The 72,089-nt window shown below is 45.5% G+C and overlaps 1 protein-coding gene across 1 annotated transcript; it reads left to right on the top strand.

Moving 5' to 3' along the window:
- The first annotated feature begins 15,945 nt into the window (after positions 1-15,945).
- On the top strand, positions 15,946-65,473 carry LOC140207926 (uncharacterized). Its single transcript, XM_072276464.1, has 5 exons — positions 15,946-16,733; positions 20,379-20,911; positions 31,305-32,338; positions 62,475-62,558; positions 62,895-65,473. The coding sequence occupies exons 1-5, from the start codon at positions 15,946-15,948 to the stop codon at positions 63,549-63,551; spliced, it is 3,096 nt and encodes a 1,031-aa protein (XP_072132565.1). The 3' UTR covers positions 63,552-65,473.
- Positions 65,474-72,089: the final 6,616 nt, after the last annotated feature.

Genomic DNA, 72,089 nt, shown 5'->3' with positions numbered 1-72,089 from the left:
GGAGGAGAAGAAGAAGAAGAAGAAGAAGAAGAAGAAGGAGAAGAAGAAGGAGAAGGAGAAGGAGGAGAAGAAGAAGAAGGAGGAGAAGAAGAAGGAGAAGGAGAAGGAGGAGGAGAAGAAGGAGAAGGAGAAGAAGGAGGAGAAGAAGAAGAAGAAGAAGAAGGAGAAGGAGAAGGAGGAGGAGGAGGAGAAGGAGAAGGAGGAGAAGGAGGAGAAGGAGGAGAAGGAGAAGAAGGAGAAGAAGGAGGAGAAGGAGAAGGAGAAGGAGAAGAAGGCGAAGGAGAAGGAGAAGGAGAAGGAGAAGGAGAAGCAGAAGAAGAAGAAGAAGAAGAAGAAGAAGAAGAAGAAGAAGAAGAAGAAGAAGAAGAAGAAGAAGAAGATGATAATTAAATGCCGGGCTGCTGCCATCTGTTCTGGCATGTCATGACAGCAGTTTTAAAAAGTTCTGGTTACCCCGTTCACACTGCAACGGATATTAGGCGTTTTCAGATTTATTCACTCTGGAGAACGTTTCTGAAAATCTCCGTTTTGGGGGGATGAAAACCCCGTTTTAGTGTGGACAGAGGGTCAAAACGAGGAGAAAAACCTTCGTTTTCAAAATTATCTAGCGTAGTGTGGACGTAGCATGAAGTCTCCACTGCTCCACAGAAAACAGCGCAGGTTTGTCCACTCACATGCTCTCTAATCTAGACAACATCCTCGTAAACCTCTTTTCACCCTCTTCAGATCTTCAACATCCTTCCTAGAATAGGGCAACCAAACCTATATGAAATGCTCCTCATGCAGTCTAACTAGAGTTTTATAAGGTGCAACATAACGTCTTTACTTTTGAACTCGGTCCCTCGGCTAATAATGTCAAGCATGCCATTTTCTTTCTTAACACCCCCCCCCCCCCCGCCCCCGTCAATCTGTGTAGACACTTTCAGGGAGTGATGAATTTGGACTCCAAAATCGCCCCGCTGATTGACACTGTTGTATTTAATAGTGTACTGTCTGTTCACATTTGTCCTCCCAAGGTGCACAACTTCACGTTTGACCTGTTTAAAACTCCATCTGCCATTTCTCAGCCTATATCTGTAACTGATAGACAGGATATCCCGCTGTATTCTCCGGCTGTCATCAATTCTATCCACACCCATGGACATTTTCATCCGGGTTGTTCACATACATCACAGGCGGCAGATGTCCCAGTACAGGTCCCCGCAGAACAACACTAACCCAGACCTCCAGTTAGAATAGCTCCCTTCAACCACCACCCTTTGTCTTCAATGGGCGACCCAGTTCTGAATCCAATTCACCATGGATCCCGTACATCTTAATCGTCGGAATGAGCCTCCCATGTGGGACATTGTCAATGGCCTCACAAAAATGTGTGAAGGTGTGAGCTCGACCTTCATCAATCATCCTCATCACTGCATGAATAAAATCAATTAAGTTAGTAAGACACAAAGCCATGTTGGCTCCCAAAATAGAGCTATGGTTTTACGAATTCTCATAAATCCTGTCCCTACCACTGACGATCTATGACTTCCAGGATTGTCCCTGGTTCCCTTATTGAACTATAATCAACATTGGCTGCTCACCCGTCCTCCAGGACCTCGCCAGTGGCTAGTGAGGGCACAAAGATATTGGCCAAGGCCCCATCAATCTCTTCACTTGCCTCTGTCAATAATCTGTGGTCTATCCGATCAGGCCCTGGGGTTATCCACCATAACGCTATTTAAGAGCCCAAAACTACCTCTTCAATTAATTCAAAATACTCGAGCATATTAACACTGTTTGCTTTGATCTCCAAATGCTCCACGTCCTTGTCTTTGGTAAATATTGATGTAAAGTACTCGATATAAACCTCAGCCACACCCTTTGTATCCAACCAAATGTTCCCCTCCCCCTTTGTCCTTGAGTTGTCCCACTCTCTCCCTTGTTATCCTCTTGCTCCTGATCTATGTACAAAATGCTTTGAGATTCTCGTTAATCGTATGTGCCAAGGAGTTTTTTGGGCCGTCATGGCTTTCCTAATTTTCCTCGAGTTTCATTTTTATTTCTTGGAGTTCTTATCTGGCTTCTTATTTATCCTCCAAGTCTCTGTTTGATTCTAGCTTCCTAAGCTTTAGCTACTTTCTGTTTTATTCTGGGCTACATTCGTGACATCCCTCAACATCCCTGGTTCTCTACCTTGCCATCCTTCTCCTTCCTCATGACTGGAACATACCTGTCCTGTGCTCTGTGTAGTTAGACTTCAAACACCTTCCACATGTTAGATGTGGACTTGCCCAAAAACAGCTGCTCCCTGTTAACTCCCCCTCCTTCCTGCCTAATCTCTCGTAATTTGTCCTGCTCCAGTTTAATAAGCACCCGCAAGGTCTAACCTTATTCCCCTCTGTAATGTTCACTCTGCCCATACTTCCATCCACTCACCACAAAATTACTTCCAGCCATAAGCACCATTTCTGTCCAGGAGAAAAGTCGCTAGCTGTCCACTCGATCTACTGTATGCCTCTGATCATCTTGTACACCTCTATCAAGTCAGCTCTCCTCCGCCTTTGCTCCAAAAAGAAACACCATCGCTCGCTCAAAGTATCATCAGAGCACGTGCTCTCTAATCCAGGCAGCATCCTGGTAAACCTCCTCTGCATCCTCTCTATCGTTTCTACATCCTTCCAATAATGAGGCGCTCGGAACTGAACACAATATTCCAAGTGTGGCATAACCAGGATTTTTAGAGTTATAACGTGACCTCGTGGCTCCTGAACTCAATCCCGTAACTAATGTGGCTGACACCCAATTCGGCTTCTTAAACTGCCTATCAATGTCTGAAGGGACATTGAGGGATCTGTGGATGTTGACCCAATCATCCCTCTGCTCCACCACACTGCTAACAATCCTGCTGTTAACCCCGTACTCTGCCTTCAAATTCGTCCTTCCAAAGTGAATCACTCCACACTTTTCCATGTTGAACTCCATCTGGCACTTTTCATCCCTGTTCTGTATCCTGTAAATGTCCTGTTGTAACCTACGACAATCTTCTACACTAACCACAACGCTAGAAATCTCCATATCATCTGCCAGCTTACGAATTCCACCCTTCCACTTCCTTAAACAAATCATTTATTTATAAAAAAACACTAAAAATAGGGGATCACAGAACAGATCCATGCACATCACCACTGGTTACCAACCTCCAGGGAGAAAATGCTCTCTGCGTAATTATCTACTGCCTTCTCGGGATAATAAAACAATTTTGAATACACCAGACAACTTCCCCTGGATACTGAAATATGGTGAAACCTATCAAATGCCTTATTAAAATCCATTGTTACCAGATCACTGTCGCTACCTTTATCAATGTGCTTTGTCATATCCTCACAAAATACAACACGGCTTCTGAGACATGGCCTGCCCCTCTGAAAGCCATAATGATTATTTCAAATCAGGACTCCAAGTTCTCATAAATACTCTCTCTAAGAATCTTATCCAATAGTTTCCACACAGAAGTAAGACTCACTGGACTATGATTTTCAGTTACCTCTGCTTCTTTTTTAAAACAAAGGAATAATATTTTCTACATTCCAGAGCTCTGACAATATTCATCTGGCCAGTGATAAAGCCAAGGGTGCAGCAATTTCTAACCCACTCTTCCTGCAGTGACCTGCAGTACATCACAACGACACCAGAGAACTTATCTATCCTGATGATTTTCAAAATTTCCAGCACACCCTCGCTCTTAACCTCGACATGTTGTCTCACATCAGCCCGTTTAACGTTGTCCTCACAAACGTCACGATCCCGCTCACTGGTAAATACTGAAGTAAAGTTTTCATTCAGGACCTGCCCTACCTTCCCCGACCCCAGCGCATGTTTCATCTTCTACCCCAGACCAGTTCCAATCATCAAACTAGTCATCCTTTTCTTCTTCGCATAAATTAACAACGTCTTGGGTGTTTCCTTAATCTTAGTTGCTAAGTCCTTTCTAGCTCTCCGAATTCCATTCTTCTGTTCGTCCTTGACTGCCGTGTAACACCCTACAACCCTGTCTGAGCCTCGCTTCCGAAACCTTAAATCAACCTCTTGACTTGATGTTCCACATTTCTTGGTAACCATGGTTCCTTCACCCTACCATCCTTTCCCTGCCTCAGTGGGACAAACCTGTCCAGGACCCCATGCAAGTGCTGCCCACAATGTTTCCACATTTCCGTTGTGCATTTCCCAGAGCGCATCCGTTCCCGATTTATGCTCCGAGGTTCCAGCCTGGGAGCATTTTAATTCTACTTCCCACAATTAATTACTCTGGGTCTGACACAGAGCTGTGGGGAAAGATGGGGCAGTGGGATTCTTTTGGGGCCGACACGGGCTGGTAGACCATAAGTCCGTAAGATATAGGAGCAGAAGTAGCCCATTCGGCCCATCGAGTCTACTGCATCATTCAATCATGGGCTGATCACTTCATCCAGTCATCCCCACTCCCCTGCTTTCATCCTTACCCTTTGATGCTCTGGCTAGTCAAGAACTCTGCCTTAAATACACCCAATGACTTGGCCTCCACAGCCGCTCATGGCAACAAATCTAACACATTTACCACCCTCTGACAAAAGTAATTTTTCCGTACCTCAATTCTAAAAGGACGTCCTTCAATCCTGAAGTGGTGCCTCTTGCCCTAGAATCCCCTACCATGGGAAATAACTTTACCATATCTAATCTGTTCAGGCCCTTTAACATTTGGAATGTTTCTATGAGATCCCCCCTCATTCTCCTGAACTCCAGGGAATACAGCGCAAGAGCTGCCAGACGTTCCTCCTACGGTAAACCTTTAATTCCTGGAATCATTCTCGTGAATATCTCTGACCCCTCTCCGATGTCAGTATATCCTTTCTACAATAAGCCCAAAACTGTACACAATCCTCCCAGTGTGGTCTCACGAGTGCCTCAACATCACATTCCTGCTTTTATATTCCATACCACTACAAATGAATGCCAGCATTGCATTCGCCTTCTTCACAACCGGATCAACCTGGAGGTTAACCTTCTGGGGTATGCTGCACAAGGACTCCCAAGTCCCTTTGCGTCTGTGCAGTTTGAATTCTCTCCCCATCTAAATAATAGTCTGCCCGTGTATTTCTTCCATCAAAGTACATGACCATACACTTTCCAACATTGTATTTCACTTGCCATTTATTTGCCCATTCCCCTAAACTATCTCAGACTCTCTGCAGGTTCTCTGTGTCATCAACACCACCTGCTCCCCCATCTATTTTTGTATCATCGACAAGTATAGCCACAAATCCATTAATACCGTAGTCCAACTTATAGACGTACATCGTAAAAAAGTAACGGTCCCACTGGGAACCGGCAGCCAGCCAGAATAGGACCCCCTTATTCCCACTCTCTCTTTTTTGCCAACCAGCCAAAGCTCCACCCACGCTAGTAACTTTCCTGTAATTCCATGGTTGCGTGTACCGATGATCAACCCACTCTTATGGGCATAGGAGATTTCCAAGCCTCAGCTGCGACAAACTGAAGCTATCAGCTTTTCCAGTCTCTCTCTCTCTCTCTCTCTCTCTTTAGACTGGCCGACTGCCTGTCTGCAGATCGCTCTCTCTCTCTTATGGTTAAATCCACAGTTAGCGCCGTCAACCTGTGACTGACGTCATAGTCCCGCCTCCTCACTCCGGCGCTCTTAAAGACACGTCACAGTCCGACCGCAGGCTCGCAACAGCCGCAACACAACTTCTCGACTTTTCAACTCAGTGCTTCAACTAATAAAGACAACCACGCCATTTGCCTTCTTAACCACCCGATCAATCTGTGCAGTCTCTTTCAGGGAGCGATGAACTTGGAGTCTAAGATCCCTCTGCTCATCAACACTGTTCAAGGATTTGCATTTAACAGTGTACTGTCTCATACATTCGACCTACCGAGCTGCCAAGATGATCATCACTAATCAAATCTCACGGAGATTTCTCAGGTTCTGTTGAATTTATTGCCAAGTGCACAAGTACGGGAAGGTACAGGTACAGAGAAACACTGACTTGTGGCAGCATCACAGGCAAGTACATTCAGATAACACACGGAACACAAATTATACGATTCTCTGTCAGTAACAATCTATAAATATGTTTTATGTCATTAAAAATATATAAAATACATTGGGTCATGTTCAATATTAAAATGTGCATTTTGTGTCAATAACAGACTTGGAAATGTTGAATTTGGTCCCTGTCTCCATTCCTCCTGTAGTCCACAACCAGCTCCTTTGTTTTTGTCACAATGAGGGAGAGGTTGTTTTCTTGACACCACTGTGTCGGGGTGATGACTTCTTCTCTGTAGGCTGCCTCGTTATTATTTGAGATTATGCCAATCAGTGTAGTGTCGTCAGGGAATTTAATTAGCAGATTGGATCTGTGGGTGGCGACACGTCATGGGTGCACAGAGAGTAAAGGAGGGGGCCAAGGAGACAACCCTGCGCGTATGAGTGCTGAGGGTCAGAGAGACAGAGGTGAGGGAGCCCACTCTTACCACCTGCCGGCGATCTGACAGGAAGTCCAGGATCCAGCTACACAAGGCAGGGTGAAGGCCGAGGTCTCTGAGCTTCTTGTCGATACTTCACGCCTTCGTATGGCTACTGCTCTGCCCACGACTGCAAGGAACTGCAGAGAACTTTGGAGAGCAGAGAACATCAGAGAAGCAAACCTCCCCTCCATGGACTCTTCCTACACTTCCCCTGTCTCGGAAAAGCAGGCCATGTACTCAAAGATCCTCACAACCTGGGCATTCTTGCTGCAAACCCGCTCCCCCATCGGGGAAGAGATACAAAAGCCTTAAAGCGCATACAACCAGGCTCAAGGACGGCTTCCTGTCTGCGGTTATAAGCCAAATGAATGGTCTCCAGTCCGATAAAATGGACTCGACCTCACAATGTAACTCACCGTGACCCTGCACCATATGTCTATCTGCACTGCACTTTCTCTGCAGCCATAATGCTTTGTTACAGTTATTGTTTTGTCGTATAACAGCTCAATGTACTGTCGTAATGTATAGATCTGTGTGGATGGTATGTCAGGCAAGATTTTCACTGTAGCTCAGTACATGATAATGATAAACAAATTCACCATTTTAATTGTGTGTAAATATTAGACAGACCGAGCTTCTGCTTTGGAATCACAGAAGGAAACTTAACTGAACTATTGTTATTTCTGAGGAATGCAGATAAATAGAAAAGGCTTCAATCTCGCATTACGATCTGCGGTAACAACTATGAATTGCAATAATGTACATATTAAATTGTTAAATTATATAAATGTTGCAAAACTAGAAATAAAAGATGTAATAAACTCTTTCAATTGTGTGGAAATTCTGGAGCAGAACTTAACTAAACTGTAGACATTTATGAGAAGCTGACAAAAATAGAAATGTCTAAATTCTCAAATGCATGGCTTTGTGTTAAATGTTTGACCAACATGGTGACTGAAGGCAGCTGCAGGTTCATGAGGGACTGTTACTGTCAGATTCTGCAGTTCTTGCGGCTGCTCATCGCACCCAGGACTGAACCCTGATCACTGAGCATTGGAGGAGTCTGTTCTGCTGATGTTAGCCTTAAACAAGACTGGTGTTTAATATTGTGGATCTGTGAAAGATAAATCCGTTCTGTATCAAATCCCGTGTCTCAGGTACTTACTGTCTTTACCACACTCACAATGTACATTAGAGAGGCCAGTCGGCCCTTCTGGTCCCTGCCCAGGTTTCTGTTCCATATCAGTATATGAAAATCTATCCCTGCCGTTCCCCTCTCACTCTCCCTGTGATGACAGGTTGCAACTAGTTACTACTCCGTGGGATAGGAGATTTTCTTTGAATTTCATGGAATCATAGAAATCTACAGCACATTACAGACCCTTTGGCCCACAATATTGTGTCGACCATGTAACTTACTCTAGAAACTGTCTAGAATTACCCTACTGCATAACCCTCTATTTTCCTAAACTCCATGTATCTATCTAAAAATCTCTTAAAACACCCTATTGTATCCGCCTCTACCACCGTCGCTGGCTGTGCTTTCCACACACACACCACTCTTTGTGTAAAAACTTAGCTCTAACATCTCCTCTGTACCTACTTCCAAGCTGCTTAAACCTATGCCCCCTCGTGTTAATATTTCAGCCCTGGGAAAAGCCTCTGGCTATCCACACGACCAATGCCTCTCATCATCCTATACACCTGCATGAATTTCCTGCATGATTGTCTCCAGGCTGAATAACACGATGAGCTCACTGTGGTTTTGATGTTCTTTAGAGCTCTGAACTAAGGTGGTTAAACTCCTCCTTCCCCGCTCTTTTCAACGTTTTCTATCATTTTCACTCATTTCCAAAGGACTGTGCCATAGACAGCTGGGTTGCTGCAATGCACCTCTAAAGTCTGACAGCAGACCAGCGAGTGAACCTTCGATGGAGCAGAGGCAGAAACCAAAGAGTTGCCAGCCTGAGTCAGGGCTTTGGGGCTCCAGAAAGAGATGGGGTCTAGAGTTTATGAGGAGGAGGAGGAAGAAGAGGAATCAGACCAGCCGGATGTGGCTACAGAAACATTTGGAAGCTGATTGATTTTTAAAAAGGTGGTTAATGTCTGCAAAATACTGGAGAAAATCAACAGATGAGGCCGCAAATGTGGAGAGGAATAAATAGATAACGATTAGGCCGAGCCCCTTCGGCATGGCTAGACTGTGTACTCCTCTGCTTAGTTGCTGCCCGAACTGCAGAGTTCATCCTGAATAGTGTGTGTGTGTGTGTGTGTGTGTGTGTGTGTGTGTGTGTCCACATTTCCAGCAACAGCAGAATCTCTTGTGTTTTATATCTGCATTTTGTAAGAGGATTGTACCTTGGCTCCTGACACGCGAAATGCCTGTTGATATTGAGTATATTATTTATGGAAGCTGCTTTCTGCGTGAAAACAGCTGCTGAGTTTTCTACACACAAAACACAGTGAGGCATGGACATGGAACCGGTGCCTGCAGAAACCTAAAGTCACCGTGATCACCCAGAAAGCGGTGCCTTAAAAATAACGCCCGCGCTGCAGCACCGATTAAATGCGCAGGTGTCAGGGTTGTTGACTTTCCCGAATATTACGCATGCGCGCAGTACACAAAAGGCCGCGGAACGATCAGCTACAGGTAAGAGCATATTCCGGGCGGGGGGTTTCGACTCTGACTGAGGGGCAATTGCTCCTGCCATCGTGGCCCGCAATCCCGGGGCAGTCCTGTTCTCTTCCCTCTCTCTCTCTCTCTCTCAGCCCCACCATCCGTACACGGGCCCCGGGGAGCTTCCGGCTGATGAGGGAGTGGGAACCGATGCATCTTTCAGACAGAGCTGAGCTCCAGCTGTCTAAATACAAGGATTAGGAACTCGGGGAAAGGGAACAAAATCTTTCAGATCAGTAGCTGAGAAAATCTCCTTTGTTCTACCTTCAACCACAAACAAAAGAAACTCTGCAAATGCTGGAAATCCAAGCAACACACATAAAATAGGTAAAATAGAACTATTTTCCATAGATGCTGCCTGGCCTGCTGAGTTCCTCCAGCATTTTGTGTGTGTTGCTTGTTCTACCTCCTCTTGTTCTGGACGTTTCTACCCGTGGGAACATATTTTGACCCATTCTGTCCGGTTACATAATGATATCAAACACCTTTGTCCTGGGCAACATGTAGCTTTCACATAACAAACGTGCCAGACTCCAATGAGACAGACTGCTGCCCTTCCCTTCATATTCATTGGCATTGCCATCAATGAGTTCACCACCATCAGTCACCTGGGGGAGGGTTCAGGAGAGATATTTATGTACAATACAGAAAATGGTATTACCTGTGTGTATTGTGGCAATGCAAAAGTTGCTGGAGAATTTGCAAGTGGGAAGAAGTGAGTGATATTGGGAAATCTGACTTTTTAAAGTATCATTTTACGAGCAAATCAGATATGGACAGTGTGCAAAATTTCTGTTGAGAAGATCCTTCATTACCCGCTACAGGCCTGCTACATAGGTTGTGTGAGAGTGCAGATGAACATGATCAAACCTAGGGGAGATCAAAGTTCTTATTGATTGTGATTTGCTAACTGTTAAAATCAATACCTCTCTATATAAAATTCAGTGTGCACGTTTTTGTTACTGTTAAAAATTGCACAGCGCAAGATATTTGCACACACTTGTCATTACAAATTTGAGGGGGCATTGGTGGAAAGGTGGAGAGACCTCCAGTGTCCCTGACACCATCACCTACAAGATGTGTATCCAGCTACACTTTAAGGAGTTGGAACTCAAAATGGATGAATTCCAGATCATCTGGGAGTCAGAAGGGATGATAGATATAACATGAAGAGAGGTGAGTTACACCCAAGGTGCAGGACACAGGAAACTGGGTGAGAGTCAGGAAGGGGAATGAGGTTAAATAGCCATCGCAGAGTGCTCTTGTTGCCATCCCTCACAACAGCAGATGGACCACTTTAGAAACTTGTTGGGCGGTGGGGGGGGGGCGGGAATTACCTTGCAGAGGAAAGTCAAAGTGGTGATAGGGGATTAGTTAGTTTGGGAAATAAAACTAGCAGAGGTCTAATATCCTAGTGGTAAGGCTTGCTATTGCTAGTGTGGGGGTGGGAGTGTTGGTTAAAGTAAAGTTGCAGGGGGGTGGGGGGCGGGAGCCAGAATGACAGAACAGATAGTGGAGAGGGTGAATTGAATTGAATTGACTTTATTACATACATCCTTCATATACATGAGGAGTAGAAATCTTTACGTTACATCTCCGTTTAAATGTGCAATGTGTAATTTATAGTAATTTATAACAAATAGTTTGTACATAGGACAGTCTATATAACATAGAAATACAGTTCTATCAGTATGAATTAATCAGTCTGATGGCCTGCTGGAAGAAGCTGTCCCGGAGCCTGTTGATCCTGGCATTTACGCTGTGGTACCGTTTCCCAGATGATAGCAGCTAGAACAGTTGGTGGCTGTTTCTGTAAATGTCCTGTCAGTGGAAAGTTCACATCTGCAGATTCGCTGTGCTGTCCGCACCACTCTCTGCAGAGTCCTGCCATTAAGGGAAGTACAGTTCCAAACCAGGCAGTGATGCAGCCAATTAGATTGCTCTCAATATTGCCCCTATAGAGTGTTCTTAGGATTTGGTGGCCCATAACAAACTTCTTCAACTGTCTGAGGTGAAAGAGGCACTGTTGTGCCTTTTCCACCACACAGCCGGTATGTACAGACCACATTAAATCCTCGTTGATGTTTATGCCGAGGAACTCAAAGCTGTTCACCCTCTCAACCCCAGATCCATTGGTGTCAACGGGGGTTAACCTGTCTCCATTCCTCCTGTTGTCCACAATCAGCTCCTTTGTTTTTCTGACATTGAGGGAGAGCTTGTTTCCTTGACACCAGACAGATTTGTTCAGACCTAAGATGAAGTCAGCAATCAGAAGGTTGAGCATGGTGCGATGAATGTGCTGAGCTGTGTATATCACAATGCAAGAAGCATTGTAGGAAAGCCAGATGAGCCCAGGGCATGGAATTATGATATTGTAGGCATCACTGGGAGCTGGTTGCACCCAACAGTCTGAGGGATTCAGAGGAACAAATTTGTAGAGAGTTCACAGACTATACCAAGAAACAAAAGTTGATATTGTAAGTGATTATAACTTCCCATATGTAGCCCCCTGGTAAACCTCAGCTTGCTCAACTCGCTTTCATCTAGGGGAAGCAGCCTTTGGCCCCGCCAAACTGGGTAATCAAGTTTGTGTGGATACTGTGGCCAGTTAGAAGATTAGGTTTTGTACCTTCAAATTAATCACGGACATGGACACGTGACCGGGCTCTTCTTGTAGCGTATGGTGCGCTGTCTTCTCCAGCATCTCCGCCTCCACATTCAAGGATCAGTGACATTCCCGCAAAATAACAGACAATACAGCATATGCCATTAAATGATTACAATTTATAGATATTACTGGAACTATGTAATTAATAGAGATAAAATATAAAAGGAAATAAAAGGCGCCAAACTTTTCAAAGTTCACTTTGTGCACAACTGTTGGATCTCAAGTAACGGGGTCTTCTTTCCACCATTCAATCCCCTCCGACCACCTCGACCCGCCGCCTGGGACCAACCACAGTGGTCGACCAGACGCTCCACACGAGTATGTCTTCGTCTCCTCTCCTCTCTGAAGACCCTGGGCCTTGGACTCTGGCTCGTGGTCCATCCTATCGGCCAGCCCACAGCATCGTGTCCACTGTCTCTGTCCCCATCGTGCCTTCTGCGCCAAAGCCCGCACATCACACTAGCTTACAGACACACAAGAAAAAATAACGTCTATCCCAATTGGTTAGCAACTGAATACTACTCTCTTTGTAACCCAAACAAGCAGCTAGAGAGAAAACTTTCTCAGCAGTTAACATAACAAAGAAGCCATTTTGGTTACCGTACACAGTAACATAAAAGAAGAAACCCCTTACACATATATTGACTGGGACTCCCATACTGTAAAAGGACTAGTTGTCAAATGTGCCTTAATTAGCATGGAAAATTTCCGATGTTGAAGTGTGCAGTAAGCTATTAGAAAATGGTCCAGGGCTGGTGACTGAAATTAGTGTACGGGAACACGTTATGTCTAGTGATCATAATGCCATGAGATTCCAAGTAAATACGGAAAAAACAGAGGTATGGACCAGGGGTTGAGATTCTAAATTGGAGAAAGTCAATTTTTATGGTATTTGCAAGGATTTGACAAGTGTGGATAGGGACAGGCTGTTTTCTGGCAAAGGAGTACGTGGTAAGTTGGAGTTCTTCAGAAGTGAAATTTTGAGGGTGTAGAGTTTGTATGGGCCTGTCAAAATAAAAGTTGAATTGTAACTAGTGCAGGGAACCTTGGTTTTCAAGAGATATTGAAGCCCCAGATATTTTGTTCCTGTAAATGCCTCAGGCTGTTGGGTGCTACCAAAACACATTAATGACTACAATATCATATTTCCACACCCTGAGCTCATCTTTCTTTAGTTGTCTTCTGTTGGTTTCTAAAAGCTTCTCAATCTTTTTTGCTCATTATCTGCACTCTCTTTGTTTTTTTATGTTGACTTTGGCTTCTCACTTCAGCCATGGTTGTGTCCTCCTGCCTTTCTAATGCTTCCACTTTTTTGGGATGTGTCCATCACTCAGCTCCCGAATTGCTCCCAGAAACTCCAGCCATTGCTGCTCCATTGTCATTCCTACCAGTTTTCCTTCCAGTCAAGTTTGGCCAGCTTCCGTGTCACAGAAACATGGAGAAAGTCAGTGCAGAAACATGCCCACTCTGGAAGATCCGAATGGTAATTTATATGAGGAGACAAAATAGATGGGGGAGATTTTACATAGTATTTTTGCATCTGTATTTGCTCAGGGGATGGACACAGAGTCTATAGAAGTGAGGCAAAGTGGCATCAACTTCGTGGACCCTGTACAGATTACAGAGGTGGAGGTGTTTGCTGTCTTAAGGCCAATAAGCGTGGATAAATCACCAGGGCCTGACAAGTTGTTCCCTGGGACCCTGCGGAAGACAAGTGCAGAAATTGTTGGGGCCCAAGCAGAGATACTTAAATTGTCCTTAGTGACAGGTGAGACACTGGGGGATTGGAGGACAGCCAATGTTGTTCTGCTATTCAAGAAAGGCTCTAAAAATAAATAGGAAATTCTACATTGGTGAGCTTGACATCAGTTGTGAGGAAGTTATTAGAAAGTATGTGCAGGAAATCAATATATAAGTATTTGGATACATGTGGACTGATTAAGGATAGGCAGCATGGTTTTGTGCATGGTAGGTCATGTCTAACCAATCTTATAGAGTCTCTCGAGGAAGTTATCGGGAAAGTGGATGAAGGCAATGCAGTGGATGTTGTCTACATGGATTTTAGCAAGGCACTTGACAAAGTCACATATGGGAGGTTGGTCAAGAAGGTTCAGTCACTCAGCATTCAAGATGAGATGGTAAATTGGATGAGACATTGGCTTTGGGAGAAGCCAAAGTTGTGGTAGCAGGTGGTTGCCTCTCTGACTGGAGACCTGTTACTAGTGGTGTGCCACAGGGATCGGTGCTGGATCAGTTGTTGTTTGTCATCTATATCAGTAATCTGGATGATAGTGTGGTTAACTGGATCAGCAAATTTGTGGATGACACCAAGATTGGGGTGTAGTGGGCAGTGAGGAAGACTATCATGGCTTGCAGTGTGATTTGGACCAGCTGGGAAATATTTTGAGAAATGGAAAATGTAATTTAATGCAGACAAGTGTGAAGTGTTGCACGTTGGTAGGAACAAGGTCTTACACAGTGACTGGTAGGGCACTGAGGAGTGCTGCAGAAGGAAGGGATCTGGGAACACAGGTCCATAATTCACTGAAAGTGATGCCCCAGTTAGATAGGGATGGAGAGAAAGATTTTGGCACATTGGCCTTCGTAAGCCAAAGTACTGAGTACAGGAGATGGATGTTATGTTGACATTGTGCAAGACATTGGTGAGGCCTAATCTGGAGTATTGTGTACAGTTTTGGTCACCGACCTACAGGAAAGATATAAAAGAGGTTGAAAGAGTCCAGAGAAAATTCATAAGGATGTTGCCAGGTCTGGAGGACTTGGTTATAAGGAAAGATTGAACAGGTTAGGTGTTTATTCCTTGGAATGTAAAAGATTGAGGAGAGACTTGATGGAGGTGTACCACAATTATGAGGGGTAAAGATAGGGTAAATGCAAGCTGGCCTTCTCCACTGAGATGGGGTGGGACAAAAACACGAGGTCATGGGTTAAGGGTGAAAGGTGAAATATTGAGGGGAACATGACTGGAAACTTCTTCACACAGACGGTCATCCGGGAGTGGAATGAGCAGACAGCACAAGTGGTGAATGTGACCTCAATTTCAACATTTAAGAGGTTTGTGTCAGTACCTGGATAGTAGGGATATAGGAGTAGAAAGTTCAAATAGTTAGCACAACCTAGATGGGCTGAAGGGTCTTGTTCTGTGTTGTACTTTTCTATGACTGTGACAAGAACCTTAAATAGAATCCTTAATTCACTCTAATTCCTTTTATCAGACCGACCGTTCATCTCAGCAGCAAATTTTTATATGGTGTTAAAACTGTGGCACTTCAATCTAACAGTACATAAAAGAAAATCCTAGCTGCAGGTCAACAAAGGCTATTTGTGTGAGAGTGTTTCAGTTACTGTGGGGCCAGAGACCTATGTAGCTCAGTGGGAAGAGGGAATAATACCAATGGAGAGACTCAAACTGAGGCAAGTCACAGATTGGAGATGGCAGAAATGCCCCATTCTTATAGAGACAGGAAAAGCATCAGAGAGATTGATTCCAGTTAACATTTAATCCTAGATACCAGCACTGTGCCAGTTCGAAGATGAATTCTCTCTCCAACTTGGGTTGAACCTCACTATAACAGTGTGATGTCAGATCACAGCTTGCCGACTAAAGTGATCTCATCTGAAATGTTGTCCTTCAGCCATTGATGGATTTTGTAAATGTTTTCACAGGTTAAAAACGACAAGGAATTTATCTACAGGAATCTCGAACACAACACGCCAGATTTTCTGACACTGTCCAGATATTTAAGAATTGGAGCAAGGGCTTCACTCGATCGTCCTTCCTACTCAGACTGGGCAGGGATTCACTCGATCATCTGACCGACTGGCATGCCAGTCATTTTACACTGGGGAGAGGCTGTTCATCTGCTCAGACAGCAGGAATAGATTCACTCGGTCATCTCAACTGAAGGTACTTCAGCAAGTTCACACTGGGACAAGGCCATTCACCTGTTCTGTGGGTGAGAAGGGATTCAGTCGGTCTTCCCACCTGTGGACACACCAGTCAGTTCAGACTGGGCAGAGGCTGGTCATCTGCTGAATTTGTGGGGAAGGATTCACTCAATCAGCTGACCTGATGGCTGATCAGCGAGTTCACACCAGGGAGAGACCGTTCACCTGCTCAGACTGTGGGAAGGGATTCCATCAGTCATCCACCCTACTGGTACACAAGTCAGTTCACACTGGGGAGAGGCCATTCACCTGCTTGAACTGTGGGAAGGGATTCACTCAGTCATCCAATTTAATAGTGCACCAGCGGGTTCACATCAGGGAGAAGCCATTCACCTGCTCAGACTGCGGGAAGGGGTTCACTCGGTCATCTGACCTACTGGTGCACCAGCGAGTTCACACTGGGGAGAGGCCATTCACCTGCTCAGACTGTGGGATGGGATTCACTCAGTCATCTCAACTGAAGGAACATCAGAGAGTTCACACCGGGGAATGGCCATTCACCTGCTCAGACTGCGGGAAGGGATTCACTTGTTTATCTAAACTGAAGGAACATCAGCGAGTTCACACTGGAGAGAGGCCATTCACCTGCTCAGACTGCGAGAAGGGATTCATTTGCTCATCTAATCTGAAGGCACATCAGCGAGTTCACACTGGAGAGAGGCTGTTCACCTGCTCAGACTGTGGAAAGGGATTCAGTCGGTCACCCGACCTACTGGTACACCAGCGAGTTCACACTGCGGAGAGGCCGTTCATCTGCTCAGACTGTGGGAAGGGATTCACTCGGTCACCCGACCTACTGGCACACCAGAGAGTTCACACTGGAGAGAGGCCGTTCAGCTGCTCAGACTGTGGGAAGGGGTTCAGTCGGTCACCCGACCTACTGGTACACCAGCGAGTTCACACTGGGGAGAGGCCGTTCACCTGTTCAGATTGTGGGAGGAGGTTCACTCAGTCCTCCACTTTACAGAGACACCAGTCAGTTCACACAGGGGAGAGGCCGTTCAGCTGCTCAGTCTGTGGGAAGAGATTCACTTGGTCATCCAACCTAGAGAGTCATCAGCGAGTTCACACTGGGGAGAAGCCATTCACCTGCTCAGAATGTGGGAAGGGATTCACTCATTCATTCACCCTACACAGACATCAGCGAGTTCACACTGGGGAGAAGCCGTTCACCTGCTCAGAATGTGGGAAGGGCTTCACTCGGTCATCCAATCTACAGAGTCATCAGCGAGTTCACACAGGGGAGAAGCCGTTCACCTGCTCAGAATGTGGGAAAAGATTCACTTGGTCATCCCAACTACTGGCACACCAGTCAGTTCATACGGGAGAGGCTGTTCCCCTGCTATGAATGTGGGAAAGCATTCACTCAGTAATCTAACCTTGTAACACATCACCGGGTTCACACTGGGGAGAAAGTTTCAAAAAGCTTCGTGCTGGATATTTGTCCATCACCGTTGCTGAATGCAATTTGGAGAGTGACTGTCAGTGCTGAACTCTGCAATTATTGCTGCTGGTCACCACACCCAGTTCTGCACCCTGGTCACTGGGCATGGGAGGAGTTTCTTCTGCTGCACATTCACCTTTAATGGGACTGGAATTTAATATTCTGGATCTGAGACAAATAAATCAGTTCTATTTTAAACTCTCATTTCAGCCATGGTTGTGGCCTCTTGCCTTTCCAATGCTTCCACTTCTTTGGGATGTGTCCATCACTCACCTCCCGACTTGCTCCCAAGAACTCCAGCCATTGCCGCTCCATTGTCATTCCTACCAGTTTCCCTTCCAAACAAGTTTGGCCAGCTTCCGTGTCACAGAAACATGCAGAAGTTCAGTGCAGAAACAGGCCCACTCTGGACGATCCGAATGATAATTTATACGAGGAGACAAAATAGAAGTGGGAGATTTTACATAGTATTTTTGCATCTGTATTTACTCAGGAGATGGACACAGAGTCTATAGAAGTGAGGCAAAGCAGCATCAACTTCATGGAATCTGTGTTTGCTGTCTTAAGGCAAATAAGCGTGGATAAATCACCAGGACCTGACAAGTTGTTCCCCTGGGACCCTGCGGAAGACAAGTGCAGAAATTGTTGGAGCCCAAGCAGAGATATTTAAATCGTCCTTAGTGACAGGTGAGGGACTGGAGGATTGGAGGACAGCCAATGTTGTTCTGCTGTTCAAGAAAGGCTTTAAAAATAAATAGGAAATTCTACATTGGTGAGCTTGACATCAGCTGTGGGGAAGTTATTGGAATGTATGTGCAGGAAATCAATATCTAAGTATATGGATAGATGTGGACTGATTAAGGATAGGCAGCATGGCTTTGTGCATAGTAGGTCATGTCTAACCAATCTTATAGAGTCTCTCGAGGATGTTATCAGGAAAGTGGATGAAGGCAAGGCAGTGGATGTTGTCCACATGGACTTTAGCAAGGCACTTGACAAAGTCTCATCTGGGAGGTTGGTCAAGAAGGTTCAGTCACTCAGCATTCAAGATGAGATAGTAAACTGGATGAGACACTGTCTTTGGGAGAAGCCAGACTGTGGCAGCAGATGGTTGCCTCTCTGACTGGAGGCCTGTGACTAGTGGTGTGCCACAGGGATCGGTGCTGGATCTGTTGTTGTTTGTCATCTATATCAATAATCTGGATGATAGTGTGGTTAACTGGATCAGCAAATTTGTGGATGACACCAAGATTGGGGTGTAGTGGACAGAGAGGAAGACTATCATGGCTTGCAGTGTGATCTGGACCAGCTGGGAAAATAGTTTGAGAAACAGAAAATGGAATTTAATGCAGACAAGTGTGAAGTGTTGCATGTTGGTAGGAACAAGGTCTTACACAGTGACTGGTCGGGCACTGAGGAGTGCTGTAGAAGCAAGGGATCTGGGACTACAGGTCTGTAATTCACTGAAAGTGATGCCCCAGTTAGATAGGGATGGAGAGAAAGATTTTGGCACATTGGCCTTCATAAACCAAAGTACTGGATGTTATGTTGACATTGTACAAGACATTGGTGAGGCCTAATTTGGAGTATCATGTACAGTTTTGGTCACCTACCTACAGGAAAGATGAAAAAGAGGTTGAAAGAGTTCAGGGAAAATTCATAAGGATGTTGCCAGGTCTGGAGGACGTGGGTTATAAGGAAAGCTTGAACAGGTTAGGTGTTTATTCCTTGGAATGTAAGAGATTGAGGGGAGATTTGATGGAGGTGTACCACAATTATGAGGGGTAAAGATAGGGTAAATGCAAGCTGGTCTTCTCCACTGAGATGGGGTGGGACAACAACACGAGGTCATGAGTTAAGCGTGAAAGATGGAATGTTAAGGGGAACATGACGAGAAACTTCTTCACACAGACGGTCATCCGGGTGTGGAATGAGCAGACAGCACAAGTGGTGAACGTGACCTCAATTTCAACATTTAAGAGGTTTGTGTAGGTACCTGGATGGTAGGGATATGGGAGTAGGAAGCTTAAATAGTTCAGCACAAACTAGATGGGCCGAAGGGTCTTGTTCTGTGTTGTACTTTTCTATGACTGTAACAAGAACCATAAATAATATTAATATTCACTCTAATTCCTTTTAACAGACCGACCGTTCATCTCAGCAGCAAATTTTTATATGGCGTTAAAACTGGCACTTTAATCTAACAGTGCATAAAAGAAAATCCTAGCTGCAGGTCAACAAAGGCTATTTGTGTGAGAGTGTTTCAGTTACTGTGGAGCCAGACACCCATGCAGCTCAGTGGGAAGAGGGAATAATACCAATGGAGAGACTCAAACTGAGGCAAGGCACAGATTGGAGATGGCAGAAATGCCCCATTCTTAAAGAGACAGGAAAAGCATCAGAGAGATTGATTCCAGTTAACATTTAATCCTAGGTACCAGCACTGTGCCAGTTCAAAGATGAGTTCTCTCTCCAACTTGGGTTGACCCTCACTATAACAGTGTGATGTCAGATCGCGCCTTGTTGACTAAAGTGATCGCATCTGAAATGTTGTCCTTCAGCCATTGATGGATTTTGTAAATATTTTTACAGGTTAAAAACTACAAGGAATTTATCTACAGGAATCTCAAACACAACACACCAGTTTTTCTGACTCTGTCCAGATATTTAAGAATTGGAGCAAGGGATTCACTCGATCTTCCTTCCTGCTCAGACTGGGCAGGGATTCAGTCAATCATCTGACCGACTGGCATGGCCGTCAATCTACACAGGGGAGAGGCCATTCACTTGCTCAGACTGTGGGAATGGATTCACTGGGTCACCTCAACTGAAGGTACATCAGCAAGTTTACACTGGGCAAGACCATTCACCTGTTCTGTGGGTGAGAAGGGATTCAGTTGGTCTTCCCACCTGTAAGCACACCAGTCAGTTCACACTGGGCAGAGGCTGATCATCTGCTGAATTTGTGGGGAAGGATTCACTCGGTCAGCTGACCTAATGGCTGACCAGCGAGTTCACACCCGGGAGCGGCCATTCACCTGCTCAGACTGTGGGAAGGGATTCCATCAGTCAACCACCCTACTGGTACACAAGTCAGTTCACACTGGGGAGAGGCCGTTCACCTGCTCAGACTGTGGGAAGGGATTCACTCAATCGTCCAACCTAATAGTGCACCAGCGAGTTCACATCAGGGAGAAGCCATTCACCTGCTCAGACTGCAGGAAGGGATTCACTAGGTCATCTGACCTACTGGTGCACCAACGAGTTCACACTGGGGAGAGGCCATTCACCTGCTCAGATTGTGGGATGGGATTCACTCGGTCGTCTAAACTGAAGGAACATCAGAGAGTTCACACCGGGGAATGGCCATTCACCTGCTCAGACTGTGGGAAGGGATTCACTTGTTTGTCTAAACTGAAGGTACATCAGCGAGTTCACACTGGAGAGAGGCCGTTCACCTGCTCAGACTGTGGGAAAGGCTTCTCTCGGTCATCCAAGCTACTGGCACACCAGTCAGTTCACACTGGAGAGAGACCATTCACCTGCTCAGACTGCGGGAAGGGATTCATTTGCTCATCTAATCTGAAGGCACATCAGCGAGTTCACACTGGAGAGTGGCTGTTCACCTGCTCAGACTGTGGAAAGGGCTTTACTCGGTCACCCGACCTACTGGTACACCAGCGAGTTCACACTGCAGAGAGGCCATTCACCTGCTCAGACTGTGGGAAGGGATTCACCCGGTCACCCGACCCACTGGCACACCAGAGAGTTCACACTTTAGAGAGGCCGTTCAGCTGCTCAGACTGTGGGAAAGGGTTCAGTCGGTCACCCGACCTACTGGTACACCAGCGAGTTCACACTGGAGAGAGGCCGTTCACCTGCTCAGACTGTGGGAGGGGGTTCACTCAGTCCTCCACTTTACAGAGACACCAGTCTGTTCACACAGGGGAGAGGCCGTTCAGCTGCTCAGTCTGTGGGAAGAGATTCGCTCGGTCATCCAACCTAGAGAGTCATCAGCGAGTTCACACTGGGGAGAAGCCGTTCACCTGCTCAGAATGTGGGAAGGGATTCACTCATTCATTCACCCTACACAGACATCAGCGAGTTCACACTGGGGAGAAGCTGTTCACCTGCTCAGAATGTGGGAAGGGCTTCACTCGGTCATCCAATCTACAGAGTCATCAGCGAGTTCACACTGGAGAGAAGCCGTTCACCTGCTCAGACTGTGGGAAGAGATTCACTTGGTCATCCCAACTACTGGCACACCAGTCAGTTCATACGGGAGAGGCTGTTCCCCTGCTATGAATGTGGGAAAGCATTTCTGCAATCATCCTGCCTACAGAGACACCAGCGAGTTCACACTGGGTAGAGGCCATACACCTGCTCAGAGATTGGGAAGAGATTCTCTCACCCATCTCCATCAAATGTGCATCATTGAGTTCACACTGGGGAGAGGCCGTTCACCTGCTGTGAATGTGAGAAGGGATTCACTCAGTAACCTAACCTTGTAACACATCACCGGGTTCACACTGGGGATAAAGTTTCAATAAGCTTCATGCTGGATATTTGTCCATCATTGTTTCTCAATGCAATTTTGAGAGTGACTGTCGGTGCTGAACTTGGCGGGGGGGGGGGTGACGTCACCTGTGGGGGAGCGCTCGTATTTAAAGCACCTTAATGGACGTTTCTTATGATTTCATTGGGACAACAACATTAATCACGGGTTTCATCACTGAATCCAGTGTTGTGAGATGTAAAGTCCCTGTTATGTGTCCGGCTGTGCCGTGTTGTTGGTGGAGTGGGCAGCGTGGTGTTTGTCTCGATTCGGGTCACAACACCAGAATTGCCAGCGGGGTCCACACACAGTGTATTAGTGACCAGAAAACCTCCCGTCCCTGCAGTCTTTGTCTCCTGGTAAACTCAACACCCTGACAATGTGGACCATAGATACCCCTTCCTCTCAGAGTCAGGGGATCATTCAGACAGTGATCAAAGAGAGGAATTATATTTGTTGGTCATTAAAGTTCGCCCAGATTCGATGTTATTGTTCCCGTTTGTGGGAGGGGTGGGTTTTGGGGGTTGATAATCGGGATGCCGTTCCTTTTTATACGGGGGTGGGGTGGGAGTCCGATTTTTTTCGCTCTGAAAGCCTTTTTCTTTCTTTCTTTCGTGACTCTCTGGAGGAGAAAAAAAAACTCAGAGTTGTTTATGGATACCTGCTTTGATAATAAATTAACCTTTGAACTATCCGTCCCGAGCGGGACTTCCCGTGTCCAAACATTTTCATTCCCCTTCCCATTCCGACGTGTCAACCCATCGTCTCCTCTTGTGCCAAGATGTGGCCACCCTCAGGGTCCAGGATCAGCACCTTATATTCTGTCTGGGTTCGTTTTCTCTTTCTTCTCTCTCTCTCTCCCCCCCCCCCCCCGACTTTTCAGCTCAGTGCTTCAACTAATAAAGACAACCACGCCATTTGCCTTCTTAACCACCCGATCAATCTGTGCAGTCTCTTTCAGGGAGCATTGAACTTGGAGTCTAAGATCCCTCTGATCATCAACACTGTTCAGGGTTTTGCATTTAACAGTGTACTGTCTCATACATTCGACCTACCGAGCTGCCAAGATGATCATCACTAATCAAAACTCACGGAGATTTCTCAGGTCCTGTTGAATTTATTGCCAAGTGCACAAGTACAGGAAGGTGCAGGTACAGAGAAACACTGACTTGTGGCAGCATCACAGGCAAATACATTCAGATAACACACGGAGCACAAATTATACGATTCTCTGTCAGTAACAATCTATAAATACGTTTTATGTCATTAACAATATATAAAATACATTGTGTCGTGATCAATATTAAAATGTGCATTTTGTGTCAATAACAGACTTGGAAATGTTGAAATTGGTCCCTGTTTCCTTTCCTCCTGTAGTCCACAACCAGCTCCTTTGTTTTTGTCACCATGAGGGAGAGGTTGTTTTCTTGACACCACTGTGTCGGGGTGATGACTTCTTCTCTGTAGGCTGCCTCGTTATTATTTGAGATTAGGCCAAACAATGTCGTGTCATAAGCAAATTTAATTAGCAGATTGGATCTGTGGGTGGCGACACAAATCATGGGAATACAGAGAGTAAAGGAGGGGACCAAGGAGACAACCCTGCGTGTATGAGTGCTGAGGGTCAGAGAGACAGAGGTGAGGGAATCCACTCTTACCACCTGCCGGCGATCTGACAGGAAGTCCAGGATCCAGCTACACAAGGCAGGGTGAAGGCCGAGGTCTCTGAGCTTCTTGTCGATACTTCACGCCTTCGTATGGCTACTGCTCTGCCCATGACTGTAAGGAACTGCAGAGAACTTTGGAGAGCAGAGAACATCAGAGAAACAAGCCTCCCCTCCATGGACTCTTCCTACACTTCCCCTGTCTCGGAAAAGCAGGCCATGTACTCAAAGATCCTCACAACCCGGACATTCTTGCTGCAAACCTGCTCCCCCATCGGGGAAGAGATACAAAAGCCTTAAAGCCCGTACCACCAGGCTCAAGGACGGCTTCCTGTCTGCGGTTATAAGCCGAATGAATGGTCTCCAGTCCAATAAAATGGACTCGACCTCACAATGTAACTCGACGTGACCCTACACCATATGTTTCTCTGCACTGCATTTTCTCTGCAGCCATAATGCTTTGTTACAGTTATTGTTTTGTCGTATATCAGCTCAATGTACTGTAGTAATGTATTGATCTGTGTGGATGGTACGTCAGGCAAGATTTTCACTGTAGCTCAGTACGTGATAAAAATAAACAAATTCCCCATTTTAATTTTGTGGAAATATTAGACAGACTGAGCTTCTGCTTTGGAACCTCAGAAGGAAACTTAACTGAACTGTTGTCATTTCTGAGGAATGCAGATAAATAGAAAAGGCTTCAATCTCGCATTACCATCTGCGGTAGCTGGGATCAGGTGACCGGTGTGGGTCTCCAATACCAATTTTCAGAATCAGGTTTAATAGCACCGGCATATCTCATGAAATCTGTTGTCTCTGCGGCAGCAGTAGAACCTAATTCTTAACAATAGATTTTAACAACTATGAATTACAATAATATACATATTAAATAGTTAAATTACATAAGTGGTGCAAAAATAAAAATAAAAAAAATGTAATAAGCTCTTTTAATTGTGTGGAAATTCTGGAGCAAGGCTTAACAAAACTGTACACATTTATGAGAAGCTCAGAAACATAGAAAAGGCTGAATTCTCAAATGAATGGCTCTGTGTTAAATATTCAACCATCGCGGTGACTGAAGGCAGCTGCAGGTTCATGAGGGACTGTTACTGTCAGATTCTGCAGTTCTTGCGGCTGCTCATCGCACCCCGGACTGGAGCCTGGTCATTGAGCATTGGAGGAGTCTGTTCTGCTGACTTTAGCCATAAAGTAGCCTGGTGTTTAATATTGCGGATCTGTGAAAGATAAATCAGTTCTATATCAAATGCCGTGTCTCAGGTACTTACTGTCTCTACCACACTCACAATGTACACTAGAGAGGCCACTCGGCCCATCTGGTCCCTGCCCATGTTTCTGTTCCATATCAGTATATCAAAATCTATCCCTGCCGTTCCCCTCTCACTCTCCTTGTGATAACAGGTTGTAACTAGTCACCACTCCTTGAGATAGGGGAGTTCCCTTCAATTTCATAGAATCATAGAAATCTACAGCTCATTACAGACCCTTTGGCCCACAATGATGTCACGACCATGTAACTTACTCTAGAAACTGTCTAGAATTACCCTACTGCATAGCCCTCCATTTTCCTAATCTCCATGTACCTATCTAAGAGTCTCTTAAAAGACCCGATTGTATCCACCTCTACCACCGTCGCTGGCAGTGCATTCCACACACACACACACACACACACACCACACTTTGTTTATAAAACTTAGCTCTTCCACCTTCTCTGCACCTATTTCTAGGCAGCTTAAACCTATGCCCCCTCGTGTTAGCCGTTTCAGCCCTGGGAAAAAGCCTCTGACTATCCACACGACCAATGCCTCTCATCATCCTATACACCTGCATGAATTTCCTGCATGCTTCTCTCCAGGCTGAATAACACGATGAGCTCACTGTGGTTTTGACGTTCTTCAGGGCTCTGGACTAAAGGTGGTTAAGCTCCTTCTTCCCTGTTCTTTTCAAAGTTTTGTGTCATTTTCACTCATTTCAAAGGTCTGTGCCTCAGACAGCTGGATTGTTGCAATGCGCCTCTAAAGTCTGACAGCAGACTAGCGAGTGAATCTTCGATGGTGCAGAGTCAGAAACCAAAGAGTTACCACCCTGAATCAGGGCTTTGGGGCGCCAGAAAGGAAATGGGGTCTAGAATTTACAAGGACGAGGAGGGAGAGGAATCAGACCACCAGGATGTGGCCACAAATGAAAGATCAGAAACATTTTGAAACTGTTCGATCGAAAAAAAAAAGGTGGTTAACCTGTGCAAAATACTGTAGGAAATCAACAGATCGGGCCGCAAATGTGGAGAGGAATAAATAGACAACGTTTAGGCCGAGCCCCTTCAGTATGCCTAGACTGTGTACTCCTCTGCTTAGTTGCTGCCTGAACTGCAGAGTTCCTCCAGCATTTTATGTGCATGTGTCTACAGTTCCAGCAGCAGCAGAATCTCTTGTGTTTCATATCTGCATTTGTAAGAAGATTCTACTTCGGCATTAAACACGCGGAAAGTTTGCTGATATTAAGTGCATTGTTTACGAAAGCTACTTTCTCCATTAAAAGAGCTGCTGAATTCCGCCCCCCCCCCCAAAAAACAAGCTGAGGTATGAACATGGAACCGGTGTTTGCAGAAATGTTTAATGGCATCGTGATTACCCAGAAAGCTCTGCGTAGGAATGGTCGCTGTCGCTGAAGCGCCGATCGAATGCGCATGCGTCAGGGTCGCGGATGGTCCCGAATATCGCTCATGCGCGCAGTACATAAAGGCCTCGGAAAATCAGCTCCAGGTAAGAGATATTCCCCGGTTGCGGGATTCGGAACAATTGCTGTGAGCTCCGGATACCGTGGCCCGCAATCCCGGGACAGTCGTGCTCTCTTCCCTCTCTCTCAGCCACACGATCCGTACACGGGCCCCGGGCAGCTTCCGGCTGATGAGGGAATGGGAACCGATGGATCTCTCAGACAGAGCTGAGCTCCAGCTGTCTAAATGCAAGGATTAGGAACTCGGAGAAAGGGAACAAAATCTTTTCCATCAGCTGTTAAGAAATTCACCTTTGTTCTGCCTCCAATCACAAATAAGATAAAATCTGCAGATATTGAAAATCCAAGCAACACACACAAAATGCTGGAGGAATTCAGCATTCGTACTGTTTTCCATAATGCTGCCTGGCCTGCTGAGTTCCTCCAGCATTTTGTGTATGTTGGTTGTTCTACCTCCTCTTGTTCTGGACCTTTCTACCCGTGGGGACATGTTTTGACCCATTCTCTCTGAGGACATAATGATATCAAGCACCTTTGTCCTTGGCAACAAGTGCCAGACTCCAATGAGACAGACTACTGCCCTTCCCTTCATATTCATTGGCCGCCAGTCACCTGGGGGAGGGTTCAGGGGAAATATTTATGTACAATACAGAAACTGGTGTTACCTGTGTATTGTGACGATGCAAAAATTGCTGGAGAATTTGCAAATGGGAGGAAGTGGAGTGATATTTGGAAATCTGCCTTTTTAAAGTGTCATTTAGCAAGCAAATCAGATATGGACGGTGTGCAAAAGCTGGAGTGAGAAAATCCTTCATAACCCTCTACAGGCCTGCTACATCGATTGTGTGAGAGTGCAGATGAACTTGATCAAACCCGGAGGATAACAGTGTTCTGCTAGCTGTTAAAATAAATACCTCTCTATTTAAAATTCAGTGTGCACATGTTGTTGTTACTGGGTAAAAATTGCACAGCGCAAGATTTTTCGGCACACTGGTCATTACAAATTAGAGAGGATATTGGTGGGAAGGTGGGGAGACCTCCAGTGGCCCTGATGCCCTCACCTACAAGATGTGCATCCAGCTGCAGCTTGTAATCCTGCACTTTCAGGAGCTGGATCTGGAAATGGATGAATTCCATATCATCCAGGAGTTGGAGAGGGTGATAGATATGGCATGAAGAGAGGTGATTTAAACTGAAATGTAGGACATAAGAAACTGAGTGAGAGTCAGGAAGGGGAATGAGGTTAAATAGCCATTGCAGAGTACTCCTGTGGCCATCCCACACAACAGCAGGTGGACCACTTTAGACACTGTTAGGGAGGATTACCTAGCAGAGGAATGTCAAAGGGTTGATAGGGGATTTGTTAGTTAGGGAATTAAAACTATCAGAGATCCAATATCCTAGTGGTAAGGCTTGCTAGTGCTAGTGTGTGGTGTGGGAGGGTGGAAGTTAAACTCAAGTTGCAGGGGGGATTGGAGTCAGAATGCCAGAACAGATAGGAAGGAGGTCCCAGTGCAGGAAGTTGCATTAGACAGCCTGAATATTTTTTCACCATTGACTAGGTGGGCCCCTGTTTCTGTACTGAACTTCTCTAAGTTTGGATACTGTTGATGGGGACGACCTACCAGAGACAAGTTGTAGTGGTCGCGTCTCTGGCACTGAGACTGGAACCTTACCTCAGAAAGGAAGGAGTGAAAAGAGGAGAGCAGTAGTGATTAGGGATTAGATAGTTATGGGGACAAGTAAGAGATTCCGTGGGAGAGATCGAGAATCCTGGATGGTCTGTTGCCTCCCTGGTGCCAGGGTCCACGATATCTCAGATCGAGTTCTCGGTATTCTCAGGAGAGAGGGTGAGCAGCCAGATGTCATGGTCCACGTGGGGACCAATGACATAGACAGCAGTAGGTATGAGGGTTTAAAGAAGGAATATAGGGAGTTAGGAAAAAAGTTAAAGAGCAGGACCTCAAGGGTGGTAATCTCAGGATTGCTGCCAGTGCCACGAGACAGAGAGAGTAGGAACAGGAAGTCATGGCAGTTGAATGCGTGGCTGAAGAGTTGGTGCAAGGGGCAGGGGTTCAGATTTCTGGGACATTGGGATCTCTTCTGGGGATGGTCTGACCTGTACAAAAAGGACGGGCTGCACCTGAACTGGAAAGGGACCAATATCCGGGCATGGCAGGTTTGCTAGAGCTGTTGGGGAGGGTTTAAACTAGTTTGGCAGCGGGGTGGGAATCAGAATGTGAGTGCAGAGATTAGGGTAGAAGGACAAGAGCATGATGCTATGTGTTCTGAGTTGCTGAGGAAGGACAGGCAGGGGACAAAACACAAATGTAGCCAGTTAAAGTGGTTGATGTGTGTCTAGTTCAATGCTAGGAGTGTTAGGCATAAAGGGGATGAACTTGGAGCATGGATCAGTACATGGAATGATGACGTTGTGGCCATTTCTGAAACTTGGCTGGAGGAAGGGCAGCATTGGCTGATGCAGGTACCGGGGTTCAGGTGTTTTATAAGGAATAGGATGGGAGGTAGAAAAGGCGGGGGAGTAGCATTACTGGTCAGGGATAGTATCACGGCTATAGAAAGGGAGGACGCTGCAGAGGGAGTGTCCACTGAGTCGGTATGGGTGGAAGTCAGAAATAGGAAGGGATCAATCACTGTGCTGGGAGTAGTCTATACGCCCCCAAATAGCCCTCGGGACACCGAGGAGCAGATAAGCAGACAGAGTTTAGAATGGTGCAGATTTGTAGTTTTGGGTGATTTCAACTTCCCTCGTATTGACTGGCACCTCCTGACTGCAAGGGGGAGAGGTGGGACTGAATTTGTCAGGTGCATTCAAGAAGGATTCCTGACACAGTATGTGGACCGGCCGATGAGAGGAGAGGCCATACTAGATCTAGTTCTGGGTAATGAACCTGGTCAGGTGGCAGACCTCTTGGTGGGGGAGCATTTTAGTGAGAGTGACCACAACTCCCTTAGCTTCAGCATAGCTATGGAAAAGGATAAAAACAGACAAAATGGGAAAGTGCTTAACTGGGGAAGGGCTAACTATGAAGGGATGAGGCAGGAACTAGCGAGAGTAAATTGAAAACAGATGTTCAAGGGTGAAAGCACAGAAGTAATGTGGAGGAAGTTTAGGGACCACTTGTGCTGGGTTCAGGATAGGTTTGGTCCCTCTGAGACAAGGAAAAAATGGTAGGAAAAGGGAATCGTGGCTGACGAAACACGTGAGGCAACTCGTCAAGAGGAAGAAGGAAGCATATGTTAGATGTAAGAAGCAGGAAGCAGGACGGGCTTATGAGAAATATAGGGTAGCCAGGAAGGAGCTTAAGAAAGGACTTAGGAGAGCTCGAAGGGGGCATGAGAAGGCCTTGGCATGTAGGATTAAGGAGAACCCCAAGGCGTTCTATGCGAATGTGAAGAACAGAAGGATGGCAAGAATGAAGGTGGGGCTGCTCAAGGATGAAGAAGACAACATGTGCCTGGAGGTGGGGGAGGTTGGGGAGGTCCTAAATGAATACTTTGCTTCAGTATTTACAATTGAAAAGGATCTTGATCAGGGTGAGGTCAAGATAGAACAGGCCTGTGTGCTGGACAAGGTGGAGATTAAGGAAGAAGAAGTGTTGGATCTTCTTAAAAACATCAGTAAAGAGCTTTACCAAATGTTCCCTTTAAATTTTCACTTCCCCACTTACCCATGACCTCTGGTTGTCTGTAACCCCACCCAACCTCAGTGGAAAAAGCTGCTTGCATTTACCCTATCTATACCCTCATAATTTTGTATACTTCTAACAAATCCTCAAAGCAATGTATAATTTCCTTGTTTATGTTTAGAATCTTTTTTAGATGTATAAGATCTATACCCTCATAATTTTGTATACTTCTAACAAATCCTCAAAGCAATGCATAATTTCCTTGTTTATGTTTAGAATCTTTTTTAGATGTATAAGATGATGAGGGCCATTGATAGTGTAGATAGCCAGAGGTCTTTTTTTTTCCCCTAGGGCTGAAGTGGCTAAGACAAGGGGGCAGAGTTTTAAGGTGCTTTGAAATACTTTATACTTCTTTATACTTTATTGTTGCCAAACAATTGGTACTAGAACGTACAATCATCACAGCGATATTTGATTCTGCGCTTCACTCTCCCTGGATTACAAATATTAAATATTAAATATAATTAAAATTAGTAAATATTAAAAATTTAAATTATAAATCATAAATAGAAAATAGAAAAATGGAAAGTAACGTAGTGCAAAAAAACCGAGGGGCGGGTCCAGATATTTGGAGGGTACGGCCCAGATCCGGGTCAGGATCTGTTCGGCAGTCTTATCATAATTGGAAAGAAGCGGCTCCCAAACCTGGCCATACAAGTCTTCAAACTCCTGAATCTTCTCCTGGTGGGAGGAGAGACAAGAAGTCTACCGAGGGGATGTCAGGGGTAAGTTTTTTACACAGAGAGTGGTGGGTGCGTGGAATACACTGCCGGCTATTTGCGTGAGAGTGTTTCAGTTACTGTGGGGCCAGGAACCCATGCAGCTCAGTGGGAACAGGGAATAATACCAATGGAGCGAGTCAAACTGAGCCAGGTCACAGATTGGAGATGGCAGAAATGTCCCATTCTTATACAGACAGGAAGAGCGTCAGAGAATTTGATGGTCATTCCAGATACCAGCACTGTGCCCAGTTAGAAGATGATTTCTCTCTCCAACTTGGGTTGAAGTTCACTGTAACAGTATGATGTCAGATCACACCTTGACAACCCGAGTGATCTCATCTGAAATGTTGTCCAACACCCATTGATGGATTTTGTAACTCTTTTTACAGGTTAAAAATGACAAGGAATTTGTCTACAGAAATCTAGAATACAACACACCAGTTTTGCTGTCTCTGTCCAGATATTTAAGAAGTGGAGCAAGGGATTCACTCGATCATCCTTCCTGCTCAGACAGTGGGAATGGATTCAGTCTGTTTTGTGTGTGAGAAGGGATTCAGTCAGTCTTCCCACCTGTGGACACACCAGTCAGTTCTCACTGGGCAGAGGCTGGTCAACTGCTGAATTTGTGGGGTAGGATTCACTCGGTCATCTGACCTAATGGCTCACCAGCGAGTTCACACCAGGGAGCAGCCGTTCACCTGCTCAGACTGTGGGAAGGGATTCACTCGGTCATCTTACCTAATGGTACACCAGCGAATTCACACAGGACAGTGGCCGTTCTCCTGCTCAGATTGTGGGAAGGGATTCACTTGGTCATCTCAACTGAAGGTACATCATCGACTTCACACTGGTGAGAGGCCGTTCACCTGCTCAGACTGTGGGAAGGGATTCACTTCGTCATCTCAACTGAAGGTTCATCAGCGAGGTCACACTGGAGAGAGGCCATTCACCTGCTCAGCCTGTGGGAAGGGATTCACTCAGTCATCTGAACTAATGGCTCACCAGCGAGTTCACACTGGGGAGCGGCCATTCACCTGCTTGGATTGTGGGAAGGGATTCACTTGCTCATCTCACCTGAAAGTACATCAGCGAGTTCACACCGGGGAACGGCCATTCACCTGCTCAGACTGCGGGAAGAGATTCACCATGTCATCTGATCTACTGAAACACCAGTCAGTTCACACCAGAGAGAAGCCATTCACCTGCTCAGACTGTGGGAAGGGATTCACTCGATCATCTTACCTAATGGTACACCAGCGAATTCACACTGGACAGTGGCCGTTCTCCTGCTCGGATTGTGGGAAGGGATTCACTTGGTCATCTCAACTCAAGGTACATCAGCGACTTCACACTGGTGAGAGGCCGTTCACCTGCTCAGACTGTGGGAAGGGATTCACTCAGTCATCTCAACTGAAGGAACATCAGCGAGTTCATACTGGAGAGAGGCCATTCACCTGCTCAGACTGCGGGAAGAGATTCGCTTCGTCATCTCCACTGAAGGTACATCAGCGACTTCACACTGGCGAGAGGCCATTCACCTGCTCAGTGTGTGGGAAGAGATTCACTTTGTCAACTGATCTACTGAGACACCAGTCAGTTCACACCGGAGAGTGGCCATTCAGCTGCTCAGACTGTGGGAAGGGATTCACTTCGTCATCTAATCTGAAGGTACACCAACGAGTTCACACTGGGGAGAGGCATTTTTATGCTCAGACTGTGAGAAGGGATTCACATCGACATCTAAAGTGAAGGTACATCAGTGAGGTCACACAGGGGAGAGGCCTTTCATCTGCTCAGTGTGTGGGAAGGGATTCACTCGGTCATCCCACCTACAGAAACATCAGCGAGCTCACACCGGGTAGAGACCGTTCACCTGCTCAGACTTTGATAAGAGATTCTCTCAGCCAAATCAACCAAATGTGCATCATTGAGTTCACACTGGGGAGAGGCTGTTCACCTACTGGGAATGTAGGAAGGGATTCACTCAGTCATCTATCCTTATGTAAATCTCACTTCGGCTAGCAGCGTAATATAGGGGGTGCTAGCCCTCCAGCCCGGGAAAACTTAAGATATCTCATTTGGATGGATGCTGCGTGATGTGTCCCCTGTTAAAAATCAGCACCCCAAAATAACAAACAGTACACAATATGTGATTAAACAATTCAAATTTATAATTCTTACTTTGACTATAGGGTTAGTGAAGAAAACAAAGAAAAAGAAAAGGGCCCACTCTCTCCATTCACGTCTTCTCATCTCTCCCCGGCAAAAGACTGTGAAAATCTCTCTTCCTGACTCACAAGAAAGAACAACATTTCTCTCACTGGATAACCCCGCATTCCAAAACCCTGTTATCTCTAGTCGTAACCTAAACTTTGCTGCTACAGAGAAACCATTACCTCAGCAGTGAAACATTGCAGAGAGGCAATTACATGAGGAGTGAAACTTACAGCGTGTTACACTTGTGACACACTGCCGGGTTCACACTGTGGAGGAAGTTTCAATAAGCTGCATGCTGGATATTTGTCCATCACCGTTGCTGAATACAATTTCGAGAGTGACTGTCAGTGCTGAACTCTGCAATTATTGCTGCTGCTCACCACACCCAGTTCTGCACCCTGGTCACTGGGCATGGGAGGAGTTTCTTCTGCTACATATTCACCTTTAATGGGACTGGAGTTTAATCTTCTGGATTTGAGACAAATAAATCAGTTCTATTTTAAATTCTGTCTCTGGTGCTTATTGAATTTTTAACACACCTAGTGTACAGTAGAGAGTCAACTCAGGCGAGCTGGACACTGCCAGTGTTTCGGTTCCACAACAGTCCTTTTAAATCCTCCCCTGTTGTTCCCCTCTTGCTCTCCCTGTGGTGATGGGTTCCAAACAGTCACCACTCTGTGGGTGAAGAGGTTTCCCTTGAATTTTCTGCAGAATGAAGATGTCGAGCTGACTGCAGTTCTGTCTGAGATGTCCTTCGCCCCTCTAATCTCTGGGCTGAGGAAGAATGACATTGGTAGTTAACGTCCTTATTCACGGCTCATTTCCACATTATGGGTCATTTTCCTTGCTTTGTAAGGGTTCTTAGAAAACACCCCTATCCTCTAAAGACTGAAAGCAGAATGGGAAACCATCAGTTGGACGTCAACGAAGCAGGGTCAGAAATCAGAGGTGGGCACGTGGCAGAGTTTGGGACTCTGGACGACGGTCGGGGTAAGAACGTATGATGAAGAGAAGGGAATCAGCAGTGGGGCGTGGCAACCAATGACACAGTAGCAACATTTGGAAGCTGATTGACTGGGAAAATCTTTTGTTTGTCTGACTGATGACACAACCAATACCTGTGGTGAGGTGCTCCACTGGTCGAGGAACATGTATGTGTTGGGAATGGTTTTATGTATAGAAGAAGTTGTTCCTGCTTGTTTATCCAGTAATATTATATCCAGATGGTTATTATGGATTGTCCTATCTGAAATAATATATTGATTATCATATAATTTGTGAGATTTTGACTCTAAAACTGGATCAGGCTTGAATTTATGGTGCCTTTATGAAGTGATGGAGGGCATTCATGAGTCTGTATTTTAAATCAAGATTTTGGTGAATGATATTTGCCACTTGATTGTAACTTTGTAAGTAATCAGATTGAGTTAAACTGCTGCAGAATCCTGGAATGTGTTTGATTGTGTCTGGTTTCCGCTAACATTTTCTGCAATTACTGCCTTATTTGTTTGTATTTCATGTACTTTTGATTTTTTTTTTCCTTTTGTTAACCACCTTGTCCTGTATTTCTGCAAGGACCCCCTCTGTTTCTGGGAAGATGTCTCCAACTCTCAGTCAGGTACTCGATGCTTCCTTGTCACCATCTCGTCTGCTCAGATCATTGGGATGTCTCCCATGGAGGGTCATACTTATTCCACTGGTTAATGTTTTCTTCCATAGTGATGATTCCTTTTTCTGAGTTGGCCTCTCATTTAAGTTTTCTGGTCTGTATTGCCTGTCATGATTCCATATACACACATGGAGCATTGCATACTGTTCATTTTTCATAAAAAAATATATACTTAGAAGTTTAACTGACTGTTGTGTGATTTTTTTTTTCATTTGTGTTATCTCTCTTCCTGCTTCTGTCCAAGGTAGTGTTAATCTAAGTGGGTTTGAGCGTAAGTAGTCTTTTCTAAAGTTCTTATTTATCTTTGTAAGTTTTACTGATTGAAATGGGACCAAGATATTTTTATTTAAAAAAAGTCAATGTCGGTATTGATGAAAGTGTTTATTGTCTTTGTTGTGTTTGTTAACTGTTGAGCTCTGTTTGGCAGGTCTTTTTGGGCCTTGAACTAAATTTTGTCAAAGGTTTTCCCTATTTTGCACTACCTTCTATTTTCTTTGCTTGTTGATATTCCAGGTATGTGGGTATCAAGAGTCCCGATGAAGGGTCTTGGCCCAAAATGATGATTCCCATCCATAGATGCTGCCTGACATGCTGAGCTCCTCCAGCAGTTTGTGTGTAGTTCTCTAGATTTCTAGCATCTGCAGGTCCTCTTGTTTCCCAGATACTTATATGTTTCTTGAAAGAACAAGCAGGTAGTGGGGTTGTGTGGCTCTGTTCGATAAAATGGAAAGAGGTGGCATAGGGTTGCAAGGTGTAGAATCTGTGGCTAGAATTAAGGAACAGCAAATGTAAAACAAAATCCCTGATGGGAATTGTATAGAGACCTCCAAACAGTAGTGAGTATGTGGTCCACAAATTACAATGGGGGATAGAAAGTGCGTGACAAAAGGACAATGTTACAGTAGTCATGGGGGATTGTCATGCAGGTGATTAGGAAAATTAGGACAGTGTTGGTCTCAAGAGGAGGAATTCCTAGAATGCCTACAAGATGCTTTTTTAGAGCAGTTCATGGTTGAGCCCGCTTGGGGATCAGCTATTCTGGATTGGGTAATGAACCAGAATTAATTAGGTCACTTAAGTTCAAAGAACCCTGAGCGGCAAGTGTTCTTAATATGATCAAATTCACCCTGACATTAGAGAAGGAGAAGCTAAAGTCAGATGTGAAATAAAGAGAATTAGAGAGGCATGAAAGAAAAATTGGTCAAAATTGATTTGGAAAGAACACGGGCAGGAATTTCTGGAAGCAATTCGGAAGGCACAGGATACATACAGTGGCATGCAAATATTTGGGCACCCCTGGTCAAAATTTCTGTTACTGTGAATAGCCAAGTGAGTAAAAGATGACCTGATTTACAAAAGGCATAAAGTTTAACATGACACATTTCTTTAATATTTTAAGCAAGACTACATTTTTATTTCCATCTTTTACAGTTAATCCTATGGATTATACGAAGTGAGCCACAAACATTCGTTGTGGTTCCGGGTACCGATGATCAACCCACTCTTGTGGGCATAGGAGAGTTCCAAGCCTCAGCTGTGACAAACTGAAGCTATCAGCTTTTCCAGTCTCTCTCTCTTTAGACTGGCCGACTGCCTGTCTGCAGATCGCTCTCTCTCTCTCTTATGGTTAAATCCACAGTTAGCGCCGTCAGCCTGTGACTGACGTCATAGTCCCGCCTCCTCACTCCGGCGCTCTTAAAGACACAGTCACAGTCCGACCGCAGGCTCGCAACAGCCGCAACACAACCTCCCGACTTTTCAACTCAGTGCTTCAACTAATAAAGACAACCACGCCATTTGCCTTCTTAACCACCCGATTAATCTGTGCAGTCTCTTTCAGGAAGCGATGAACTTGGAGTCTAAGATCCCTCTGATCATCAACACTGACATCTCCGCAGCCGCGTTCAACTCCCCGTCCAAGAAGAACAAACCCCGAAGTAAATGTCCCGCTTTCTGATTTATTTCCATTTCCCTCCGAGGGAAGTTTGGGGAGTTTGTGAAGCGTCTCCTGCGGCCGGAGTCTGATGTATCGCTGAGAGGTAGGAGGAGACCGCTCGGCCCGTCGGTTTGATGCCGGTTCCCCGGGGTGGGAGGGGTGGATTTTATTGAAATTATGAAGATGGTGGGAGAGGGGACGGGCAGGATGATTGTCCCGGAGGGGACAGAAGGGGCTCATCTGTGGAAATGTCTGAGCCCACGGTGGAGGCGAGCAGAGGGATTCACCACATTGGGGGCAAACACCGGCAGACTGTTGACCTGCAAGTGGGGCCAATGGTCCGGTCAAAGTGGGGATGGGAGTGGTATTGGGGCCCAGTATCTTATTGAATGACAGGACGTGTTAGAGGGGCCGAATGGCCGGCTCCTGTTCCTGGTGTCTGTTTGTTTAAATACAAGGAATAACCAGACCCTTCCCGGGCCTGCAGGATGTCCCAGTCGGTGTTGTAGGGACCGGTGTTCGGAGCCCAGTTGTTCCCAAACTGTGTCAACAATTTGGCTGAGGGACCAAATCAACACTCCCAAGTCTGTTATTAAAAAAAAAATCTACATTTATGGTCCTGGAGGAACGGGTTTCGTTTTTACTGTGTACTGCACCAGCAGTTATGGTTGAAATAACAATAAAAAGCTACTTGACTTGACTTGAAAATGAAACCAACTGTACATTTATATATTTTATGTGTGTTGCTTGAATTTCCAGCATCTGCAGAATTCCTGTTGTTTGTATATTTATGTGTTAGATCCCGAGAGTTTCGGGAATTTGGAAAAATTAAATAAGGGTGTCTGTGAGTTTTCGTTTCCCAGGGTTTGTTTCCACGCCCTGATATCGATGTAGTGAAGCGGGAGTTCAGAGCCGACACAGCGGGGTCCGATACAGGTCAGACGGGGTAAGTTACAGGCGACACTCCGCTCCGGAACAATCAGCACTAAAGCATTTAGAGTAACGCCGCAGTAATTCGGAGCAGGTCAGGGAGAATATTAAATAAAACCAACACGGGAACTTTCTGATCCGATCCCCTGACAGAGTGTGAAGGAACCGCGGCGAAGTGTAGTTGCAGAATGTAAAATAAGCGAGCCGAGCCGGGCCCGTGTGGGCGGAAGCCGAGGGGGGGGATCGATACCTGCGAACAGGGGAAGTAAATCTGCAACGAGCTTTGGAAATTGTCCATGGACAAAGTCGGAGACAGCGGGGCTGAGCGGGACCGGACAGTGTGAACAGATGTGACCGGATCGCGGGAATCACTGTCGCTGAGAAAGTTGCCGAGGCTTTCTCGGCTTTGCATATCAGTCAGAATCCTGATGGACAGAGATTTACACTAATTTTCCAAAGGTTTCCCGGCCTCATTTCTAATACTCCTGTGTTAATACTCCTGTTCAACGCCCTGACAGTCAGACACATTTTAGTGACCAGTCGCGTCCGTAAGGGGCTGAGGGGTCAGAGCAAGACGGAGAACCGCAGTGACCCGGAGATGGAAAGCAGGAGGAGGTCTGTGATCTTACTTCTCACCATCTCCGGGAGGTTCGTCATCCTGTGGTCGGTGAGTGTTGCCGAATTCCTTTATAACACCATTGCCTGATTGGATCAAAATAATTACAGCGATTCTGAATACATCTTTCAACACACCGGAGACATGCTGATGATATTAAGTTGCTGCACAAACACGTTTATTTATGGGGTAACTCAGTGCAAGTTCAGAGAACATTTCATCAGCGCGGCGAAATGTCCGCTCACGTCGATTATTCAACTAACAAACAATATATCTGAGCTCGTCTCGGCGGTGGTCGCAATGTTTTTGATCTTGACTCTACAGAACCAATGAACGTGGCAGCGGGGGGAGTAAATCTGGTTTCGAGCCCGAGAGAAACACAGCCCAGGAACAGAGTCTCCGACACCCGCACCCCGCCACCTCCACTCCTACTGATTATTAAACTCATCCACCTTTTATTTTCAGTTTTCCACTATATTCCCGCACTCGTCACCGCCAGACCCTTCTCAGTCTGAGAAAGCGAGACAGGTTCTGGGGACATTCAAGACCAAATCGGCAAAAATGCAACTCATTCGTTACTTTAGTCTTTTGCATAAGAATGAATGAAAAAAAAAGAAAGTCAACACGAACTGACAGTGAAGCTTGGACATGTCCGTCGCATTAGACAAAGAAGTTACAGAGAAATATTTAACACCACAGAACTCATTCATAATTGTGCAAATTGTTACAGAAATCTCAGGTGCCTACTCTGCTTCAAGGAAAATAAGGTCATCCAACTTCGTGATTTTTAATAAATGCCCGTCCGATCAAATTTCGTGTTGACGCTCCTTTACATTCACTCCATAGAATCGCATGTTTATTATTTTTACTTTTTATCTCAGCTAAAACTGATAAAAAATTGCGTTATGGACATACACAAGCACACTTATTTCTCAATCGCTTGGAACTTTTGGACTATTCTAATGCGTTTTAGTATTGTGCCTTTCTGGAGATTTGAATAAATATTGCCGTGCAGGTCGAAATGTTTAGAGCTATTGTGTAGTGATTTTGGGAAGATGCCAGTCGTGTATATTACAACGGGACAATGTATACCCTCTTCATGTACCATAGTCGTTCATTTCCCTCTTTCGTCAGCTTATTTCTGGTGTTTTACACTGACTGATTTCCGTGGGCTGTGTGTGTTCGGAGTATTATTACCGCATATTTATCCTGTAATATTATATTCGGGCGGGTACCAGGTATTATCCCATCTCCAATAATGTATCGGTGGTAATATAATAGTAGGGTCCTGACATTAAAACTGGATCAGGATTGTATTTATAATAATGCATGGTATGTTTCATGATTTTGTAACTTAAAGCAAGAATTTGGTGAAAGATGTTTGTCGCCTGATGGTTCCTGTGTAAGTAATCGGATTGAATTAGATTGTTGCAGGATATTGTAATTGTGGGATTTTTTTTTCCGGTTTCACATGGCATATTCTGCTTTTATCGTCTTGAATTTGTTAGCCTTTTATTGCGCATCTTTGATGTTTTTGTCTTAACCACCTGGACCAGTATTGCCAGTATCTGGGAAGAATTCTCCAACTTTGAGCCTGTCGTCGGACACGTTCTCGTTGACACCTAGTCTGCCATGATCGTGGGGATCCCATCCATGGACGGTTATGCTTACCCATTGGCTAACTCTTTCTTCCAGAGCAGTGTTTGCCAACCCAACGCCCACATACTTGCCAATGCCCTCCTGAAGACCTTCATAGTCGCCATACTCCCCCCTCTGAGACCGAATATACTTTCCAGCGCTCCCATCGTGTAAAAACATGGCTATCATATGCCAGCATGAAAGAAATATTCTGCTTTAACTTTTTATTTATCTTTAAACCTAGTTTTCACAGTACCTGTGCCCCGCACAGTAGCTGCGGGGTGTTGACAATGAATGACACCACGGACTTGCAATTTAATTTTCATAAATTCCACTAAACCAGCATGGCGACCTGTCCTATATGCCGCTCTATCCATTACACAAGAAATCCTGTTCCTAATCAAAATAATTTTGTCATCAATATACATGTTGAGCTCTCAGATTTATTCCACGTTAATATCTGTTTTGAGCTATTTACAATAGGAAATCTCGTCATCAACGTTTCCATTTTTGATTAACCATACATATGCCATTAGCAAGGCCTCGTTGTCCCGCATAGTTGACTCATACAGTTGGCTCCCAAATTCTGTTGTTTTTTTTTGTAGTTCTGTGCATAGTGATACTTAATGTCCTTACTCATGTCATCAGTACGACGAGACACAGAGTTATTACTCAGGGGAATTGGTTTTAAAATACTGGTATCTATTTTGAGAACAGTGGCGAGCACTTCTGATACAACAGGCATTAATAATCTTTCACTAATTGCATGAGATTTTTCACACTTTGCTATCATTTTGGAAATGAGATCGCGATCAAAGATATTTTTTAGCTTTCCTGGCAAATGACTCGAGTATGCAACGCCTTTCAAACGCTTCTTTCATCCTCTGGATCTGAGTAATAACATAGGCCGCCTTTTCAGGGTGTCTTTTACGGAAGTGTTCCTGCAATCTTGATAGTTTCAGTGTTTCTTTAGACAGTACAGTATCACGAATAAGGCACATGGGGCGTCGCTGATCTGACAGAAATAGAATAAGTCCATACTCCATGTACGTAAAGTAGACGCACTTTTTGTAGTTTATGATTCTTAGCAGAATTAGAATTCAGGTCCTCATCGCCTTCAGATTCACAGAGATCCTGCCGTATGTATTAATCCATCATTATCGGGATTAGACTGTTAAATTGAATAAACTCTTTCCGTGCCGCGAGTCAAGGGGAATTGTTGAGCACTCTGGTTGCTAATTTATGCTTCCCCAATAATGTCTGTTAGGCTGGTAAGGTGGGAAGAGGTTGCCGAGTTTCAGACGGTTGAGACGACGAGCGTTTGCTGTCTGCGGAGCTACGGCTCTTTCTGTGCTCCAGGGCCTGCTCTACTAACAGTCGGTAAGGTCCGGTGCCTCAAGTTATAGAACATAGAAATATACAGCGCATTACAGGCCCTTCGGCCCACAATGTTCTCCCACCCATCTGGCTTACTCTAGAAATTGCCTGGAATTTCCCTAGCGCACAACCCTCTATTTTTCTAAGCTCTATGTACATATCTAAGAAGCTCTTAAAAGACCCTTTTGTATCGGCGTCCAACACTGCCGCCGGCAGTGTATTACATGCACCCACCACCCACTGCATGACAAACTTACCCCTGCCACCCTTCGATAAGTTCGTGGCCTAAGGTAGAAGGAGATGAGTTATACAGCTCTCGTTGCATGTACATGCAGTCCAACTCTTTGAGTGATTATGCAGAAAGTTTGAAGTTAATAACTCATCTCCTTCTACCTTAGGCCACGAACTTATCGATCACTCCTGCTGTCTGCAGGTCCAAGACGCCGGCTTCTATAAAGAAGGGATCCGTACGCTCCACGACCGCTGAACTAAGTGTGTAAATGTAGGAGGGGACTAAGTTGGAAAAATAAATGTGCTAGGTTTTCTAAAATTGACTCCTTCTGCCTTAGGCCACGAACTTAACAATCACCACTCGTATCACGGGCTCATAACTTGTTAAGCAGACCCATGTGTGCCATCGTGTCAAGGACCTTCTGAAAGTCCGGGTGCACATCATCAACTGATTCTCCTCTGTCTGTCTTGCTTGTTACTTCTTCAATGAATTCAAAGAATGTCATCATGCTTGTCAGACAAGATTTTCCCTTGAAGACAACATGCTGAAAATGGCTAATTTTATCATGTGCCCCAGACACCCTGGAAACACGTCCTCAATGTCCGACTCCAATATCTTCCCAACCAGTGAGGTCAGACTAACTGGCCCATAATTTTGTATCTTCTACCTCTCTACCTCCTTGAAGAGTGGAGTGGTATTTCCAAATTTCCAGTCTTCCAGAACCATACCAGAACCCATTGATTCTTGAAGCATCATTACTGATCCCTCCACAATATTTTCAGCCACCACTTTCAGATGTACACCATCTGGTCCAGGTGACCTATTTACCTTCAGCCATTCTATTTCCAAGAACTTTCTCCTGAGTAATGTAAATTTGCACAATTCAGACCACTGACATTTAGACATCCACCATCCTGCTAGTGCCTTCCAGTGTGAAGACTGATGCAAAATACTTATTCAGTTCATCCGCCAGTTCCATGTTCCCCATTACTACCCGTCCAGCATCGGTTTCCAGTTGTCCAATATCCACACTTTCCTCTCCTTAACACTTAATGTATCAGAAGAAACATTAGGCATCCTCTTTAATATCACTGTCTAGCTTAAATTGGTATTCCATCTTTTTCTTCTTAACTACTTTTTTAAAATTTGCCTTCTGTTGGTTTTTAAAAGCTTCCCAATCCTCTAACTTCCCACCATCTTTGCTGTGTTATATGCCCTCTCTTTGGTTTTTATGTTGGCTTCGCCATGGTTGTTTCATCTTCTCTTTAGAATGCATCTTCCTCTTTTTTACATATATAACCAGTACCTTCCAAATTGCTTCCAGAAATTCCAGCCATTTTCTCATCATCCCTGTCCATGTTCTTTTCTTATCAACTTTGGCCAATTCTTCTCTCATGCCTTTATAATTCTCTGTATTCCATGGTTACACTGGAACACCTCACTTTAGCTTCTCCTTCTCACACTTCAGGGTGAATTCCATTATATTAAGATCATTTGCCCTTATGGGTTCTTTCACCTTAGGCACTCTAATTAATTGTATAACACCCAATCGGGAATGGCTGATCCCCAGCTCGGCTCAACCAGGAGCTGCTGTAAAAAGCCATCTTGTGGGCATTCTAGGAAACCTCCTCTTGAGATCCTGCACCGACCTAATTTTCCTAATATATCTGCATGACTATCTCCCATGACTATTGTACATTGCTTTTTTGGGATGCATTTTCTTTCTCCCGTTGTAATTTGCAGGCAATATACCTACTACTGTTTGGGGGTCTCCAAAAAAATCAAGATCTTTTCACCCTTGCTGTTCCTTAGTTCTCAATGACTCAGCACCTTTGAACACCATGTCAACTTTCCGATGATTTGATTTAAATTTTTACCAACAGAGCCACAGCACCCTCTCTGCCTACCTGCAGTCCTTTCCAGAAACATACAAGAATATGGGCCACAAGAGTTACTGCAGATGCTGGAAGTCTAGAGCCATAATTGAATGTGCTGGAGGAGCTCAGCAGGTCAGGCAGCATCTATCGATGGGAATCAACATTTTGGCCCAAGTATCTGGAATATTAACAGGCAAAGAACATAGAAAATAGCAAGAAAACAAAAAAAAAAAAACAGCTTTTGGCAAAATTTAATTCAGGGCTTAATAAGATTTCCCAAGCGGATCGCCAGATTCCCAAGCAGATTCATGGAACGGAATCACTGTAAGGTCCAGCCAGGCAGACTTGACTCTCTGCCGTACACTAGTTATGATACAAATTCACCATGTACCGGACACAGAGTTTAAAATAGAACTGATTTTTTGCCTCTGATCCAGAAAATTAAACTGTAGTCCCATTAAAGGTGAATATGCAGCAGAAAAAAACTCCTCCCATGCCCAGTGACCAGGGTGCAGAACTGGGTGTGGTGAGCAGCAGCAATAATTGCAGAATTCAGCACCGACAGTCACTCTCCAAATTGCATCAGCAACGGTGATGGACAAATATCCAGCATGCAGCTTATTGAAACTTTCTCCCCAGTGTGAACCCAGTCGTGTGTCACAAGGTTAGATTGCTGAGTGAATGTCTTCCCACATTCTGAGCAGGTGAACGGCTTCTCCCCAGTGTGAACTCGCTGATGACTCTGTAGGTTGGATGCATGAGTGAATCTCTTCTCACAGACTGAGCAGGTGAATGGCATCTACCAAGTGTGAACTCGCTGGCATGCCAGCAGAGCAGATGACCGAGTGAATCATTTCCCACGTTCTGAGCAGATGAATGGCCACTCCCCAGTGTGAACTGACTGGTGTGCCAGTAGTTCAGATGACTGAGTGAATCCTTTCCCACATTCTGAGCAGGTGAACCGCCTCTCCCCAGTGTGAACTGACTGGTGTCTCTGTAGGTGAGATGCATGTGTGAACCCCTTCCCACAGACTGAGCAGGTGAACGGCTTCTCCCCAGTGTGAATTTATTGGTGACTCTGTACGTTGGATGACTGTGTGAATCTCTTCCCACGGACTGAGCAGGTGAAATCCCTCAATGCATTATGAACTGACTGGTGATTCAGTAGGTTTGATGATTGAGTGAATCCCTTCCCACAGTCTGAGCAGGTGAACGGCCAGTTCCCGGTGTGAACTCGCTGGTGAGCCATTTGGGTAGATGACTCAGTAAATCCATTCCCACAAGTTCAGCAGATGACCAGCCTCTGGCCAGCGAGAACTGACTGGTGTGTCCACAGGTGGGAAGACCGACTGAATCCCTTCTCACCCACAGAACAGGTGAATGGCCTTGTCCCAGTGTGAACTTGCTGATGTACCTTCAGTTGCGATGACCGATTGAATCCATTCCCACTGTCTGAACAGGTAAATGGCCTTCCCCCTGTGTAAAATGACGGGCGTGCCAGTAGGTCAGATGATCGAGTGAATCCCTCCCCACAGTCTGAGCAGGAAGGAAGATCGAGTGAATCCCTTACAGAGACAGCAAAACTGGCGTGTTGTGTTCGAGATTCCCGTAGACAAATTCCTTGTCATTTTTAACCTGTAGAAAGATTTACAAAATACATCAATGGGTGAAAGACAACATTTCAGATGAGATCACTTGAGTTGACAAAGTGTGATCTGACATCACACTGTTACAGTGAGGTTCAACCCAAGTTGGACAGAGAAATCATCTTCTAACTGGGCACAGTGCTGGTATCTGGAATGACCATCAAATTCTCTGATGCTCTTCCTGTCTCTAAAAGAATGAGGCATTTCTACCGTCTCCAATCTGTGACCTGGCTCAGTTTGACTCTGTCCATTGGTATTATTCCCTGTTCCCACTGAGCTGCATGGGTGCCTGGCTCCACAGTAACTGAAACACTCTCACACGAATAGCTGGCAGTGAATTCCACTCACCGATTACTGTTTGTGTAAAAAAACTTACCCCTGACATCCCTTTGGTATCTATTTCCAAGCTCCTTAAAACTATGCTCCCTCGTATTAGCCTAATATCGACACCGCCCCCCCCAAAAAAACTCTACCCCGCACAATTGCGGAGGAGCTAAATATAATTCCTCTCTTTGATCAGCTGTCTGAATGATTCCCGGACTCTGAGAGGAAGGGGTGTCTATGGTCCACATTGTCAGGGTGTTGAGTTTACCAGGAGACAGAGACTGCAGGGACGGGAGGTTTTCTGGTCACTAATACACTGTGCGCGGACTCCGCTGGCAATTCTGGTGTTGTGACCCGAATCGAGACAAACACCACGCTGCCCACTCCACCAACAACACAGCACAGCCGGACACATAACAGGGACTTTACATCTCACAACACTGGATTCAGTGATGAAACCCGTGATTAATGTTGTTGTCCAGCTGAAATCATAAGAAATGTCCATTCAGGTGTTTTTAAATACCAGCGCTCCCCCACAGGTGACGTCACACAGGCTCCCCCCCCCACGTGCCTGACGTCCCACATGGGTCCCCCACACCGGGATCTGCCCTCACGTGCGCGGTGTCTTACGTCACCCACGCGCTGGTGAGCTCGAGCTTTACCGGTTTAACGGCTGGGCTACAAATCACGTGACCAGCCCCTCCCCCACCGCTGTCCACAGAGGATTCAGGAGCTGCGCTATTCCCATTGGTGCGAAGCGATGTCAATCATTGGTTACAACCAGTCGCGGAGGCGGACCAGCCGAGAGGGCGTTACCCCCGCTGACTCCGTTTCCCGCTCGAGCTCCGAGATCCTCAAAGCGGCAAACTCCTCATCAGAGCGGAACAAATCCCAAAGTGAATGTCCGCTTTCTGATTTATTTCCATTTCTCTCCGAGGGAAGTTGGGGCGTTTGTGAAGCGTCTCCTGCGGCCGGAGTCTGATGTGTCGCTGAGAGGTAGGAGGAGACCGCTCGGCCCGTCGGTTTGATGCCGGTTCCCCGGGGAGGGAGAGGATGAAGACGGTGAGAGAGGGGGCGGACAGGATGTTTGTCCCGGTGGGGACAGGAGGGGCTCATCTGTGGAAATGTCTGAGCCCACGGTGGTGGCGATTCACCACATTGGGGGGCAAACACCGGCAGACTGTTGTCCTGCAAGCGGGGCCGATGATCCGGGAAAAGTGACAATTATTTGTGTTTTGTTGAGATTGCACCGGGAATATGGTGTAAAATCCCGCTCCCCACACTAACACGGGTTATACAGACCAAAGAACAAACTGCCGGAGGAACTCAGTGGGTCGGGCAGCATCTGTGGAGGGAAATGGACCGTCAACATTTCAGGCCGAGACCCTCCCTCTGCACTGAGAGTGGACGGGAAATAGTCCGAGAAAAGAGGTGAGGGGTGGGGATGGGGCAAGAGCTGGGGACTGAGAGGTGGATCCAGGTGAGGGGGAGGTGGGAAGGTGGAAATAGTGACAGGGGTGGGAGGTGAGTGGTTGGGGCAACACGGGGCTGCAGAAGATGGAAATTAATTCTATAGAGGATTAACAAAGAGGTTAGAGAGTATTTGTTATAGAGAGTGCAATGAAGATTCACCTGGAGTGGTGGGGTCATCATATGAAGAAATATAAAATGTGATAACCCTTTCATTTAGAGAATCGAGGACTGAGAGGTAAACACATTGAAATGCACAACATCATTACCGGTTGAACCAGGGATCCCAGTCTCTGAAAAAGGGGGTGGACTGTCCGGGACTGAGATGAGGGGAAATGTCTCCACTCCGAAGGTGGTGAATGTCTGTAAATCCCCACCATAGAGGGCGGTGAAGACTCAGTGAACGTCCTCACATAAAACAGAGGCCGGCAGATGTGTGGAGACCAAAGTGATCGAGGAAATGAGGGTCGAGCAGAAACATGTGGCTGAGATGGGAGAGCAGCCGTCATCTTGTTGATAGTTAGAGGGGCTGAATGGCCACTTCTTGCTGTTTCTGACTTGATGTTTCAGTGTTCCTGTCCAGTGAGGCCGGAGCAATGTGAATAGAAATTAGTGCTTATATACATGGACTGATTTAAATAAAACCTGAACAATTCTGCTTTGGTCTGAATTGAGTGATTAGATCAGACTAGATGCAACTTTATTGTCATTGTGCCGACTACAGATACAAAGCCAATGAAACGCAGTTAGCATCTAACCAGAAATGCAAAGAATGGTGTTATTTACAAAATAATTGCGAATTAAAAAGTAAGTGCCACAGCACACAAATATAAAAGTTCTGAGACAGAACAATATGGGTGCAATACTGCTTAGCGCTGTGATGTGAGGTTCAGCAGGGTCACAGGGGAGGAGAGTAAAAAGTCCATAGTTAGGGTGAGATGCATCCTTGATAATGCTTTTCACCCCTCCCCGGCAGCTTTTATGTTACCGTATTCCAGTTGATGTTCCTTATTCCATGTTTTCTGGTTTCCCCCAGTTTCTGTTGAGGCAGCTGATTCTCGTTTGGGCTGGATTCATAAATAGCTTCAGGATTCAGCCGCTGGCCTCTGGATTGTTCCTGTTCAAACCCCCTGTCTGTATCCCTTCCCTTCACCTTCCTCCTGAAGCTTTGCCTCGCCTTGCCTCGTCTGAAGCCTTGCCTCGCCTGCACCGCTGTCAATTTCCTGTCTCTCCCTCGATCAAGTCAAAGCTTCGGGGTCTCGTCCAGTCCTAGCCACGTCCAAGTACCTTGTCCTGTCCAAGCCATGGCTTTGTGTTCTTGCCTTGTACATGTGTCTTGCCGAGCCCAGGAGTACCTTGCCCAGACCGATGCTGGTGTTCTCTTGCCCTGTCCAGGAGTCTGACGGCCAGTCCTATTACCACTCCTCGTCCTGTAGCCACGTCTTGTCCTCGCCTAGTTCTGGAGTCTGAGCCCGAGTCAAGTCCCAGGTTCTGGGTCCTTGCCCAGTCATTGGCTCTGTGTCCATACCCAAGCCTTGAAGTACCCTAGCCTCGAAGAACCCAAGCCTCGTCAGTCTTCGCCTCGATCCGGGGTCTGAGCCCAGGCTCCTAATTCCAAGCTCCATGTCTTGGTTCCGCTATCCTAGTCAGGTCCTAGCCCAGGTCCTGTATCCTTGTCTCATTCAGGGCCTGTGTCATGTCCAGCATCCTTTCTTCCCCACTTCCCTTGCTTTCTTGCCTAACCTAGTCCTGTTCCTAGTACGTCAGTGTCTGTGTCTTGCATTTGGGTCCGCTCCCAGCGACACCCTTTTGACAAGATGTTCTCAACCGGGATGGGAATGAAACCCGTACCCTTGTGACCCAGGGGTGTGAAGGGATGGGACGGGGAAGATACAGAGGGAAAAATTAAAAATGTTGCTGAAACTATGAGAAATCTGTGACCTGGGGGTGGAGGGAAAGGGACAGGGAAGGTATGGAGGGAGAAACTAAATATCTGGTAAAAGTATGGCAGTCTGTTTCATTAACCTCCAGGTTTGAGTCAGTGGTGAAGAAGGCGAATATAATGTTGGCTTTCATTTCTGGAGGTTTAGAATATAAGAGCAGGGATGTGATGTTGAGGCAATCGTGAGACTACACTTGGAGTATTGTGTGCAGTTTTGGGCTTATTTTAGGAAGGATATACTGACATAGTAGAGGGTTCAATGTTCCAGTATGAGGAACGACTAGCAGCTCTTGGGCTGTATTCCCTGGAGTTCAGGAGAATGAGGGGGGATCTCATAGAAACATTCCAAATTTTAAAAGGCCTGAACAGATTAGATATGGCAAAGTTATTTCCCATGGTAGGGGATTCTAGAACAAGGGGGCACGACTTCTGAATTGAAGGACGTCCTTTTAGAACTGAGACGTGGAGAAATCACTTTAGTCAGAGGGTGGTAAATCTGTGGAATTTGTTGCCATGAGCGGCTGTGGAGGCCAAGTCATTGGGTGTATTTAAGACAGAGATAGATAGGTTCTTGATTAGCCAGGGCATCAAAGGGTATGGGTGAAAGCAGGGGAGTGGGGATGACTAAATGAAGTGGATCAGCCCATGATTGAATGGTGGAGCAGACTCGATGGGCCGAATGGCCTACTTCTGCTCCTATATCTTATGGTCTTATAGTCTATTCCACTGTTTCGACCTGCCAAAGTACAACCAATGTTTCTGGGTATATGACCTATTCATATGAGAATTTAGCCTTCTCTATTTTTCTGAGCTTCTCATAGATGTGTACAGTTAGTTGAGCTTTGCTCCAGAATTTCCACACTATTAAAAGATTTTTTTTTACGTTTTTATTTTTATTTTTGCACTACTTATATAATTTATCTATTTAATACGTATATTATTTTAATTCATAGTTGTTTAAATGTATTGTTATGAAGTAGGTCCTACTGCTGCCACAGAGACAACGAATTCCATGAGATATGCCTGTGCTATTAATCCTGAGTCTGATATTGATGTGGGAGACCCACCACCGGTCACCTGATCCCAGTTACCGCAGATCGTAATGCAAGATTGAAGCATTTTCTATTGATATGCATTCCTCAGAAATGACAACATTTCAATTAAGTTTCCTTCTGCGGTTCCATATCAGAAGCTCAGCCTGCCTAATATTTCCACACAATTAAAATGGGGAATTTGTTTATTCTTATCACATACTGAGCTACAGTGAAGATCTTGCCTGATGTACCATCCACACAGATCGATACATTACAACAGTACATTGAGAGATCTGACACGTCATTACACGTGTTATCACCGCCTCTTCCTTTCCTTCAAAATAAGAACAATTAGCAACATTAACCAGAACAAATGCGTAATTTAACATGTCTCTATCAGTCTCTCTGGGAGTTTATGAACAAATGTGTAATTTAACATGTCTCTGTCAGTCTCTCTGGGGATTCATGAACACGAATAGACCTTCTAAAGTGGTTCAAACAGTTCTTGTGTTTCACTGTTATTTCCATGTTTTGTCTGGTCTGCATCAGTTTACTGAAACTCTGAGGTTGGCTCTTTCTTAAGGCCTTTGCGATTTCTTCTTAACACTGATCCTTCTTCTGTTTGGACCATGTATGATCTGGGTTGTACTTCTTCAAGTACAGTAACTTTCAGTGTCCATGTGTTCATTTTGTCTTGCATCCTTACTTCATCGCCTTGTCCTTCAGACAAGCATTTCCTTAGATCAGTCAAATCACATTCCACTGCTTCCTTATACTGTGCCCACTGTGAGCGTTCTTGCTCTAGACGGTGATGAAACTGCATCTCATATTCTCTCAGTGTCCCTTTCATTGACCATAAATTATTATTAACAACATTAGAAATGTATGGTATTAGAGGGGCGGCACATCACTGGTTAAGTAGTTATTTGGAAGATGGGTATCAGAATATACATACAAACAACTGGAATTCAAAACTTTTGAGGGTAACTTGTCAGGTTCCACAACGTTCAGTGCTTGATCAATTGCTGTTCATTTTGTATATAAACAATATATGTTTGGTTTCTCAGACATTAAAATGTATATTGTTTGCTGATGATACAATTATGTTTTGTAGTGGGGAACATCTGAAACAACTTTTGGATAAAGTGGAAAAAATAATTAAAAATGATAAAGAAATGGTTTGACACTATCAAGTTATCACTGAATCAAGGTAAAACTGCATTCACAATATTTGGAAACCGTGCACCAAATTCATACAGTAAACTTAGAATAAATGCTGTTGAAATTGATAAGGTATCTGACACAAAATTTTTAGGAGTGGTAATAGATCATAAATCATGCTGAAAACCACATATAAATTATGTCAAAAACTGTCAAAGCCTATTGCAATACTGTACAAATCGCAAGATTTCTTGCATTGAAGCAACTTCCTCCTGCCATTGCTTATTCACATCATCAATTGCCTCCTGTTTGGTCATCTCAGAAACTGCAGCTGCTGCTTTATATTCTCCATGTCAGCATTTGCCTCCATGAGCTGGACCTGCAGTCGAGTTACATCACCTTCCGCCGACTGTAATTCAACATTTTGTCGCTTCAGCTCTGTTTTCAGTTGATCACGTAATGCAAAAGGCACTTTTCTACATGGATGTACTGCGGGTGGCTCTGTGTTGTCAGTTTTAATCGTGTGCTCTGCTGGAAGACAACAAAGCTCTTGAACAAGTCCTGATACTCTTTCATCAGGTCACTGTATTCTGACTCTGTGTCACTGTCCAGGCTCTTTTCACCAAATTACGTCTCTCACAGCCAGATAGACCCAGTATTGACTGTACATCCTTTGACACCACCACAAATGAAAGCGTGTGCACAATAATTTTGAGCGATACTTTTGCCACACATCAAAGGAACACTCACAATGCGCTGGAGGAACTCAGTAGGTCAGTCAACATCAGTTGAAAAGATTAGTTGACGTTTTGGGCCGAAACCCTTGGTCAGGACTGAAGGAAGAACTTTGGGGAGGGTTTGAAGAATGCTGGTAGTTGAAAAAAACAGTAATTTGAAAGACAAAGGGGTGGGGGAGGGGAGGCAGGGAGGTGATTGGCAGGAGAACAATGCGTAGTAGTAGAAGGAGGCGGTACTATGAGGGAGGTGATGTGAAATAGGGATAGAGTAAGGGAGAGGGAGGGAATTACCGGAATTTGGAGAATTCTATGTTCATACCAAGGGGCTGGAGACTACCTAGACGGTATACGAGGTGTTGCTCCTCCAACCTGAGTTTAGCCTCATCATGGCCACATATGTTCCTTTAACTGGAATATCTGCGGGTGTTTCTGAGGCCCCGCCCTCTGGATGACGCAATTACCACCGGGCATGCTCACTATCTCCGGGTGGGCGGTGTTTTCCTTTCCGCTCAGTGATGAAGCGGATCGTCTGAGGGATCGGCAAAGTGCCTCACCTCTTGGGTCGGGATCACTGTCTGCGGACCGAAGATATCACTTTTCCCATCGGTGAGTATTGAGACCGATCCCGAGCGGGGACATCCGATGTTGGCCGTGAGCTCCGAACTGAGGACCAATTACTCATTTATTTTCCAGTTATCTGGGCTCGTCAGAAACGTGTAGACTTCACTTAATCTGCATTGAACGATCCAAACCAGGAGCCCAGGCTGTCTATTTCCGCAGAATTGAAACGGAAGTCCCGCCAACAGGTCACGTGAGGCTGTTTACCGCAGATTTGCCCCGCCCTCCGCTTTGTGATGCTAGATCACATGGTGTGTGCTTACGAACCTGGATACATGGGGATGCTTCCTCCCTGTTGTGTTGAGGAATTTGATGTTGCCCACTGAGTCCCGTTAACTTCCCCTACTCGTCTCGCTTCCTGAGGCTCCTCACATTTGTCCTTGAGCTTTATGGCTGTTGTGTCTTCTCCCCGACTGGGGTAGGTGAGAAAGGAGAATGTCCGAGGTTGTGGGGATCTTTGATCTCACTGCCTTCTTTACTGAGGGACTGGGAAGTCTCCGGGGGTGGGGGGGTGGGAGAATAGTTTCTGTGATATGCATGTGGCCAAGTGGTTGAGCTGTTGAACTGGCAATCTGAAATTCCTGAGTTCAAGCCTCAGACCAGGCAGCGTATCGTGTCCTTGAGCAAGGCACTTAACCACACATTGCTCCTGCACGTTTATAACCCAGCAACAGCTGTTAGTTCAGCATAGACAGGACAGGTTCTGTATCCAAAGGTCTCTGCAATTCCTTGCAGTTACAGGCAGAGTAGTTACCATACAAAAGCGTGAACTGTCCGGATGGGAAACTTTCTATGGTGTGTTGATAAAAATTTGGTGAGGGTCAAAGTATATATGGCAAAGTTCCTGTTGTTTGTTCTAACTTTGTCATTTTATACAGTAGTATGTACTATTAATTCAGTATCTGTGTATTGCTGGAGGACCATCAGTGATTGTCCTTGCTCCCTTCTCTCACCTGGTTCCACCTGCTCATCCCTGCCCATCTTGTTCAACCTCTGTCCAGTCTCCTAACCACACTCCCCCCCCCCCCCCCCCACTTCAGTGATGTACATCAACCATCTGGGTCAAGCTCAGTCCACCCTGTATTCCACCTCCTCAATGTTATATATCAGCAATCTTTCTTCTGACCCTTGTTTTCATTGTGAAGTGTTCTTTTGCACCTTTGACCTTGCTGAGTTATTTCCAGGATCAGTTTTTGTTAGCTGGAATGCCAGAGGGTCATCAGGTACCAGTTCTGTTGTGCATTGATGTGGGAGAGCTGGTTTTTGAACTGTGACTGGCTGACACACTGCAGCATTTTACTGGCAGCAAAGAGTACTGGGAGAGCTGGTGCTTAGGTTATAATCCTGTGATCTGCAGTCCAGGCATATGGAACTGTTGGTGTTTAGGCTTTGACTTTGGTTAGTGCTTCTACAGATGGGGCTGGATGGTCGTCCTTCTGCAGTGAAGCAGAAATTTCGAGCAGCTGGACATTTGTTTTGGAGAAATCCCGGATTGCACTACCCAGTGTGAGATGTGGGGACAATGTGTGAGACTCTCAGGGTTGGTGAGTGGCAGATTCAGCTGTGTGACTCTGTGAGGTTGGGTCCCGGGATATCACAGTTTTTGATCCAGGTCAAATGGACCCGGGGATCGAGCTGCTTGGGCTTATGAGGTGTTGAGCAAGTATTTCTGTCTGGGATCAGATGTTTGTTTTTGGAGTTCCTTTGGAAGCACTGACTGCTAATCTGAAGAGAGAATGAATTCCCATCGGAAGGTGCAGAATCTTTATGGGTTGAGCTAAGAAAGGAACCCTTCAGAGGCAGTGATCATAACATGATTGAGTTCACTGCGAAATTTGAAAAAGAAAAGCCGAAATTTGATGTGTCGTTATTTCAGTGGAGTAAAGGAAATTACAGTAGCATGAGAGAGGAACTGGCCAAAGTTGACTGGAAAGGGACACTGGCAGGAAAGACAGCAGAGCAGCAGCGGCTGGAATTTATGCAAGAAGTGAGGAAGGTACAAGACAGGTATGTTCCAAAAAGGAAGAAATTTTCGAGTGGAAAAAGGATGCAATCGTGGTTGACAAGAGAAGTCAAAGCCAAAGTTAAAGCAAAGGAGAGGGCATGCAAGGAAGCAAAAATTAGTGGGAAGACAGAGGATTGGTAAGTTTTTAAAACCTTACAAAAGGAAATCAAGGAAGTCATTCAGAGGGGAAAGATTAACTATGAAAGGAAGCTAGCAAAGAATATCAAAGAGGATACTAAAAGCTTTTTCAAGTACATAAAGAGTAAAAGACAGGTGAGAGTACATATAGGACCGATGGAAAATGATGCTGGAGAAATTGTAATGGGAGATAAGGAGATGGCAGAGGAACTGAACAAGTATTTTGCATCAGTCTTTACTGAGGAAGACATCAGCAGTATACCGGACACTCAAGGGTGGCAGGGAAGAGAAGTGTGCGCAGTCACAATTACGACAGAGAAAGTACTCAGAAAGTTGAATAGTCTAAAGGTAGATAAATCTCCCGGACCAGACGGAATGCACCCGTATGTTCTGAAGGAAGTAGCTGTGGAGATTCCGGAGGCATTAGCAATGACCTTTCAAAAGTCGATAGATTCTGGCATAGTTCTGGAAGACTGGAAGATTGCAAATGTCACTCTGCTATTTAAGAAGGGGGCAAGAAAGCGAAAAGGAAATTATAGACCTGTTAGTTTGACGTCGGTGGTTGGGAAGTGGTTGGAGTCGACTGTCAAGGATGAGGTTACAGAGTACCTGGAGGCATATGACAAGATAGGCAGAACTCAGTATGGGTTCCTTAAAGGAAAATCCTGCCTGACAAACCTATTACAATTTTTTGAGGAAATTACCAGTAGGCCAGACAAGGGAGATGCAGTGGATGTTGTATATTTGGATTTTCAGAAGGCCTTTGACAAGGTGCCACACATGAGGCTACTTAACAAGGTAAGAGCCCATGGAATTACCGGAAAGTTACAATCGTGGATAGAGCGTTGGCTGATTGGCAGGAAACAGAGAGTGGGAATAAAGGGATCCTATTCTGGTTGGTTGCCGGTTACCAGTGGTGTTCCACAGGGGTCCGTGTTGGGGCCGCTTCTTTTTACATTGTACAACAACGATTTGGATTATGGAATTGATGGCTTTGTGGCTAAGTTTGCTGATGATACGAAGATAGGTGGAGGGGCTGGTAGTGCTGAGGAAACGGAGAGTCTGCAGAGAGACTTGGATAGATTGGAAGAATGGGCAGAGAAGTGGCAAATGAAGTACAATGTTGGAAAGTGTATGGTTATGCACTTTGGTAGAAAAAATAAACGGGCAGATGATTATTTAAACGGGGATAGAATTCAAAGTTCTGAGATACAACGGGACTTGGGAGTCCTCGTACAGGCTACCCTTAAGGTTAACCTCCAGGTTGAGTCAGTTGTGAAGAAGGTGAATGCAATGTTGGCATTCATTTCTAGAGGAATAGAGTATAGGAGCAGAGATGTGATGTTGAGGCTCTATAAGGCGCTGGTGAGACCTCACTTGGAGTTCTGTGTGCAGTTTTGGTCTCCTTATTTAAGAAAAGATGTGCTGACGTTGGAGAGGGTACAGAGAAGATTCACTAGAATGATTCCGGGAATGAGAGGGTTAACATATGAGGAGCATTTGTCCGCTCTTGGACTGTATTCCTTGGAGTTTAGAAGAATGAGGGGAGACCTCATAGAAACAGTTCGAATGTTGAAAGGCATGGACAGAGTGGATGTGGCAAAGTTGTTTCCCAATATCCTGGCAGGGAGATTAGTGAGGGCTACTGAGGTGACTTTAAACTAGAATGGTTGGGGGGTGGGAATCAAATTAAAGAGGCTAGGCAAGAGGAGGTTAGTTCACAACAGGGGTATGGGAACCAGTGCAGAGAGACAGAGGGGCGTAAAATGAGGGTAGAAGCAAAAAGTAGTAAGGTGAAAAGTAAATGTGGCAGGCCGACAAATCCAGCGCAAGCATCAAAAAGGGCCACTTTTCAACATAATTGTATAAGGGCTAAGAGAGTTGTAAAAGTGTGCCTGAAGGTTTTGTGTTTTAATGCAAGGAGCATTCGTAACAAGGTGGATGAATTAAAAGTGCAGATTGTTATTAATGAATATGATATAGTTGGGATCACAGAGACATGGCTCCAGGGTGACCAAGGATGGGAGCTCAACATTCAGGGATATTCAATATTCAGGAGGGATAGACATGAAAGAAAAGGAGGTGGGGTGGCGTTGCTGGTTAGAGAGAAGATTAACGCAATAGAAAGGAAGGACATAAGCTGGGAGGATGTGGAATCGATATGGGTAGAGCTGCATAACACTAAGGGGCAGAAAATGCTGGTGGGAGTTGTGTACAGGCCACCTAACAGTAGTAGTGAGGTTGGGGATGGTATTAAACTGGAAATTAGAAATGTGTGCAATAAAGGAACAGCAGTTATAATGGGTGACTTCAATCTACATGTAGATTGGGTGAACCAAATTGGTAAGGGTGCTGAGGAAGAGGATTTCTTGGAATGTATGCGGGATGGTTTTTTGAACCAACATGTCGAGGAACCAACTAGAGAGCAGGCTATTCCAGACTGGGTATTGAGCAATGAGGAACAGTTAATTAGCAATCTTGTTGTGAGAGGCCCCTTGAGTAAGAGTGACCATAATATGGTGGAATTCTTCATTAGGATGGAGAGTGACATAGTTAATTCATAAACAAAGGTTCTGAACTTAAAGAAGGGTAACTTTGAAGGTATGAGACATGAAGTAGCTAAGATAGACTGGCAAATGACACTTAAAGGGTTGACGGTGGATATGCAATGGCAAGCATTTAAAGATCGCATGGATGAACTACAACAATTGTTCATCCCAGTTTGGCAAAAGAATAAATCAAGGAAGGTAGTGCACCCGTGGCTGACAAGGGAAATTAGGGATAGTATCAATTCCAAAGAAGAAGCATACAAATTAGCCAGAAAAAGTGGCTCACCTGAGGACTGGGAGAAATTCAGAGTTCAGCAGAGGAGGACAAAGGGCTTAATTAGGAAGGGGAAAAAGATTATGAGAGAAAACTGGCAGGGAACATAAAAACTGACTGTAAAAGCTTTTATAGATATGTGAAAAGAAAAAAAGATTGGCTAAGACAAATGTAGGTCCCCTACAGACAGAAACAGGTGAATTGATTATGGGGAGCAAGGACATGGCAGACCAATTGAGTAATTACTTTGGTTCTGTCTTCACTAAGGAGGACATAAATAATCTTCCGGAAATAGTAGGGGACAGAGGGTCCAGTGAGATGGAGGAACTGAGGGAAATACATGTTAGTAGGGAAGTGATGTTAGGTAAATTGAAGGGATTAAAGGCGGATAAATCCCCAGGGCCAGATGGTCTGCATCCCAGAGTGCTTAAGGAAGTAGCCTAAGAAATAGTGGATACATTAGTGATAATTTTTCAAAACTCTTCAGATTCTGGACTAGTTCCTGAGGATTGGAGGGTGGCTAATGTAACCCCACTTTTTGAAAAAAGGAGGGAGAGAGAAACCAGGGAATTATAGACCATTTAGCCTAACATCGGTGGTGGGGAAACTGCTAGAGTCAGTTATCAAAGATGTGATAACAGCACATTTGGAAAGCAGTGAAATCATCGGACAAAGTCAGCATGGATTTGTGAAAGGAAAATCATGTCTGACGAATCTCATAGAATTTTTTGAGGATGTAACTAGTAGAGTGGATAGGGGAGAATCAGTGGATGTGGTATATTTGGATTTTCAAAAGACTTTTGACAAGGTCCCACACAGGAGATTAGTGTGCAAACTTAAAGCACACGGTATTGGAGGTAAGGTATTGATGTGGATAGAGAATTGGTTGGCAGACAGGAAGCAAAGAGTGGGAATAAACGGGACTTTTTCAGAATGGCAGGCAGTGACTAGTGGGGTACCGCAAGGCTCAGTGCTGGGACCCCAGTTGTTTACAATGTATATCAATGACTTGGATAAGGGAATTAAATGCAGCATCTCCAAGTTTGCGGATGACATGAAGCTGGGTGGCAGTGTTAGCTGTGAGGAGGATGCCAAGAGGATGCAGGGTGACTTTGATAGGTTAGGTGAGTGGGCAAATTCATGGCAGATGCAATTTAATGTGGATAAATGTGAAGTTATCCACTTTGGTGGCAAAAACAGGAAAACAGATTATTATCTGAATGGTGGCCGATTAGGAAAAGGGGAGGTGCAACGAGACCTGGGTGTCATTATACACCAGTCATTGAAAGTGGGCATGCAGGTACAGCAGGTGGTGAAAAAGGCAAATGGTATGCTGGCATTTATAGCAAGAGAATTCGAGTACAGGAGCAGGGAGGGACTACTGCAGTTGTACAAGGCCTTGGTGAGACCACACCTGGAGTATTGTGTGCAGTTTTGGTCCCCTAATCTGAGGAAAGACATCCTTGCCATAGAGGGAGTACAAAGAAGGTTCACCAGATTGATTCCTGGGATGGCAGGACTTTCATATGAAGAAAGACTGGATGAACTAGGCTTATACTTGTTGGAATTTAGAAGATTGAGGGGGGATCTGATTGAAACGTATAAAATCCTAAAGGGATTGGACAGGCTAGATGCAGGAAGATTGTTCCTGATGTTGGGGAAGTCCAGAATGAGGGGTCACAGTTTGAGGATAGAGGGGAAGCCTTTTAGGACCGAGATTAGGAAAAACTTCTTCACACAGAGAGTGGTGAATCTGTGGAATTCTCTGCCACAGGAAACAGTTGAGGCCAGTTCATTGGCTATATTTAAGAGGGAGTTAGATATGGCCCTTGTGGCTAAAGGGATCAATGGGTATGGAGGGAAGGCAGGTACAGGGTTCTGAGTTGGATGATCAGCCATGATCATACTGAATGGCGGTGCAGGCTCAAAGGGCCAAATGGCCTACTCCTGCACCTATTTTCTATGTTTCTATGATCGGGGAGTCTAGTACGTGAGGGCATGACTTAAGGATTGAAGGGCACCCATTCAGAACAGAAATGCAAAGACATTTTTTTGGTCAGAGCGTGGTGAATCTATGGAATTTGTTGCCACGGGCAGCAGTGCAGTCCAAGTCATTGGGTGTATTTAAGGCAGAGATTGATAGGTATCTGTGTAGCCAGGGCATCAAAGGTTATGGTGAGAAGGCGGGGGAGTGGGACTAAATGGGAGAATGGATCAGCTCACGATAAAATGGCGGAGCAGACTCAATGGGCCAAATGGCCGACTTCTGCTTCTTTGTCTTATGGTCTTTGGTCTTATATTGAGGCCCCTGATATTTTGTTTCTCTGAATGCCTCAGCCTGTTGGGTGCAACCAAGAATCATAGCGACTACAATAACATAATTCCACGCCCTGAGCTCATCTGACATTTCTTTTTAGTTATCTTCTGTTGGTTTCTGAAAGCTTCCCAATGTTTTTTATTATATTGTTTGCCCTCTCTTTTGCTTCTACGTTGGCTTTGGCTTCTCATTTCAGCCACGGTTGTGCTCTCCTGTCTTTATAATGCTTCCAGTTCTTCGGGATGTATCTATCACTCAGCTCCCGAATTGCTCCCAGAAACTCCAGCCTTTTCTGCTCTGTTGTCATTCCTACCAGTTTCCCCTGACAATCAAATTTGCCCAGCTTCTCTGTCATAGAGACATGGAGAAGGTCAGTGCAGAAAAATGCCCACACTGGAAGATCAGAATGATAATCCATACGAGGAGACAAAATAGATGGGGGAGATTTTAAATATTTGTTTTGCATCCGTATTTACACAGGAGATGGACACAGAGTCTATAGAAATGAGGGAAAGCAACATCAACTTCATGGACCCTGTACAGATTACAGAGGTGGGGGTGTTTGCTGTCGTAAGAAAAAATTACCATGGATAAATCCCCAGGGCCTGACAAGTTGTTCCCTGGGACCTTGAGGTAGGCACGTGCAGAAATTGTCAGGACCTAAACACAGATATTTAAATCATCCGCGGTGACAAGTGAGGTACTGGAGGATTGGAGGACAGCCAATGTTGTTCTGTTGTTCAAGAAAGGCTCTAAAAAATAAAGTAAGATATTGTATGTTGGTGAGCTTGACATCGGTAGAGGGAAAGTTATTGGAACATACATGCAGGAAGCAGATATACAATTATTTAGATAGATGTGGACTGATTAAGGATAGGCAGCATGGGTTTGTACACGGTAGGTCATGTCCAACCAAACTTATAGAGTCTCTCGAAGATGTTATCAGGAAAGCAAGGCAGTGGATGTTGTCTACATGGACTTTAGCAAGGCACTTGACAAAGTCTCATATGGGAGGTTGGTCAAGAAGATTCAGTCACTCAGCATTCAAGATGAGATAGTAAACTGGATGAGACACTGTCTTTGGGAGAAGCCAGAGTGTGGTAGCAGATGGTTGCCTCTCTGACTGGAGGTCTGTGACTAGTGTTATGCCACAGGGATCAGTGCTGGATCTGTTGTTGCTTGTCATCTATATCAGTAATCTGGATGGTAACATGGTTAACTGGATCAGCAAATTTGTGGATGACACCAATATTTGTGGTGTAGTGGACAGTGAGAAATACTATCATGGTTTGCAGTGTGATCTGGACCTGCTGAAAAAATGGGTTGCAAAACGGAAAAAGGAATTTAATGCGGACAAGTGTGAAGTGTTGCATGTTGATAGGAACAAGGTCTTACACACTGCTCTGAGTAGGGCTCTGAGAAGTGTTGTAGAAGAAAGGAATCTGGGAATACAGGTCCATAATTCACTGAAAGTGGTGTCACAGTTTGATCAGGATGGAAAGAAAGATTTTGGCACATCGGCCTTCACAAATCAAAGTACTGAGTACAGGAGATGGATGTCATATTGACATTGTACAAGACATTGGTGAGGCCTGATTTGGAGTATTGTGTGCAGTTTTGGTCACCAACCTACAGGAAAATGTAAAATAAGTTGAAAGAGTTCAGAGAAAATTCACGAGGATGTTGTCACATCTGGAGGAATTGGGTTATAAGGAAAGAATGAACAGATCAGGACTATATTCCCTGGAATATAAAAGATTGACAGGAAATTTGATGGAGGTGTTCCAACATTATGAGGGTTATAGATGGAGTAAATGCAAGCAGGCTTTTTCCACTGAGATTGGATGAGAATACAATCAGAGGCCATGGATTAAGTGTGAAAGGTGAAACTTTAAGGGGAACATGATGGGAAACTTCTTCACACAGACGAACATCCACATGTGGAATGAACAGGGGAAGTGGTGCATGCGAGCTTAATTTCAACATTTAAGAGGTTTGTGTAGGTACCTGGATGGTAGGGATATGGGAGTAGAAAGTTTAAATAGTTCAGCACAAACTAGATAGGCCGAAGGGTCTCTTTCTGTGTTGTACTTCTCTATGACCGTGACAAGAACCTGAAATAACACTAATATTCACTCTAATTCCTTTTAACAGCTGTGCAGACCAACCATACATCTGAGCAGGAGATATTTACATGGTGTTAAAACTGTGGCACTTTAAATTAGCAGTACATAAAAGAAAATTCCAGCTGCACGTCAACAAAGGCTATTTGTGTGAGAGTGTTTCATTTACTGTGGGACCAGGCACCCATGCAGCTCAGCAGGAACAGGGAATAATACCAATGGAGAGAGTCAAACTGAGCCAGGTGACAGATTGGAGATGGCAGAAATGCCCCATTCTTATAGAGACAGGAAGAGCATCAGAGAGTTTGATGGTCATTCCAGATACCAGCACTGTGCCCAGTTAGAAAATAATTTCTCTCTCCAACTTGGGTTGAAATTCTCTGTAACAGTTTGATGTCGAATTACACCTTGACAACTCAAGTGATCTCACCAGAAATGTTGTCCTTCACACATTGATGGATTTTGTAAATCTTTTTACAGGTTAAAAATGACAAGGAATTTGTCTACGGGCATCTTGAACACAACACGCCAGTTTTGCTGTCTCTGTCCAGATATTTAAGAAGTGGAGCAAAGGATTCAGTCGAACATCCTTCCTGCTCAGACTGTGGGGAGGGATTCACTCGATCATCTGACCGACTGGCACGTCCGTCATTTTACACAGGGGAAAACCCATTCATCTCCTTAGACGGCAGGAATGGATTCACTCGGTCATCTCAACTGAAGGAACATCAGCAGGTTCACACTGGGCAAGGCCATTCACCTGTTCTGTGTGTGAGAAAGGATTCAGTCAGTCTTCCCACCTGTGGATGCACCAGTCAATTCACACTAGGCGGAGGCTGGTCATCTGCTGAATTTCTGGGGAAGGATTCACTCGGTCATCTGACCTAATGGCTCACCAGCGAGTTCACACCGGGGAGCGGCCGTTCACCTGCCCAGGCTGCGGGAAGGGATTCACTTACTCATCTAAACTGAAGGTACATCAGCGAGTTCACACTGGAGAGAGGCCATTCACCTGCTCAGACTGTGGGAAAGGATTCACTTGCTCATCTAAACTGAAGGTACATCAGCGAGTTCACACCGGGGAGTGGCCAGTCACCTGCTCAGACTGTGGGATGGGATTCATTCGGTTATCTAATCTGAAAGTACATGAGAGAGTTCACACTGGAGAGAGGCCATTCACCTGTGCAGACTGTGGGAAGGGATTCATTCGGTCATGTCAGCTGAAGGTACATCAGCGAATCCACACTGGAGATTGGCCATTCACCTGCTCGGACTGTGGGAAGGGATTCATTTCAGCATCTAAGCTGAAGGTACATCAGCGAGTTCACACTGGGGAGAAGCCTTTCAACTGCTCAGACTGTGGGAAGGGATTCACGCGGTCATCTAAACTGAAGGTACATCAGAGACTCCACACTGGGGAGAGGCCATTCACCTGCTCAGACTGTGGGAAAGGATTCACTTCGTCATCTCAACTGAAGGTACATCAGCACGTTCACACTGGGGAGCGGCCGTTCACCTGCTCAGTCTGTGGGAAGGGATTCACTGATTCAGCCTTCCTACAGAGACACCAGTCAGTTCACACTGGGAAGTGGCAGTTCTCCTGCTCAGTCTGTGGCAAGGGATTCAATCGGTCATCTCACCTCGTGACACACCAGTCAGCCCACACAGGGGAATGGCCATTCACCTGCTCAGACTGTGGGAAGGGATTCATTTCGTCATCTCAACTGAAGGTCCATCAGAGAGTTCACACTGGGGAGCGGCCATTCACCTGCTCAGACTGTGGGAAGGGATTTACTATGTCATCTCATCTGAAGGTCCATCAGAGAGTTCACACTGGGGAGCGGCCATTCACCTGCTCAGACTGTGGGAAGGGATTTGCTTCATCATTTCAACTGGTGGCTCATCAGAGAGTTCACACAGGGGAGAGGCCTTTCACCTGCTCAGTCTGTGGGAAGGGATTCACTCGGTCATGTCAACTACAGAGACACCAGCGAGTTCACAGTGGAGAGAGGCCGTTCACCTGCTCTGACCGTGGGAAGCGATTCGCTTAGTCATCTAACCTTATATAACCCCCGCTTCGGCTAGCTGCTTAATATAGGGGGTGATAGCCCCTCAGCCTGGCCAAACTTAAGAAATCTCATTTGGGTGGATGCTTCGTGATGTGTCCCCTGTTACAAATCAGTACCCCAAAATAACAAACAGTACACAATATGTGATTAAGTGATTGAGCTTTATAATTCTTACTTTGACTATGTGGTTAGTGAAGTAAACAAAAAAAGATAAAAGGGCCCACTCTCTCCATTCGTGTCTTCTCATCTCTCTCCGACAAAAGACCATGAAAATCTCTCTTCCAGACTCACAAGGAAGAACATTTCTGTCAGTGGATAGCCCTGCACTCCAAAACCCTGTTATCTCTAGTCGTAACCTAAACATTGCTGCGAAGAGAAACCATTACCTCAGCAGTGAAACATTGCAGAGAGGCCATTACATGAGCAGTGAAACCTTACAGTATGTTACACTTGTGACACGCTACCGGGTTCACACTGGGGAGAAAGTTTCAATAAGCTGCATGCTGGATGTTTGGCCATCACGGTTGCTGAATGCAATTTCGAGAGTGACTGTCGGTGCTGAACTCTTCAATTATTGCTGCTGCTCACCACACCCAGTTCTGCACCCTGGTCACTGGGCATGGAAGGAGTTTCTTCTGCTGCATATTCACCTTTAATGGGACTGGAGTTTAATATTCTGGATCTGAGACAAATAAATCAGTTCTATTTTAAACTCTGTCTATGGTACTTAGTGAATTCATAACATGACTAGTGTACAGTAGAGAGTCAACTCAGACCGGCAGGACTCTGCCAGTGATTCAGTTCCACAACAGTCCTTTTAAATCCTCCCCTGTTGTTCACCTCTGGCTTTCCCTATGGGATAGGTTCCAGTCACCACTCTGTGGGTGAAGAGGTTTCCCTTGAACTTTCTGTAGACTGAATAAGTCGAGGAGAAGGGAATCAGCAGCGGGGCATGGCAACAAATGTCAGACTAGCAACATTTGGAAGCTGATTGATGGAGAAAATCTTTCGATTGTCCGACTGATGACACAAACAATACCTGTGGTGAGGTGCTCCACTGGTCGAGGAACATGTGTGTTGGGAATGGTTTTATTTATTGAGGGATTTGTTCCTGCTTGTTTATCCTGTAAAATTATATCCAGATGGTTATTATGGATTATCCTATCTGTAATAATGTATTGATTATCAAATAATTTGTAAGATTTTGACTATAAAACTGGATCAGGCTTGAATTTATGGTGCCTTTATGAAGTGATGGAGGGCATTCATGAGTTTGAATTTTAAAGCAAGATTTTGGTGAGTGATATTTGCCACTTGATTGTACCTCTGTAAGTTATCACATTGAGTTAAACTGCTGCAGGATTCTGAAATGTGTTGGATTGTTTCTGGTTTTTCTTGGCATTTTCTGCACTTACTGCCTTGTTTGTTTGTACTTCATTTACTTTTGATTTTTTTTTTCCTTTTGTTAACCATCCTGTCCTGTACAGGTGTACCCCACTTTTCAAACGTTCGCTTTATGAAACCTCACTGTTACAAAAGACCTACATTAGTGCCCTGTTTTCTCTAACAGAAGGTTTTTTTCACTGTTACAGAAAAATCAGTGCACGAAAAAATCAGCGAGCCATTAAAGGCAGCGCGCGCCCCGAGCGGCCGCTTTCCCTCCGGATTCGGAATGGCATTCTCGCTGGCATTGCTTAAACACATTGCATTGAGCAGCCGTTAGCGAGATGAGTTCTAAGGTGTTGGAAAAGCCTGAAAGAGCTCGTAAGGGTGTTACACTTAGCGTAAAAGTAGACATAATTAAGCGTTTTGATCATCGTGAACGAAGTAAGGACAACATGAGTTTGGTTTGTGGAAGCTGATGAAGATGATGTTGAAGAGGTTTTGGCATCCCATGACCAAGAACTGATAGATGAAGAGCTGATGCAATTGGAAGAGGAAAGGATCACAATCAAAACCGAATTCATCAGTGAAATAAACGTGAAGCAACTGTGTGAGATTTTCGCTGCAATGATAAAGTACGACTTTAATTTTGAAAGGGTACGTCGGTTTAGGGAATATTTGCAGGATGATTTGAGTGCTTACAAAGAACTGTATGATCGAAAAAGGTGCGAGGCTCAGCAGTCAAGCAAGCCTTCCACATCAGCCACAGCAGACAACGAACCTCGACCTTCGACATCGAGGTGGGCAGACATAGGAGAAGATGAGCTGCCTGCCTGATGGAAACAGACGACACCCCAGTGTCCCACCACCCCAACCCCCAGATCACAGACAGATAGTGATTCGCGGAGAATGCAGCGGTAGCCGGGGGGGCACACAGCACATCTTTAAGAAAAAAGCGGAAATAAACATGCTAATTAATTAGGTGCTGCCCGACACATAATTGACGGCCCAGATCACGGAGGGTCATACTCGTTCCACTGGTTAATGTTTTCTTTCATAGTGATGATTCATTTTTCTGAGTATCTCATTTAAGTTTTCTGGCCTGTCTTTCTTATCACGACTGCTTATCAGATACTTACATGCTTCTTGAAAGAACAAGCTGGTAGTGGGGTTGTGTGGCTCTGTTGGTAAAATATTAAATAAAATCATTAGAAAGAGTTGGCATAGGGTTGGAAGGTGTACAATCCGTGGGTAGAATTAAGGAACAGCAAATGTAAAAAAAATCCCTGATAGGACTTGTATAGAGATCTCCAAACAGCAGTGAGTATGTAGTCCACAAATTACAATGGGAGATAGAAAATGCGTGCGGAAATGGTAATGTTACAATACTCATGGGGGATTGTCATGCAGGTGATTAGGAAAATTAGGATGGTGTTGGTCTCAGAGGAGGAATTCCTAGAATTCCTACAAGATGCGTTTTTAGAGCAGCTCGTGGTTGAACCCACTTGGGGATCAGCTATTCTGGACTGGGTGTTGTAATGATCCAGAATTAATTAGGTCACTTAAGTTCAAAGAACCCTTAAGGGCAAGTGATCTTAATATGATCAAATTCACCCTGACATTAGAGAAGGAGAATCTAAAGTCAGATGTGGAATAAAGAGAATTAGAGAGGGATGAGAGAAAAATTGGTCAAAATTGATTTGAAAAGAACATGGGCAGGATGAAAACATAGCAGCAATGGCAGGAATTTCTGGAAGCAATTCGGAAGGGACAGGATATATACAGTGGCATGCAAATGTTTGGGTGCCCCTGGTTAAATTTCCGTTACTGTGAATAGTTAAGCGAGTAAAAGATGACCTGATTTCCAAAAGGCACAAAGTCAAACATGGCACATTTCTTTAATATTTTAAGCAGGATTACATTTTTATTTCCATCTTTTACAGTTTCAAAATAGCAAAAAAGGAAAAGGGCCCGAAGTAAAAGTTTGGGCACCCTGCATGGTCAGTACTTAGTAACACCCCCTTTGGCAAGTATCACAGCTTGTAAACGCTTTTTGTCGCCAGCTAAGAGACTTTCAATTCTCGTTTGGGTAAATTTCTGGGTTCAGTGTTTAGTAGCAAAGCACTGACTGTGGAAATTACAAATCAGAATATTATTGGAGTCACATAGTCCAGCAGCACTGAAGCAGGCCCTTCGGCCCTTCTAGTCAATGCTGACCTGCTTTTGTTTTTACTGCCTATTTGCGAATACCTGCACATTGCCTTCATTAAAGTACATATATGTCACCACATATAACCGTGAGATTCTTTTTTTCTACAGGAACACTTAGCAAATCTATAGAATAGCAACAGGATCAATGAAAGATCAAGTGGAGCATATAATTCAACACTTCACTTGTGAGTCCTGAATGGTGGTAAGGGAGGAAGTGTAAGGGCATGTGTAGCACTTGTTCCGCTTACACGGATAAGTGCCAGGAGGGAGATCAGTGGGGAGGGATGGGGGGGATGAATGGACAAGGGAGTCGTGTAGGGAGCGATCCCTGCGGAATGCAGAGAGAGGGGGGGAGGGAAAGATGTGCTTAGTGGTGAGATCCCGTTGGAGGTGGCAGAAGTTACGGAGAATAATATGTTGGACCCGGAGGCTGGTGGGGTGGTAGATGAGGACCAGGGGAACCCTATTCCTAGTGGGGTGGCAGGAGGATGGAGTGAGAGCAGATGTACGTGAAATGGGGGAGATGCGTTTAAGAGCAGAGTTGATAGTGGCGGAAGGGAGTTCAGGGCCCCAAACAGTCCTTCCAGGTGAGGCAACACTTCACCTGTGAGTCGACTGGGGTGATATACTGCGTCCGGTGCTCCCGATGTGGCCTTTTATATATTGGCGAGACCCAACGCAGACTGGGAGACCGCTTTGCTGAACATCTACGCTCTGTCCGCCAGAGAAAGCAGGATCTCCCAGTGGCCACACCTTTTAATTCCACATCTCATTCCCATTCTGACATGTCTATCCACGGCCTCCTCTACTGTAAAGATGAAGCCACACTCAGGTTGGAGGAACAACAACTTATATTCTGTCTGGGTAGCCTCTAACCTGATGGCATGAACATCGACTTCTCTAACTTCCGCTAATGCCCCACCTCCCCCTTGTACCCCATCTGTTACTTATTTATATACACACATTCTTTCTCTCACTCTCCTTTTTCTCCCTCTGTCCCTCTGAATATACCTCTTGCCCATCCTCGGGGTCCCACCCCCCCGTCTTTCTTCCCGGACCTCCAGTCCGATGATCCTCTCGTATCCCCTTTTGCCTATCACCTGTCCAGCTCTTGGGTCCATCCCTCCCCCTCCTGTCTTCTATAATTTTGGATCTCCCCCTCCCCCTCCAACTTTCAAATCCCTTACTCACTCTTCCTTCAGTTAGTCCTGACGAAGGGTCTCGGCCTGAAACGTTGACTGCACCTCTTCCTAGAGATGCTGCCTGGCCTGCTGCATTCGCCAGCAACTTTGATGTGTGTTGCTTGAATTTCCAGCATCTGCAGAATTCCTGTTGTTTGCATATAATTCAACAAACTGTGTAACTGCAAATATAATTAAATGTCAATAAATAACGAGAGCAATGGTTGTAACCCTGGGGAACCCCACTGGGCCAGGCCTTGAGTCCACTAAACAGCCTCCCACCATCACTCTCTGCTTCCTACCATCAAGACAACTGTGCATCCAGTTAGCCAGCTCTCCCTGGATCCCATGTGATCTAACTTTCCACAGCATCTTACCATGCTGAACCTTGTCAAAGGCCTCACTGATGCCCATGTCGGCCACGATCCTGGGACAGAGGTGTCACTGATCAGAGGGCACAGATTTAAACAGAGGACGAAGAGGTTTACAGGGATCTGAGAAAGAGATTTTTCACTCCGAGGGTAGCTGAAATCTGGAACACACTGTCCGAGGTAGTGGTGAAGGCAGGTCCCTTCACAACATTACGAAGTGGATGAGCATTGAAACTGCCGAGATACAGTCAGCTATGAACCTTGTGCTGATAAATGGGACCAGTGTGGACAGTGAGTGGATGGTCAGAACAGGTATGGCCGGCCAAAGGTCTGTTTCCGTGCTGTGTGATCCACCACTCCGGACATGACAAATTAACGATGGTGGCACCGCAAAGCATTGATTTCAAAACTCCACACCCCTCTCCAACCTGAAATAAACCAGACTGAACCCCTTTGTCACCACTGTGAATATCTGTTTCTGTCAAGGTAACGTACAAATTGGTCACTTCTGCTAAACAACTGGCAATTGATGAAGTCCCTGTGTCGTCTTCCATTAATGTTGCTTCCTTACAGCAAAACTAACCCTTTCACTGTCAGAATCAATGATTAAATCTGACCCCAAACACTGTGCTTTCATCCCTGCACTTGTAACTTGAACCATCTCACTGAGGGTCTGATGGAGACACAACTCCTGCCCTCTGCACATGTGATCACATCTCCCCTGCTTCTGACATTTCAAATACCCTCAGAATGGTTTTCTGATTCAGTCTGAAGGTTATGGTACATTCAGCTCATCGTCAGACCTGACAAACCATGTCTTCCCACAGCTGGTTCCACCTGTTGGTGTGTCCTCTTTCCTCCACCTCCAGGAAAGCTGCATCTCCACACAAACTCCTCACTTGAGACGACTGTCTGTACCCGTGACACAGGAAATCACATCACTGTCACTCTCCTGATACCATCCGGGAAGCGGTACCGCAACATAAAAACCAGGACCAACAGGCTCCCGGACAGTTTCTTCCACCAGGCCGTCAGACTGATGAACTCACGCTGACTTGAGTGTGCTCTATATTACATTGTCTGTTTTATTTATTATAAACTAATATAAATTACTATGATTGCACGTTGCACATTTAGATGGAGACGTAACGTAAAGATTTTTACTCCTGATGGATGTAAGAAATAAAGTCAATTCAATTCAATTCCTGATTCCGTGTCTGAGCTGCTCGCCTCCGGGTATCCTCCGTCAACAAGCTTCTTCCTCAGTCACCATCTGTCAGATTATAAAAAAACAATTAAAACGATCTATCAGACAGCTCCTGTACCCCTCCACCCCTGAACAGGTTCCCCTGTTAAAACTCTCTGCTCAGCCCCTTCCCTATTCCCTTTCCCTTTCAGACTCCCGATGTGCCAGCAGATCCGAATTCACCGTGTGGACATTTCTACCCCACAGGAGGCTGTACAAACCCGTGTCCTTCTCTGATGCACAGCTCAGTGACCCCAATCCCTGTCTGCACTCGCAGCCCATGACGGTGACAGCTGTCCTAGACTCTGTAACTCACAATCTTGTAACACAGAATCTTGTTCACAGCAAGTTTAGACAGTCATTAATATGAAGAGAGAATTGTTGTTTCCTGAAAGGACAGGCGAGCGAAGCTGTCTGATCCAATTCACCAGATGGTCCGGTGTTTACAAGTTAATGTGTCCCGGGACCCACTCATAACCCCGACCCACACAGACAGACAGACAGACAGACAGACTGTCCCTTCGCCCCAAACCCCCTGCAGAACCACAAGGAATTGATCCACGGCCCGGGCTCGGTCGCAAAGTGAAAACCGGGGCTGAGGAGAGCCCGGAGACAAACACCCCGCTGCCCACTCCACCAACAACACGGCACAGCCGGACACATCTCACAACACCGGATCCGCTCCCGATGAAACCCGAATTTAATTTTGTTGTTCCAGATCGGACCCAACAAAAGGTGTTTTAAAATTGAAGCGCTCCCCCTCACGTGACGTCACACAGCGCCCCCCCCACGCGCCTGACGTCACCCATGGTCTCCCCGTATCTGCATCTGCTGTCACGAGCACGGTGCCTTACGTCACACACGCGCTGCTGTGCTCGAGCATTTTCGGTTTAACGGCTGTGCTACTGAGCGCGAGGCACGCCCACCACCCGAACAGTCAACAGAGGAATTGAATTGATGGCAGAGCTGCGCTATTCCCATTGGTGCGAAGCGATGTCAATCACTGATTACACCCAATAGTGGAGGCGGACCAGCCGAGAGGGCGTTACTCCGTTAAAGTGGAACAAATCCCAAAGTAAATGTCCGCTTTCTGATTTATTTCCATGTCCCTCCGAGGGATGTTGGGGCGTTTGTGAAGCGTCTCCTGCGGCCGGAGTCTGATGTATCGCTGAGAGGTAGGAGGAGACCGCTCGGCCCGTCGGTTTGATGCCGGTTCCCCGGGGAGGGAGAGGATGAAGACGGTGAGAGAGGGGGCGGACAGGATGTTTGTCCCGGTGGGGACAGGAGGGGCTCATCTGTGGAAATGTCTGAGCCCACGGTGGTGGCGATTCACCACATTGGGGGGCAAACACCGGCAGACTGTTGCCCTGCAAGCGGGGCCGATGGTCCGGGCAAAGTGACAATTATTTGTGTTTTGTTGAGATTGTACCGGGAATATGGTGTAAAATCCCGCTCCCCACACTAACACGGGTTATACAGACCAAAGAACAAACTGCCGGAGGAACTCAGTGGGTCGGGCAGCATCTGTGGAGGGAAATGGACCGTCAACATTTCGGGCCGAGACCCTCCCTCTGGACTGAGAGTGGACGGGAAATAGTCCGAGAAAAGAGGTGAGGGGTGGGGATGGGGCAAGAGCTGGGGACTGAGAGGTGGGTCCAGGTGAGGGGGAGGTGGGAAGGTGGAAATAGTGACAGGGGTGGGAGGTGAGTGGTTGGGGCAACACGGGGCTGCAGAAGATGGAAATTAATTCCATAGAGGATTAACAAAGAGGTTAGAGAGTATTTGTTATAGAGAGTGCAATGAAGATTCACCAGACTGATCCCTGGAGTGGTGGGTCATCATATGAAGAAAGATCAAATGTGATAACCCTTTCATTTCGAGAATCGAGGACTGAGAGGTGAACACATTAAAATGCACAACATCATTACCGGCTGAACCAGGGATCCCAGTCTCTGAAAAAGGGGGTGGACTGTCTGGGACTGAGATGAGGGGAAATGTCTCCACTCCGAGGGTGGTGAGTGTCTGTAAATCCCCACCACAGAGGGCGGTGAAGACTCAGTGATCGTCCTCACATAAAACAGAGACCGGCAGATGTGAGGAGACTGAAGGGATCGAGGAAATGAGGATC

This window comes from Mobula birostris, chromosome 13 (assembly GCF_030028105.1).
Source record: "Mobula birostris isolate sMobBir1 chromosome 13, sMobBir1.hap1, whole genome shotgun sequence".
Classification (NCBI taxonomy): domain Eukaryota; kingdom Metazoa; phylum Chordata; class Chondrichthyes; order Myliobatiformes; family Myliobatidae; genus Mobula; species Mobula birostris.
This window is presented reverse-complemented; position numbering and strand designations above follow the sequence as displayed.

What these genes read in the sequence shown, in the direction of transcription:
- LOC140207926 (XM_072276464.1), top strand. Translation starts at nt 15,946, where the DNA reads ATGGCTGATCAGCGAGTTCACACCAGGGAGAGACCGTTCACCTGCTCA. An exon ending in CTTCGTCATCTAATCTGAAG is followed by an intron (nt 32,339 to 62,474) that starts GTACACCAACGA and finishes TCTAAACTGAAG; the next exon opens with GTACATCAGCGAGTTCACAC. An exon ending in CTTGCTCATCTAAACTGAAG is followed by an intron (nt 62,559 to 62,894) that starts GTACATCAGCGA and finishes TCTAAACTGAAG; the next exon opens with GTACATCAGAGACTCCACAC.